This window comes from Adiantum capillus-veneris, chromosome 13 (assembly GCF_014529385.1).
Source record: "Adiantum capillus-veneris isolate H3 chromosome 13, ASM1452938v2, whole genome shotgun sequence".
Taxonomy (NCBI): Eukaryota; Viridiplantae; Streptophyta; class Polypodiopsida; order Polypodiales; family Pteridaceae; genus Adiantum; species Adiantum capillus-veneris.
In genome coordinates, this window is record NC_140943.1 from 92968865 (window position 1) to 93029812 (window position 60948).

Genomic DNA, 60948 nt, shown 5'->3' on the forward strand with positions numbered 1-60948 from the left:
CACCATCCATAAACCCAAAGACTACTTTAGTCCATAAGGCTATGTCAAGGGATGATGCAGTTGAGGAGGGGGGAATGTTAGCAGCAACCTAACTCAAATAACATTTTTCAAGAGCTTTTATTGTAAAAACACTTATTCTTTTGATAAATTGGGAATGTTGTAACTCCTATTTTCCAAATGGATAGTGTAATCGATGAGCCGGGGCGATAAGCTTTTAAATTGTATCAAATTATCTTTAGTCAGAGCTCCCAAATCATTAGTTTTTGACCAAAGAAACTTTGGCTAAGGTATAAAGGCCAATTTTTGTAAGCTATTTTTCAAGTTTTGGATAAAAGAAACATAGTGTGAGCTAACGATGCTCACTTCTCTCCTTCTCATGCTTCCTACTCCCTTCCCAGTTGTCACATTACAATGCCGTCTGTTGCGTTGTAACTGCATGTAAGAGCTCTACGCATTGACGTAAACATATCATGGTAAACTATAGCTTTTGGCATCACTGACCCGCGGCCTAATTTTATCATAAGTACAAATTTAAGCTAGAAAATCACAAATTAAGCATAGGCGGGGTATTGGGGCATCATTGTCAAGCATTTAGATGCATTCGAAGTCGAAAATGACTAGGTCAAAAACTCACTACTGTTAATAATCGTGAGTTTATACTTCATCAAAAGTGAGATTTGAGACCATCAGCATATGTACTTTGGTCTTATATGCATGTCCTACAAGTTTTGTAACATTCAGATATTGTTTGATGCTGTAACGATTATGATTTGTTTGCTAATTAGCGACTAGCTTTTAGTGACTTGGTCATTTGAGTGTAGGTTGTGTTAGATGCGAGTTGTCTATTGTTTTCAAGAGATTGACACCCTATTGTAGCCTCTATGCACTAGTCGAGTCAGCTTCCTCCCATGGATTGACATTTATGTTTGTGGTTCTCGCTATGTCTACAATAAGATAGGGGCGAGGTTAGAAACCGATCCCACAGTTTGGAGGTTTGGTTTTGTGGTTTTGGGCCTTGTGCTTGTGACTAACCCGTATAGATCAGATTGATGCTCATCGACTATTTCTCTCTGGATTTTTATTGTGTTAGGTGTTTTTTATTACATATAGTGTGTTATGCTCCAAACAAAACACTTGTGGATTTGTGGAAAGGCTAAATACACCTTGGTTTGGTTCTTCAAAACCCTTGCATAAATATTTTCATGGCTCTGGAAAATGTCATTTTCTGACGGTCAAATTGGCGTGATGAGATAGGTTACTAGTTACTGCCGTGATTTTGATTTTGTTAGGATTCTATCTTGGTACCACACTGCATGAGTTTGGTTTCTTTAGAAAAGAGAAGTGTGGTGGGTTGGTATGGTATACCCTTGACATCTACAAGAAAAATGATGGTGTATTGTGTAGGAACTATTGGATACTCCCAACCCCAAAGGGTGTCTGTTACTTGGACTCTATTTTGTGGATTGGGAGTGTGTGCATATTATAAAGGTCGATCTTTTGTTTGCATGCTTTGGGTGGCCCCAGTTCCATCTGATACTGAGTTTTCATCAGGCTACCAACGAATTAAGGATTCCACTTTTAATGTACTATATTTTTCATTGGGGATTGGATTTTACGATAATTTTTTAATTGTATTGTGGCTAAGTAGACTGGATGTAGTAGGTTTTCTTCATATTAGGCATGACAATTATTGAGACTATCTGAGGTGTGTTGGATATCACTCGGTCTGTAAGATTTGGTTTTGCTTGATACACTTAGCCGAGTTTGATGCATATACCAAACAAATTTTATTTTTTTTGTGGGAGGTATCTGATGTGATTGATTAGGTTATTTTATGTCTTTATGGTTAAGAAGAGGTATACCGCACTTGAAAGAGCTAGATGAGTTAGAGACTGAGAATCTTGCAAAGTGAATTATGGTATTGAATGGCTGGCTTATGGGCTGATATGGGGATTAAGACACTTGGATCAGAAGGGGTGGTGGCCTTCTGATCATAATGATATGTATGTTAATATTTAATTAAGGTTTAATAAAAATTGGGGCTATTTAGAAACCATACATATAATTACTTCCATAAATCATTGGATAATAACCTTTTTAACAAAACATCAAGTTTAAAGCACTAGAATACATGAACACTTTGGACGATAGTTTTAAGTTAAAAAAGTTGTAAGTTGTACATGGATAACAAACTGATATAGTCTGTTGACACCTGTAAAACGTATTCAAGGCTAACGTATCTGTTGTCTTGTTTGAATGGATGCATGTGAGGACTCTATCCTTTTTTGGGTTTTCTTTGGATTAGTTGTTGTCCACCTTTGACATACCCGACTCTTATCACTCTATGCAACAAATAGCACAAATCACCCTTTGTACTTATATATTAGAATGAGACTTCATTCTTACAGCAATGTACAAAGATAATTCTAAGATTGAGTTGTTTTTGTGCTGCCCTTGGTCACTTGTCTAAAGCCAGCTATCTTTGTACTTGTATGTTCAATTGTGTTTATATATTAAAATAAAAGAGCTACACACACACTCCTTTGGGTAGTAGACTTAGCTCCCGTCCACATTCTGTGATGAAAATTTTATTTTTTCTTTGTTGCCACACATTGAATTCACATCCTCCAAAGCTAATTGCATTGTTCCATGCCTAGTTACATGGTTAGCCTACCATTGCAAGACCTCTTAGACAATCAGGTTTGATCCTTGTGAGGCCCACCTATTTATACATTTTTCAATCCAAAAGGACGATGCTATCAGAATTGAGGTGGACCTAGCAATTATAAACCGTATTTTTGGTCAAATCACATTGTACCACAACAAATTCCTTTGCATGATGTGGACCCAACCTTAGGGTCTATTCACACACTAGAAAGATTGTGTACATTTTTGGCCTCTGTTGGCCACATGTCTTGGCCATGTGCAAAGTGAATGATGTCCATTCATAGAGCACAGGCATGGTAAATTGCAGTTAGCTAAAAGTGCTACCACATTAGATTTTGTATAACTAAAGTTTGTATGCCCTTGTGAACAAATTTTCCACCACAACGTATATACCCAACCTTAGAGTCATTTTAAGGACCTCATTGAGTAGTTATGTCCATGTGGATGGCCCTTAATAAATTCTTCCCAATGTCTCCAAAATATCACATTGCTTCTCCTCTGTTGCTCTTGAGTTTTGCCTAGTCATGTGCATGCATCCAAAGAAAAGCTAACCTTTTGGGTTGATTTTGATTGACCCTTATTCATACACGAGCTTATGCAACTCGTCTATGATGTGTCTTGCTTGATCTTGCTAATAGGCCATTGACAAATACATGCACCCATGCCCCCTACATACAGACACATCAATAAATCTCTCTCTCTCATAAATCAAGCCCATCCTTTTTTGTAACACCCTACCCACTGATGCAGCCTCAAATATCAAGATGCTTGTTGATGTTTTCTGCCTTAATGGGTTTGAAAGAGTAAAGCTTTGGAGACTAGCACAAGACAAGAGGAAGAGAGTGAAGACAAAGTAGAGTCAATCCAAACGCTTCCAAGGTTAAGCCAAATCCTTCGTATTGTGTGTGAAAATTTGCAATCTATTCAACTCTCATAACTTGTTGGAAGAGTGAGACATGAGCATATGGATCCCTTGACCCATTTGCTATACTAAATCAGGCTAACACTCATACACCCACAAAAGAGGAAAGCTGGCCACCCTCAACAGTGCTCTAAGACATAATAAAGATGGAATCCCCCTTATATCCTAAGGCTGATGTCACACACACACACAGTCTACCCAGGGTCCCCACACTTGTCCAAGGCCCACACATACACTACTAACACCCCCTTCCATATCCAATATACGCCAATCTGTAGATTTGAACAACATTAGAAGTAGCCTCCCCTATCACCAAGAAGTGTTCCACACATCCAAAGCATCTCATAGCCAACACCGTCTAAAGAGTTTTCATGGCATGGCACATCTAGCCTACTATCGTGTCATGATTCCTCGTCAATGGTAAACCTTTTGATCTTCCAAGATCATTGGTTTTGTAGAAGGCATCATGTCTTCACCTTGGTCCACATGATCTTGCTAGTCTAGTAACACACCATGTCCATGAGTTTTGTCGGGCATACTCACAACCCTAGCCACCATTCATGAGTTTTTTCAGGCTCACTCACACCCTCTACACACCCATGAGTTTTGGTAGGCTCACATAACCTTGGCTGGTATGTGAGTTTTGTCAGGCTCACTCACAACTTGTAGTCCCATGTCTCCAAGAGAAGTCTTGAGCATATGTTCATAGAAGCCCATGTGCTCCCACTCTAGTGGTTGGCTTTCTCTCCAATGCTCCTTTCTCTTGCCACATAAAGTACTTGGGTAGATCCCAAGATCTATCTACCGCAACACAATATTGTGCCCCTGCTCTAGATTTCTTTTCAGCCCAAGATCTATCTGCCTTGGGACCATCTTGCACTCTTGCTCCCAATCTTCATCTTCGAGGTGTCTCTCATCCAGAAGTCACCGATCACTATTTGAAAGAGAGAAGTAATGAGTGTGAGCCTTGGTATCCACACTACTTCTAAGCACTTGTATGAATATAATCCAAGACTTTTGTCCCTGCAGTGGAAATCCCTACCTCATGGTTGCGGGAGCGAATTAGAACACCTATAAAAGGTATGCAACACAACCTAGATCAACATAATGTCAATCGAGGACACAGATGACACGATAGGTGCACGGAGGCAATCTCTTTAGCTTGTCAAGTCCCCAAGCCTCTACACTTAAAATCCTTGCTCTTAACCCATCTGCAAAAAACGCGTGTATGAAGACAGATTAGTATTTTGGAAGTGCCCAAAACTGATATCTATGAGTATTTATGTATAGCTTATGTCATCATAATTCTAATGACTACTTACAAGCAGAAAATAGACATCGTTTGATACACTTATGACCACCAATGGCTTGTAGATGCATCAACATGCGTGCTTCATCTAGCGTGGAATGCTTGACGTTGTCACGTAGCTCTCACCGAGCCTAGCACAATGGTGTTGTTGGTTCTCTAATGCGATGAGCACATGGGGAGTAGCACCAAGATTAAGCTCATGCACTCTCTCTTTCTCTCTCACACACAGTCAATGACAGCTTAAAATTTGATTATGATAAATGTTCTCTTTACAAAATGACCTAGGTACCTTATATACTAAGGCTACCATAGGGTGATCAAAGCTTCATTTGCCACTGGTAGCTTTTTTGTGATGTGTAAATGATTATAATGCTTCAACTTGACACATATTTATAAACACTAATACGGTTACAAGTTCACTCAACCATCAATGGCACGGATATTACTGGATCACTACAATAAACATCCATAGCATAGCTTTTGCGCACTAACATACACAATATGTCAATACTCAAGGAAGCAAATTGGATGGGGCACGAAGATGTGTTGGGTTTTCACTCACAATGGAGTGAACCTACATAGGAAGATGCACAAGAGCAACCTCAAACAACCAATTAACAATTAGGCTTACTAGGCATACGATCAATCCTCACACCAACTAATCACTCGATGGTTTATGAGCTAAACGAGCTCAAAACGCTACAAAACTCTAACATGAAAGGATAGTAGAATATATATGGACCATAAAAACCTAATTTGAGAGGTATAAAAATCGCAATTCATCGATTCACATGTCACCAAAATAGGAACAAAAAAATTCCAGCAACACCTCCTACGGCCTTGCAACAACCCCCTCTCAAAAGATAGGCATTCAAACTTGAATATCACTAAAACAGCAAATTAAGGCTCACACGATGTAGACACAAGGTTTACATTCAAAAGATAGAGTAAGAGGAGAGAAACACAATGCACTTCATGGAACTTGATTTGGATTACCACATTAGAAGATATTCCAATTGCAAAGTAGCTCTGCTCACTTCTCTACTTCACATGTACAGAGAGTTCTCTCTTATCTTCTTAATAAGTGACTTTTATACTTGGGGCTTCTAAAAAATGGTCTTTAGGCTCAATTCCCATGGGCAATATCTATTTACATCAAAATTCAATGGGATGAATCCACTTACATTATAATCTATGATCTTCAACTATATTTACAATCTATAGAGTCAAAATAGGATTATAAATGAGGACTTTAGCAACAAATTGGCTAGATCAGGTATCCGTACTTGGTATCTTCAAACAATAACCATACATAAGCATAAATGGAATAAATCCTATGGAAACATCCGTTACACTATTGTAAGCAAATTCCAAGATAGATAATCTTCTCAATCAGTTAGCTTGTTACTAACATAATCTCATTGCATATCTTCTAGGACTTGATTTACTCACTTAGTGTTTGAGGATAATCAAATGTACTTAGGTTAGGAGTAGCTTTGAGCTTACAGAATACTAGTCTTTGAGCTTACAGAATACTACTCTCCAATATTGGCCATCAAATTTAGTTGTGTCAATTCTGGAGTCCTTGATTGACAACTACAGATCTTGGATAATCTATTTACAACTACTCAAATCGAGCCATGGCCATGAACTATCATATGTAGACTGTCAATAAAATCCATAGAAATGCTTTCTCATTTTTTGATAGGGATCTCTAATGATGTAAAAGTCAGTCTACCTTGACACACTCATATTTGATTACGTTAAAACTTGTGTAAATTTCTCGATTTCTTAAGGCAAGCTCAAAATCTAACAAGGATTTCACAATTTTTAACACTACCAATGCCATATGTGGCAATGACGCTTGCTAGAGTCGATTTTATTGAAAAAAAACACAAAAAAGTTGCTTCATATAGCACATTGAGCTGTTTAAAAATATCATTCTAAACCTGTTGGAACCAATCTGCGCCGACGCAGACTGGTTTCAACAGGTTTCACAAGAGTTTGGGTCCAAGATGCTGAGCTGTAATTTAACATGGATCTTCAAAAAAAATCAAATGCTGAGTCCTACTACTCTTCAAGGGCCTGGGGTTGGGAATTTTTGGAGTGTATAATGCAGCCTGCTTAAATTGCAAGCGATAGCTCGATATTTTGCCTTGCTTTAGAGAGAGAGTGTCACGGGCCTAGTGTGTGCACGCTTGAGAGAGAGAGAGAGAGAGAGAGAGAGAGAGAGAGAGAGAGAGAGAGAGAGAGAGAGAGAGAGAGAGAGAGAGAGAGAGAGAGAGAGAGACATCGACTGCCTAGAGTTTAGAGACTGTGAGAGATAGAGGTCATAATAAGTGATATTTGATAAATCTATGAAAAATGTTTTGAGAGCAACATGTGTGGGACACCCTTGAAATATATGCAGCTTTGTTTGATGCTTGTTCTCTTAATCTCTGATTGAGAAGTTGGTAACATGTTCAAAAGCTTGAATCCAATTGATAGCCTTCTAATAAGCTCAATGGAGCATTCTTTCATATCTCCTAAGTGCATCAGAAACCTCATTTTGCCTAAACACCCTGATACAGACCTTACAGTAGAATTAGCTACTACGGGTAGAAAGGTTAAATCTTCTACTTTAGTGGGTAACTTGAATTTTGTTTTGAATGGTCATAATACTTCTGCAAACTTCAGAGTCTTACCCATAGGAATCTACGATGGAATTCTAGGAATGGAGTGGCTTAAAGCTAATGATGCTCATATACATTGAAAAGATGCTTCATTGACTTTCAAAAATGATCAAAACTCTAGAGTTATAGCTATTGGGAAATGGGGGAAGCCTAATCTCAAACTAGTGAACTTTACCAAACTTATGAAGAGTCATGGGAAGAATGAAAGGATTTATGCAGTAAAGCTTAAACCTAAGGAGAAGAAAATAGATTAACATGAACCCGAATGGATAACAAAATTTGATAATGCATTTCTCGAAGAACTTTCACAGCTACCACCCAAACATGATGTTGATCATGCAATAGAGCTTACTCTAGGAGCTCAACCAATTGCCCGTAGACATTAGAAAATGTCAGTATGTGAATATGCGGAACTCAAGGATCAATTAACTCAACTTCTTGAACAAGGCTTCATTCGAGCCAAGTTTTCTCCGTGGCGTACTCCTGTTCTCTTTAATCGAAAGAAGGATGATACTCTACGTCTTTGTATTGATTATCGAGGATTAAACCAGGTAACAGTCAAGAATAAGTATGCCATACCAAGGATTGATGAACGGCTTGACCAATTACATGGAGCTTCTATCTTCACAAAGATTCATCTTAAGTCAGGGTATTACCAAAATCCAAATCAAGAAGGAGGACATACCAAAGATAGGATTTTTTGAACATTATGAATTTATAGTTATGCCTTTTGGACTCACTAATGCTCTGCAACTTTTAATCATCTCATGATCGATGTGTTTCAAGAGCATCTTGATGATTTTATTCTTGTCTTCTTTGATGACATCCTAGTTTACTCAAGAAATACAGAAGAACATGAACAACATGTGCAGCGAGTACTTGAACTTCTCCATCAAAATCAACTTTATTCTAAACGTAGCCAATGCACCTTTTTCCCTGACATAGTGGTAATGCACCTCAATGTGCTTTATGCGAGCATGAAAAACTAGGTTCCTCGCAACTGCCAATGCGCTCTAACTGTCAGTGTAGATAGTGTTAGCAGTGTCCTGTCAAACACCCAAAACAGCCATAAGGATTCTGAGCCATACACACTCAACCGTAGCTGTGAAGACTTCCCTGTACTCAGCCTCACAACTCGAAGTGGCCACAGTAGGTTGTTTCTTGCTCAACCATGATATACATGAACTGCCAAGCATGAAACAAAAACCACTTGTGGACGCTCGTGTGTCAAAACAACCAGCCTAATCTGAGTCCAAAAAAGCATGTAAATGTGGTGGCAATGATCCCCCCTTGGGATAAAACAAGCCAAGATATAAAGTGCCACTAAGGTAGCGGAAAATCCTCTTGACAACCTGCCAATGCTTAGACCCTGGGCTATGCATAATCTGCTGACCTGTGAGACTGCAAACTGAATATCTGGCCTCGTGTTGCATACATAAATGAGGAAGCCAACAGCAGTTTGGTAAAGAGTGACATCAGCAAGATCGCCAACATCATGTAGACTCAACTTTAAACCTATTTTCCGGTTTGCAATCCTCAAGTCCAAACTTACATAGCAATGTCTCTATGTAACTTTTCTGACACAAGGCAATACCACCATCACACTGCTTAAACTGTATACCCAAGTAATGATGCAACAGCCCCAAATCTTTCATCTTGAAAGTAACATTCAAATCAGCCTTAAATTCAGCAATATGTCTCTCATTTGGTCTAGTGATCAGCAAATCATCGACATAAAGAACCACAATGAACAGTACATCCCCCTCACGCTATACATACAATGTGCTTTCTGTTGGACTGTTACGAAAGCCTCGTTTAACCAAATGAATGTCAACTTTCTCATACCAAGCACGAGGAGATTGCTTCAACCCATACAAAGCCTTCTTACATCTGCACACTTTGTCCTCTTGTCCTTTTATGACAAAACCGCGAGGCTGCGTTACATAAACTTCCTCAAATATGTCACCATTCAAGAAAGCAGTAACAATGTTTGATTGATGTACATCCCAACCAAAATGAGCTGCCAATGCACATAGAAAACGCACACTAGTCATACAACAAGTGGGAGCAAAAGTCTCTTCTAATCTATGCCTTTTTGCTCTGCATAACCCTTTGCAACAAGTCGAGCCTTATGGCGATCCATCTCACCATCCGGCTTGCGTTTCAACTATAAACCCACTTCATACCAATGGACTTTTTGCCAGGAGGCAAATCACATAAAGTCCATGTGTCATTTTCTATAAGTGCATCGTATTCTGATTGCATGGCAGCCATCCAATTTTTTGAATTCTGTGCTTCATCAAAAGACAGAGGCTCCTCAACATCATGTAAGCTAGACACAGCCAAAGCATAACATCTGATGCATAAGATGCATGGCAAGAGCCTGAACGAGTATGACTAGACAAAGGTGCATCCAATTTACTGTCACGCAAAGTGTGCACCAGCCATTTTGGCATACCTCTAGCCTACTCATTTTCAGCCCTTTCCTCATCAAGTACATCATGTACATCTGCATCAGTAATAGGCTGATCTAAAACATTTTCAGAAACCCCCATAGGCTGTACATTTGCCTCATTAGAACTTACGTTCGTATTTCCACCACTGAAAAGATGGAACAAAGTGTCATAAATATCCTATGAGCTTACATTACTGTCTCTAGTACATGACAGCAAGGGCTGAACAGAATCTTCCACAAACACTACATCCCGTGAAACCAGAATACATTTTATTTGCGGATGATATAGCATGTAACCTTTGCTTTTAGCACTATATCCAACAAAAATACATTTGAGAGCCTTATCATCCAATTTTTTGCGTTGCACTTGTGGCACCAAAGCATATGCCAAACAGCCAAAAACACGCATGTGCTCAATAGAAGGCTTTCTATCATGCCATGCTTCATATGGAGTAATAGACTGCAAAGCTTTTGTAGGACACCTGTTTAGTACATAAGTGGCACACATGATGGCCTCAAGACAAAAAGAATGCGGTAAAGCTTGACTTTTGACCATACATCGTGCAATTTCCGTAAGTGACCTGTTTTTCCTCTCAGCAACACCATTTTGCAGAGGTGTATAAGGCACTGTAAATTGGTGTTTTATCCCACGACTAGCCAGAAATGCATTGAATTCATGAGACATATACTCCCCCCCTCGATCGGATCAGAGGGTGCCCATAGTACATTTCGACACATTTTTAGCCATAGCCAAAAAAAATTTGAAGCACATAAAACTTTGGACTTCGCTTTAAGCGGAAATACCCATGCGTGCCTGGAGTAATCATCAATGAAAATCACGAAGTACAGGTAATTGCCCAAGGATGGTTTTTGCATGGGCCAACAAACATTACTATGCACAAGCTGCAACCTGCATGGGCCCGAAATGAACCATCCTTTGGAAACTTAAAACACTGCATCTTACCCAAAATACGGCCTTCACAAACATGTTTGACAGGTGCTTCAAGAGGTGGCAAAGAAGCAACCATATCAGATTTTTCCAAACGCAGCAAACTGGCAAACTTCAGATGACCAAAACGTGCATGCCACAGTTTTGCATCTGAAATAGCCCTTGAATTTGCAACAGCATTTGCAAAATTTTGCCCACACTTGTCATACAAAGTGAGCTTATACAGCCCACGGCACAAAAGATCAGATACAACAATTTCATCACCAAAATTGAGATCATGAACTGTACATCTGTCATCCACAAATTTGACTACAAGTCCAAGTCTTGCAGGTGTGGATACAGACAAGAGATTCTTCTTGATCCCAGGTACATAAGGTGCATCAACAAGTGTAAAGGAACTGCCATTTGTAGCGATAAGCACAATCTTTCCAACTCCCTGAACCGGATAAGAGGCATTGTTGGCACAAGTGACTGAATTCCCATGAGGGACAAACTCGAGAGAGGTAAACATGCTTTGTAGAACCACTGTCGAAATACCACACATGTGAATCTGCAGCAACTGACAAGCATGCATCATGGACAGCAGGATTGTAAGTGCACTCTGTGCTAAAAGCCCATTCTGCATCAACATCAGCAACATATTCTCCTTTCACAGAAGACTCAACAATGGCTACATTTGTAGTGGAGCCAGCATTTGCAGTGGAACCACCCTCTTTCTTCTTAGCCTCTTTGGCCTTCAACCTAGGACACGACTTGATCAAGTGATCGTTAGCTTTACAATAATGGAAACGCATCTTCTTTTTGCCCTTATCACCAAAATTTCCAGACAAATTACTGCCAGCAGAAGCATTAAGAACATAATTTCTTCCACTCGCAGCAGAACCATAAGCAGTGGTTGCATTGCTGTTACCACGCTTTCTTTGAAAAGCAATTAAAGCCTGTTCAACTGCACGCTGCCTAGTCCTGTTTTTTCTGGAAAGTGACTCTTGCAACAGCACTGAGTATAATGCATCATATTTGACAACTTCTGGATTTCCTTGGGTCATAAGTCTCCAAGTACTAGCAAAAGTCTGGTAAGAATCTGGTAAGGCATCAAGAACAATCTGCACAAGGAACCTGTCTGAAATGACTTCACCTGCAGAAATAAGTTGCTCATTGATATCCTTGATACCAGCAAGAAAAGTGTCCATATCATCTTCCTCATGCATAATCTTCGACTCAGCTCTTTACGCAGCAAAGCAATTTTAGCCTCATTGAGGCTTGCATAAAGACCTACTAGAATATCCCAAGCCTGTTTTGCAGATTTTGCTGAACGAATTTGAGAAAAAATGGTGCACTTCACAGACAACGCAATCAATGCATGAGCCTGCGCATCCCTTACATCCCAACGAGCTTGTTTTGTCATAGGCAAAACAACTCTAACAGCAACAATCCTTGCAGCAAGACCTGCAACATCCTCAACATTGCCTACATCCTCAGAACCAGGACGTACATCAATGCCCTGCACAATGTTCCAGACACCCTTTGACACAAGAACATGTTGCATTATATAAGCCCACATAGGGTAGTTGTCCCCATCCAACCTGTCCTCAGCAGCAAACATCTTGAACACATATGTGTTGTTGTCAGCCATGGTAAATGTTGCACCTGATGTGAAAACTACCCGAAAATAGGAGAAACAGAGCGGGAACAACACGTGCTATATAGCACAAACCGTAGAAGACTATGAGGCACCTGTTATGCAGAAAAGGGCACTGACAGAAATTCTGCACAAAATGATGAAATAGCCTGTGCAGTACTGATTGTAGTGGAAACGGAGGCCGAAATGAGCCCAAATCAAAAATCTAAGCAGACTGAGCGCTACAAGCGTTCCCGTAATTTTTGTCGACCTGCGAACGCTTGCCAAAGCTCACTGAAATCGAAGAAAGTGAGCAGGCGTGTGTTGGAGCAGCTGCAACCTTCTCTGATACCAATTGTTGGAATTATGGTTGCAGAGAAACGCACACAGCTTGGAGAAGATGAAGGAAGCTCAAGGCACACAATAGAGAGTGTGTTACTTAGTGTGCAATGGAAAGATAGATAGCCCTAGAGGGATGGACGTATATACAATGCTCGGGGGGGAAAAACTTCCTAAAGAGGGAAAAAAATGCCCCGGCCGTCCTAGTGTATTCAGACACATCACTACCACATGTATATGGTAACATTACCAACATCCATCGTGTTTTCTGGAAAGGTTTCTTTGAAAATCTAGGTAAAAGATTTGAATTTTTCTTCGACCTATCCTATGAAATTACCTCTCTCTTGAAATCATAGTCATCCTCGACTATGAGCTAGAAGAGATAAAGCCTTAGTCATTAGTCAATCTTACTTAGCAGGTAGAGGATCCCTTTTTATCCTATGACATCTTCCCAAGATGGATGACTAATCCATTTGGTGCTTGGGAGACATAGCTGCCGCAAGCATGTCTGCTCTTTAGTCCATTTTATTCTCCCAAAGTAGAGTGACAAATTCTACTTGGTGTTTGAGAGACGTCGTCATCATGAACATGAATCTAAGCATGCATACTATTTAACTTTGTGCAGAATAAAAAGAGAACTAGTCTTATAAGACAAAACCATTGGTCATTCAAAAGAAATTTGTACATTTGCTTACTCTAATGTAGCATTGTAAGCATTGACAAGGTTCATACTATCCTTAAGTTGTATTCCTTTCATCCATCTAGCATCTTCAAAAGGATAAATTTTGAACTTAATAAGATACTGTCAAATAATCTTACCATGTCGTAGCACCTTGCGTTTATGCCGAAGGATAGCTTTGGGTTGTAGCACCTCTTCTTGGTCTTCGATTTTGGGAGGGTCTTCAATAATTGGTTCACTTGGTGGATCTCCTTTGTAGGGCTTAAGTAAGCTCACATGAAAAGCATTGTGTATGAGCCAATGGTTGGGCAACTTGAGTTGATAAGCCATCTCATTGATTGGACTCAAGATTTGGAAAGGGCCATAGATGCAAAGTCTCTTCATAATCTATGCCTTTTTGTTGTGCATCACCCTTTGCAAAAAGTCGAGCCTTATGGCGATCGATCTCACCATCCGGCTTGCATTTCAACTTGTAAACCCACTTCGTACCAATGGCCTTTCTTCTAGGAGGCAAATCACATAAAGTCCATGTGTCATTTTCTATAAGTGCATCATATATAGTTTGCATGGGCCCACAAACATCACTATGCACAAGCTGATATCAGATTTTCACAAATGCAGCAAACTGGCAAAATACAGATGATCAAAACGTACATGCCAAAGTTTTGCATATGAAATAGCCCTTGAATGTGCAACTGCATTTGCAAAATTTTGTCCACACTTGTCATAAAAAGTCAACTTATACATCCCACGGCACAAAAGGCCAGATGCAACAATTTCATCACCAAAACTGAGATCATGAATTGTACATCTGTCATCCACAAATTCGACTACAAGTTTAAGTCTAGCAAGGGCAGATACATTCTTCTTAATCCCAGGTACATAAAGTGCATCAACAAATGTGAAAGAACTGCCATTTGCAGCAATAAGAACAATCTTTATCCCACGACTAGCCAGAAATGCATTAAATTCATGAGACATATACTTCTCCCCTCGATCGGAACGGAGGGTGCCCATAGTACATTTCGAGACATTTTCAGGCATAGCCAGAAATTGTTTGAAGCACATAAAAACTTCGGACTTCGCTTTAAGCGGAAATACCCATGCATGCTTGGAGTAATCATCAATGAAAGTCACGAAGTACAGGTAATTGCCCAAGGACGGAGTTTGCATGGGCCCACAAACATCACTATGCACAAGCTGCCACCTGCATGTGGCCCGAATTGAACCATCCTTTGGAAATTTAGAACGCTGCATCTTACCCAAAATACAACCTTCACAAACATGTTTGACAGGTGCTTCAAGTGGCGGCAAAGAAGCAACCATATCAGATTTTTGCAAACGCAGCAAACTGGCAAAATTCAGATGACCAAAACGTGCATGCCAAAGTTTTGCATTTGAAATAGCCATTGAATCTGCAACAGCATTTGCAAAATTTTGTCCACACTTGTCATAAAAAGTGAGCTTATATAGCCCATGGCACAAAAGCCCATATGCAACAATTTCATCACCAAAACTGAGATCATGAACTATACATCTGTCATCCACAAATTTGACTACAAGTCCAAGTCTAGCAAGTGCGGATACAGAGAAGAGATTCTTCTTGATCCCAGGTACATAAAGTGCATCAACAAGTGTGAAAGAACTGCCATTTGCAGCAATAAGAACAATCTTTCCAACTCCCTGAACCGGATAAGAGGCATTGTTGGCACAAGTGACTGAATTCCCATGAGGGACAGACTCGAGAGAGGTGAACAATTCACGATGTGAGGCAATGTGCTTTGTAGCACCACTATCGGAATACCACACATGTGAATCTGTAGCAACTAACATACATGCATCATGGACAGCAGGATTGTAAGTGCACTTTGCGCTAAAGGCCCATTCTGCATCAACATCAGCAACACAGTCTCCTTTCACAGAAGACTCAACAATGGTTGCATTTGTAGTGGAACCAGCATTTGCAGTGGAACCACCGTCTTTCTTCTTAGCCTCTTTGGCCTTCAACTTAGGACACGACTTGATCAGGTGATCATTGGCTTTACAATAATGGCAACACGTCTTCTTTTTGCCCTTATCACCAGAATTTCCAGAAGAATTGCTACCAGCAGAAGCATTAGGAACAGAATTTTTTCCACTCGCAGCAGAACCGTAAGAAGTGGCTGCATTGTTGTTACCACCCGTTCTTTGAGAAGCAATAAAAGCCTGTTCAACTGCACGCTGGCTAGTCCTCTTTTTTCTGGAAAGTGACTCTTGCAACAGCAATGTGCATAATGCATCAAACTTGACAACTTCTGGATTTCCTTGGGTCATAAGTCTCCAAGTACTAGCAAAAGTCTGGTAAGAATCTGGTAAGGCATCAAGAACAGTCTGCACAAGGGAACTGTGTGAAATCACTTCACCTGCAGAAATAAGTTGCTCATTGATATCCTTGATACCAGCAAGGAAAGTTTCCATATCATCTTCCTCATGCATAATCTTCGACTCCAGCTCTTTACGCAGCATAGCAATTTTAGCCTCATTGCGGCTTGCATAAAGACCTGCTAGAATATCCCAAGCCTGTTTTGCACATTTTGTTGAACGGATGTGAGGAACAATGGTGCACTTCACAGACAACGCAATCAATGCATGAGCCTACGCATCCTTAACATCCCAACGAGCTTGTTCTGATGTAGGCAAAACAACTCTAACAGCTGCAATCCTTGCAGCAAGACCTGCAACATCCTCAACATCGCCTACATCCTCAGAACCAGAACATACATCAATGCCCTACACAATGTTCCAGACGCCCATCCAACCTGTCCTCAGCAGCAAACATCTTGAACACATCTGTGTTATTGCCAGCCATGGTAAATGTTGCATTGATGTGAAAGCTTCCCGAAAAGAGGAGAAACAAAGCGGAAACAATACGTGGTATATAGCACAAACCGTAGAAGACTGTAAGGCACCTGTTATGCAAAAAATGACACTGACAAAAATTCTGCACAAAATGACAAAATAGCACGTGCAGTAGTGCCAGTAGTGGAGACGGAGGCCGAATTGAGCCCGAATCAAAAATCTGAGCAGACTGAGCTCTTCGAGCACACCCAAAATTTTTGTCGACTTGCGAACGCTCGCCAAAGCTCACAGAAATCGAAGAAAGTGAGCAGGCGTGTGTTGGAGATTCTAGCGATTGAGCTTGCCAATTGTTGGAATTATGGTTGCAGAGAAACTCACACATCTTGGAGAAGATGAAGGAAGCTCAAGGCACACAATAGAGAGTGTATTACTTAGTGTGCAAAGCTCGCCAAAGCTCACAGAAATCGAAGAAAGTGAGCAGGCGTGTGCTGGAGATTCTGGCGATTGAGCCTGGGAGGACGCAACTTGCTCTGATACCAATTGTTGGAATTATGGTTGCAGAGAAACGCACACATCTTGGAGAAGACGAAGGAAGCTCAAGGCACACAATAGAGAGTGTATTACTTAGTGTGCAATGGAGAAATTGATAGCCCTAGAGTGATGGGCATATATACAATGCACAGGGGGAAAAACCTCCTAAGAGGGAAAAAATGCCCGGGCGGTCCTAGTGTGTTCACACACATCACTACCACATGTATATGGTAACAATCTTTCATCTAGTATCAAAAACTAAGGTTGTAGGGATAGCCAGAAGACTGATACCAGTCAGGTTAGTCATGGATCATGCACACATTCATGAATGCTTTTTGAACAAAAGAATATTTTATTCATGAAAGTTGGTGATCAACATTCTTTGCTGATGATACTAATTTAAATATAAATAGGGATTGAGTTATCTACTTGTAAAAACTCTAAGTGGGATTGAGTTACGTAAACTTGGATTAGATTAGTAGACATTTGGAAGGGCCGTTGGAACTACTTTAAAAGACCCTCCTCCCCATCGTCCTTTATATAGGCCTTGCCCTTCTAGGGTTCCCTGCCCAGCTTAGCAGTCGACAGGCTTTGGTCCAGGTCTGTGACCCCCTAGGGTTGCCCTTGGATTGATGAAATTACTCCCTTGGAGAAGTGTTTTCGCCCTACCTTCTTCAGGTCAATCTTTCCACTTGACTAAAGCATGTCAACATACATGATGATGTGTGTGTAAATCATAATATTCTAAGATTTTCTCAAGTTCATGTGGTTTGGTAGGAGATTCAAGAAAATCAACCAGAATCTATTGGTCAATGACATTTACATAAATGAATTACGTGAAATACCGGATGAATGCAAGAGTGTGCAGGTAACGAGAGTTTGTAGGCTCGGTCACCAACTCACTTGACTATCTTGAAAGGTGCACAATATTTTGGAGATAACTTAGGTGTTAGCCGAGTTTTAGACTTTCTGAATTCTCTGGAACACACAAAAATACATGTTCACCTTTTGTGAAGCTAACTTGCCAACGATTCTCATTAGTGTACTTATACCAATCGTGCACTTGTCAAACATTTTGACGACCTAGTTTTAGCATATCGATATGGTCTTGGATGAAATCCTTGACCTATTAGAGCTTTTCAGCTGCCAACCCCTTCGTAACTGGTGACTTAGGTTGAAAAACGTGCATTAGTATGAAAGGAATAAATCCAATCGTTACATGGTTAGCACTATTGTAAGTAAACTTAAGAATAGGTAGATAATATTCCCAATCTGATTGCTTTTTGCTAACGCGTGCTCATAGCATATCCTCTAGCACTTGATTGACTCTTTTAGTCTGACCATCAATTTTAGAATGATCTATTGTACTTTGGTTGAGTTGTGTACCCAATCGTTTTAAACACAACCCTCCAGAAATGACTGTTAAACTTTGGATCACGATCACTCACAATGTTACTTTGGCAATCCATACAACTTGTACAGATTGTCCACGGATTACTTAGCTAACTCTAGAGTCTTGATTGTTGATTTGGTTGAAAGAAACTTGCATAGTTTAGTCAACCGGTCTACAACCACCCATACCAAATCATTACCTCGTGCAGGTGGTAAACCCACAATGAAATCCATAGAGATACTTTCCCATCTACGATTAGGAATCTTTAATGGATGCGAAAGAACTCTTTCCTTCATGCGCTCTGCGCTTTATTAACTTGACATTTTTGGCAATGTAGCGTAGGCTATTGTGGGACTGTCAACACATTACAGGCTCTCATTCCTTCCGTTGTGTTGATGGATGTTCTATGAGTAACCCATGTGCTGTGTTCTTGCACCTCCTCAACTATACATAAATATGTTTCCATTTTTCCATTGGCAAAGATGATGAAAGCAGATATTGTCTCAAAGGATGAGTATGAGGATGGAAACACTAAAATATCTGGCATTCCCGCAAGTCGTGATCACAATGTGGCCATGTATGAAGGAGACCCTAAAGTGTTGTGAAAAATGTTCTCCATAGGAGACAACTTTGTAGTCAAGGTAGCAAAATAAGGACTTATACCTTCTAAAATGCACAAAAAGAATGTATCAAACAACCAAAGCACAGAAGGATAAGTGACAATGAGATTCATTAGGAAAATTCTGAACTCATTTTTGGGCCTTTTAAGAGTGCCACATCATCAAAGTTGTACAAAAGAAAGCAACCCGGTAGACCCCTCTAAATATTGCTTAGAACCCCATGATATGACCTATCATTGGAAAGTTCTTAAAAAATGGATTCTAAAGAGCCAAGGTCCGATAAGTTTGGATGACTTCTATGAAAGTTATGCCATTTTTTTTTTCAATCAACTAGGTTTTGTTACCGTTACGGTAATCTAAAATCACCTTTTTCTAAATCTACATGAAGGCAATGTCTGATACATGCATGCTATATATCAATAGATAGCATTTGAAGAGTAGATTCTAAATATCCAACCTCCGACTTATTTGCAAAAAAAATACCGATCCCCACTTTTTGAAAGCTATGCCACATCAACAATTCTTACAAGACCCATTTTTTAGTCCAAACTTTTCCTAATGCTTAGAGGTGGAAAATTGGGGGGCAGGGGGGGAGAGGGGAGGTTAAAGCAATAGGATTATCCCTCTATTTTTATGAAAAGATCAGTTACAATGGATGAAAGGTCATCCTCCACATCAAACAAGGGGTTCCTATGGGCATACATGGTTCGGAACATGTCATCTATCCATCCACTCAACCATGGATAAATGACATCCATCAGGTAGAGCGAGCGATCCTGGTCATCATAGGTTGTCTTGTAGGAGCAAATGCAAAGCCATGACATCTAGTCAATCTTCAAAGACTTATATCTAGAATCGTTTGCTAGAATTGTAGTGGTAGGATAAAACTATGGGTGCCTCTCCCACACCCTCTTTTGATGTTTTAGGAACATGGGCTTGTCATCGAACTCACGTGCAACATATGGAACCCGCTGAAGGCTTTTGGCCCAGACCTTGCACTCATCCTAACTAAAGATTTCTGTAAATGAAACTTCAAAGTTCAACTAACAATACAGAGATATATATGAGGACTTATTAATAGGTAACAATACCTTAAAAAAGTCCCCTCATCTTCATTGGTTTAGAAAAGCATGCATTCATAATATTCATGATATTTTTCCTTTTGCAACACAATCAGAGCATGATAGAAGCCTTTTCTATTATCTTTAGAATGAACTCCTCTATATCGGGCCTCACAATATAGTACATCCAATCCATCACGTGCACACCTTGGTGTCCAACCCCATCAAGGAATGGCAGCTTCAAAAGTTCTTTTGGGCATATGTCAAAATTCTTTAGTAGAACACCATTGATGTCAAGTATTATGAGTTGATCGCAGGAAGCTTTCCTATCTATGGGTAGCGTTGTGTCAAGACATTTCTCATTACGTCACCATGCCTCCCTTGCTACAACACCCAAAGGCCAAATGAGACAAAGGAGAGAGTATAGTGATAGTCATGTCAACTCAGCCACGTGAGTAAGAGATGCTAATCATAATAGGTGTACAATACCCAATTTGGTAGATTATGTACGACACAAATTGTCAACCTAATAGAACACACTAGCATACATGTTGTACAATAACCATAGAATCATTTAGGTCAACCTTATATGCAAGAGAATACAAACAGAACATCACATATAACCAAGCAAAAGTGCTTTTGATTCATGAAAAAACAGACTACAAAGTACAAAATGTTGCATGGTAGCTAAGTCTTGTAGGCACACAACTTTTGATCATGACAAATGAGGCGATTCTTTCCTTTGACACAAAAAAGTTCTGACAAAGTGGCTAAGTCAATGCAATCACCTGCGTCTTTCTCTACCCCACTCGATGCATCACCCGCAACTCTACCCAACTCCACTCTCAAGTGTACCTTCTACATCAACACCCTCATTACGAGCCTCTCCACAAGAGCACCCCCCTTCTTGACTTTAACATCCCCCTTCCTACCAACCTTTGATTTATGTGCACCATTGTCCTTCTCTTCAACAACCTTCTCCTCATCAATAGCTAACTTGTCACGAGGACTTCCACTCTTAGCTATACCTTCCACATCAGCACCCTCATTAGCAACTAACTTGTCACCAACACTTTCGCTCTCAATTATACATTCCACATCAACAGCTTCATCACTAGCCTCTTCCACAAGAGCACCCCCCTTCTTTACTTTAACACCCCCCTTCCTACCAGACTTTGCCTTACATGCACCACCGGCCTTCTCTTCAACAACCTTCTCCTCAACACGAAACTAACTTGTCCCTGGCAGCCTTCTCCTTGGCACCAACAAAGTTGTCACCACCATCAACCTTCTCCTTCACACCAGCACACTTGTTTCCATTAGCCTTGTCAACGCCAGCTTCCTTGTCACCATCAACTTTCTCTTAAAGTGCATCATGTTCATTATACATAACAATCAGTCATTTTTATAAAAAATTGTGCTTCATCAAAAGTAAGTGGTTCCTCCTCATCACACATACTTGACACAACCAAAGCATTACAATCTAATGCATAAGCAGCATGATGAGAATCTGAACAAGACAAAAGTGCATCCATAAGAAGCATGATGAGAATCCGAACAAGACAAAAGTACATCCAAATTATTATCACGCAAAGTATGCACCAACCATTTTGGAATACCTCTAGCTTCCTCATTTCCAACCCTATCCTCATGAAGTCATCATTTATATCTACATAAAAAATAGGTGGATCTGTGACGTCACTTGAAACCTACAGAAGTTAAATATTTCCCTCATTTGGGCTTACACTTGTACTCCCACCTTTGAAAAGAGTCAACAAGGTATCAAAAATGTCATGTGAGCTTACACCTATCTCTTTAGCATATGACAACAAGGGTTTAACTACATCTTTCACAAAAAGAAGATCTTGAGAAGTCAAAGATACGTTTGATTGTGGATGGTATAACCTATAATCCTTGCTTTCAACACTATAATCAACAAAGATGCATTTGACAACCTTATCATCCAATCTCCCTCGTTGTTCAATATGAAGCTCCTAAAGGGAGCCATTTAGAAACTAAAAGAAAAAAGTGCTCAAATGCAAAAGTCAAATGTATGCCTGACTCCATTCCTCACCAAGGCTTGTTTTAGAAAGCCAAAAAATTAGGATTCTTTCAATGCACCTAGAGATGTAAAAATGAAGGGTTTATAGCATATCCAAAGTAAGGGAGGTGGATTCGTGTGGGAAAACAAAGGTCTAATGTAGTTGGAAGTCGGATTTAATTTGTTTTCAAAAAGATAGAATCCTAATCTGAGTGCATAAAGATTCTCCACATATCTTCTTTCACGACTAGTGCAAAGGGAGGGGACACAAGGAATGCAAAAAGATAGAAATCCAACCCAAATGCACATAAATTCTCCAAATTGTTGATCACAAAGGAAAGATATCCTTTCCCTAGCCCCACGCCAACATTGATAAACTCAACTTGTCGTCGCTTATCACTCTTCTTTATTACTTTGTCATTCATGGCTAGAATCAAAGTGATGTGAAGGTACGATCATTTGTATAGTAGATGCACCACTGAATTGTGCGAGGAGAAGCAAGGGTACTCGGCGATTATGGAGTTGCATCAACCTGCACCAATGGACTCAAGATCCACTCTCAAGTAGGAATAGCACAAGTACACAAGAACACATGTTGACAAGGCATCCTTATGACTGCAAAGCACGAGAATTTTCAGAAAAATTTAAACAATCCCTCATCGCCTTGCTGTGAAATCCATGAACATGCTATAAGGATGCACACATGCATCCAATAATCCATTGCTATACATGCTCAAAGAATGCATACATGTGCTCAGCAATTGAAGGGAATATATATGCACTGAGCATTGAAACCGTATGACAGTGACCGTTATGATGATGTTGTCTATCTGATTTATAATAGGACTTAGCAAGATGGGGAGTTCATTCACTTCAAAATCCTACCTAGAACTGCCATTAAAAGACTGCAGACCTTTAAGAGGCCTCCTTACAATGCCAAAAAAAAGTCTCAAACTTCACGCCTGTTTCAAAGGCTGGCTCCTAATGTTCCTTATGATGATTTCAATTTTGGCAAGATAACATAAAATGATCCATACCATGCAAAAACCATCATAGAATCTGGCATCAAAGACGCAAAAAAGAGAAGTGAAGAAAAAATAGAAAACGATGATTCAATTTGTTTATTGACAAAAGATTTTACATCATTCAATTTGAATGCCATGTATAATTGCCATCTCAATGTCACGATCAAATAGTACAAATGATTGCACACTGCAAAGTGGAGCAATTTTACAAATGGGCTATGCCCGTATTTGATTCCGCATGGACAAAAAAAAACATTCTGCGGCTCAAAATTTTCATCTTGGGGATGCTAGTTACTTCACCAAGACTCCCCAAATGCCCTTTATGTAGACAGCCAAAGACACAAGGGCGAGTCCAGCTGAAATGTAGAGCAAGCTCACTCCGGCCGCTAGTAACAAGCAATCGATACCATTTTGACTGCACAATGATCATACACAGAAATCTCAATGTCCGCAAGACCAGAAGATATGGCATATATTAGTCTCAGGCAAAATATTTTTGTCTGTATAGACCAGAAAATATGGCATACTAGATAACTATGGCAAAAGCTCAAGGTGGAACCAAACGTAGTGTACCGTATGGATACATATGTACATTACATTGTACAGAACGGTTTGGATCCATATGTACCTTCCAAAAGCTAACCTCAGCAACTACTGAATTCTCTCGAGAAGCATGTAAAATCTAAACGCTTTCAAATACAGAGACGCAGATACAAAGTAGACTTACCAGCCATTAGTGGCGAGAAGAACTGTCAATGCCACCATCTGTGATGCTGTCTTCCATTTGCCCAGTTTATTTACAGCAACGGCCTGTCACATTGAAGTAATCTGAGAGAATGATAAAAAGACAATCCAAAGAGAAAATACTATCTAAACAAGCTTGAGAAATGTATTGATATGGCCTAACATGAAGAAAGTCATGGTTAATGAATCATGAATAGTGTGTTTCTAAAAGTGTGTGCGTGCGTGCGTGCGTGTGTGTGTGTGTGTGTGTGTGTGTGTGTGTGAGAGAGAGAGAGAGAGAGAGAGAGAGAGAAGAAGAGAATTTTAACGTCGTAGGAAACTATCCCAGTAGATCACAAAGATCTATCTGAGTCGTCTTGAACTCAGACCTGTTATTCAAGAGGGAAATGGCATAACCATCTACACACTTGGGTGATAGAAAGGTTATACTATTTCACTCTTCTTATTAACACACCCAGAGAGAGAGAGAGAGACTGCACTCAAGAATTGAGTGGAAAAGATCTTGGTTTTTTCAACCTCAAGAATTTGCATTTAAGAACAAACAATGATATGAAGGTATCCACCTAAAACCATCATTTCCTTACCTCCAAAGCTAAAAATACCAACCAAACACTAAAGCCTTTGCCACCGGCAGGCCAAACAGGTCCAATGCAACACTTACAGCTGAAATGTCGCCACTTTGACTTGCAGCCCATTCACGAACAGCGGACATGGTGATCTGAAACACGCACTCAACAAAATGAGAGTGGATCAATACCATAGTGGCCTTAATGGCAGTCGTGACACTAGTGAAAATATTCCTGAGCAGATACTAGCCTCTCTTCCAATGATTGCCACAGATGGTAAAGGAATAAGCCAAGGAAGCGGCATCGCCCATGAAGCTTGCAGAGGTCTTGTACTCAACAAAACCAAGGTGGTTGCAACCATCAACTGCAGAAGAAGCAGCTAGAATACACTTAGAAAAACATCATCCCAGAACCTTCAGGAACCTTGCACTTTCATAGTATGAACCTTCTTTAAGGTAGCGTGCGTAGGGAATCATGCAAAAAAAATTAGCTTGCACAGGCCATACCTACATACTTGTATAGAATAAGCAAACATAACGTGGAACAGACGTTAAAACACTGGGTATTTTTAGCCTTTTTTGACAAGAAAGGTAGAAACAACATTGGTGTTGTTGATTAAGTTCCACAGTAGGCATACCATAACATGACCTTGAGAGAACTGTAAGTGCTTCATAACCTTTTTATGTGCTAATGTACATGGCATAACCCACTACCTTCAAGTTGGAGAACTAGCAGGAAAGGTGTATTCAGAAAACCAGTAGCATTACTGACTACCACTCACTCCTCTCCCCCCTCACCTCCCCTCCCCCTCCCCCACAACACACACACACACACACACACACACCACAAAATGGCAATAACAAAATAAAACAAGAAAAAGCCCCATGGACATCTCTATACGAAGTAACCAGCCACTCGTAATTGATGTTATTAGTGTGCGTTTGGGGCCAATCTCTCTGGGGATGGAACTACGCTGGGCCGTGTCGTCTCTCTCAGTTGCGATTAAGTTATTTTCAGTTTCTTTCACGTGTCGCATCAGATTCTCGCCTTGGGGTGTCCAAGTCTGTTACATTGGATGACTACTGCCATAGGCTTTGGGATACTTATCTGCCAGTATCTTCGTTTCGGAAGATAACTTTGAGAAACCTGATTGAGCGGTTTTGCTGTGGATGGATTACCTCAATTTAGTAATCAAAGATGTGCTGACGAAATTAGTAGAACACCCACTATCCACAAGAACATTGATTGGCTGCTTGCCAACAAAGCCAAGGAGGCTGAGAACCTGATTCGAAAGATCCACTAGAGCAGTGACGTGATTCCGAGCATTCATCATTAAGGCACTTACAACCTTGGAAACTCGAACACAACGTGCTGCCTGTTTGCCTTTGTCTGGGATAGGAGGTTGGCTGTGGATAGGTTCTGAAATTGTGGTCTCCATGTGAGAATTATGGCGAGGATTTGAAGGATTTGGCTTCTTGGGGCATTCATACCACCTGTGGTCTCCATGACAAATTGTACATAATCCTGTACGGTTGGAGTTGGAGGTTGAAGGAGCTGATGAAGAGGATTGCTGTCCAGAGCACGTATTCGGCCGAAAATCACGACGACCATTCCTTCTATGATTGGGACGATTGTTTCGTCGATTCTGATTATTTGCCGAAGAGGAGGCTCTGGAAGTGGCTGCTTGTCCAGAAGATTGGGGTCGAAAAGAAGTTTGTCTAGCAGAGTATTGTCTTGAAGAGTGAGCTCCTAAGAAAGAACGCTGATTCTGACCACCTTGTCCTTGGTAATTACGTTGTGAAGAGCTTGCAGAATTGGAAACTCGATCACCAGAAAGGAAACTTCTGAGTGGGCGCCGATTGTCACCAAGACGCTCAACATAAGCGATTGCAGCATCCAGTGTGGCAGGGTTAAATTTATGGACATCATCTCGTAGGGAAGGCTCAAGTCCGTCAACAAAACTGTGGAGTTTGTCGGAAGGACTGAGAGTCTCTATCTCAAGAGTTAATTTCTGAAACTCTGAGATGTACGCGGCCAAGGAACCAGTTTGGCTCGGGCGGCGGAGAGAAGACCGCGCGTGGAAATCGGCATTTGTAGCTCCTTTGACTGAGCTTACCAAGCAGGATAAACTTCAATGGACTGAAGAAGCAGAACAGTCGTTCAAAGCCCTTAAACACGCCTTGACGACAACTCCAGTTTTGGCTATTGCAGATCCTACTCAACCTTTTCAGGTCATGACCGATGCGTCAGATCGTGCTTCTGGAGGTGTTCTTATGCAGAATGAGCGTGTCATTGCTTTTGACAACCGCAAATTTTCAGCCATACAAATGAGATACCGAGTTTATGACAAGGAATTTTTAGCCATTGTTCATGCTTACCGCACTTGGAAACACTATCTTCTTGGTGCAGATTCCGTGGTGCAGACAGATCATCAGTCATTGACATACATTTTTACTCAACCTGTGATGAATCCTCGTCAAGGACGATGGATTGAGTTCTTGGCAAATTTTCATATGATTATTCAATACGTGCCAGGCCTTGCAAATGCAATTGCAAATGCCTTAAGCCGCCTTCCTCGAGCCATCAACTTTGCCATTTCCGGTGTGCAGATGGAAATACCTGCTTGTTTCAAGCATGAGTATTTGACAGATCGAGATTTTGGAGATGCATTTCAAGCTCTTAAATCCTCTACTCCGACTCCTGCAGAGATGAATATGTTTGCAGCTTACACCATTGTCAATGACTTGCTGTATTACATTGATCGCATTTGTGTTCCACACAATACACCATTGCGGAAAATTTTGATCCAAGAACATCATGAAGTCCCTTTTGCTGCTCATCCAGGCATCAACAAGACATACAGATTGTTATTTGCAACATATTTTTTGCCACAAATGCAGCAAGATGTTATCAAGTTTGTCAAAGCTTGTCATTCCTATCAAACAATGAAGGCTTCTCGACAACTTCCTCAAGGGTTACTTCATCCTTTGCCCGTACCTCAAGAAAGATGGGAAAGTGTCAGCATGGATTTTATGACTACATTGCCTCGTTCTCAAAAAGGCAATGCACAGATTCTCGTAGTGGTGGATTGGTTTTCAAAGATGGCACACTTTATTCCTTGTAAGAAAGCTGCCTCGACACCAGACGTTGCGCAATTGTTTGTGCAACACATTTTCAGATTCCATGGATTACCAAAGTCTATTGTTTCAGACAGAGATCCAAAATTCACAGGGCATTTTTGGACATCCCTTTTCAAATCCCTTGGTACAAATTTGTTATTCAACTCAGCATACCATCCTCAAACTGATGGGCAGACAGAAAGAGTGAATCAAATTTTGGAAGAAATGCTTCGACATTACATACAAATTTGATTGGGATCATGGGAAGAGTATTTGCCACTTGTAGAGTTCGCATACAATAACTCTATCCATTCAGTAACTGGCATGACTCCATTCCAAGCAGCTTATTATGGGCATACTCCTCTTATACCGACAAACTTTGTTCTTCAACACAAAGTAGCTCTAGCAGATCGGTTGGTTCAAGAAATGCAAGAGGTACTTATTCAAGTACGTGACAAGTTGGTTCATGTCCAACAAAAGTACCAGAAACAAGCCAATAAGCATCGACGACATGCAGATTTTCAAGAGGGAGATTTGGTTTTATTATATGTAGCACCTCATCGCTACAAAACTGTGAAATCGGTCTTTCCAAAGTTGCGCCCTCGCTTCTATGGACCTTTCAAAATAATCAAGAAGTACTCAGTTGTCAGTTACAAGTTGGAACTTCCACTCTCATGGGAAAAACTTCATCCAACTTTCCACATTTCTTGGCTCAAACAATACATACAAGGAGATTCGCCAATTCCAGATTTATCTTCTTATGTGCCAGAAATTGAAGATGAACACATAATTCTTGTTCCAGAAAAGATTCTTGATGTAAGACAAAAAGAAACAAGACGAAAGATCACAACAAAAATTCTTATCAAGTGGATGGATCTTGATGAGTCAGACTCAACTTGGCAGACGGATGAAGATATGCAGCAGTACCCAAACCTCCTTCAAGAATTCTTTGAAAAGCGGAAGACTTTCATCTCAACACGGGATTTTAATGTAAATGGGAGGGAATGTCACAATTGTGACTTGTTGCACTCTTCTTGATTCATTACAGATGCAGATGCAAAGTGTGACTAACCCAGGAGGACTCCTGTTCTCGAATGGTCACACCCCTTCGCCCAAAAGACATACCTCTTCGCCAAAAGCCACACTCCTTCGACGACTGGTCACACCCCTTCACCGTACGGATGCGACTCTTCACCCAATGGTTGCAGCTCTTCGCCGAAAGGATGTGTCTTTTCGCCTAAAGTCATGTCTCTTCACAAAGAGACATGCCTCTTCACTAATGACTATTCAATTCCTATAAAAGGAACCCTTGTATCACACTTTCAATCAATCAAACACAGAGTCTTCTAAGTCTTGTTCTAAGTTCAGTTTCAGTTTCTTAAGTCTTAATCATGAGTTTAAGTACTTAATTAAGGATTAGTGACTAGAATCCTTACAGGGAGACCGGATGATGACAGCTCATCACAGCGGTAACTTTTGGCATAGACACTGCTAATAGCCCAAAAGGTTCAAGGTACAGCTCTCTCTAAAGAGAATTTGTGATGTTCTCCTCCTCCATCCACTTTGCATCGAGGGCCAAAAAGTACCCTGGAACAAATTATCGTGGTGGACCTAGCTTACCTTTCTGCATGCCCTATGACTTGTTGGTAGCTTTGCTGGCCTCCTTGTCCTTGGCACCTCATTCCGGCTATATGGAATTCTCTAATCTACCAGTCGGTTCCCTTTACTTTCTTTCCTTGTGCCCCGAGACATGTGGTAGCCTTGCTGGCCTCCCCTATTCGCTGGCACGTCAATCTCAGTCGTCGGAACCCTGTGACGCACTATCATGATTCATCTCATCCCTTTCTTCTTAAAAATCCTTTAATGAACTTGCATCTAGTTCCCTTATTTCCTCAGAGCCCTCGGATGTGCTACCATCTGATTCCCGTATTGCTCTAGAATCGTGTGAGGAAATGTCATCCGGTTCCCCTGATTCATTCCCGACACTGGAAGACTCTTGCCCGGTTGACGAGGATATTGACCTAGTCATGGGATAAGTCAATGCATTCCAAATCCTTGCTTAGCATGTCCCATAAGTCTCTAAATAGAGTCAGACTTCAGTTTCAAACAACATTGTTGTATCTCTTTCGGCAAACCATAAGAAAACCGCTCAATCTAGTCCCTTACGTAATCGTTCAAAACGAGGACACTGGCAAATAAGTATCCCAAAACCTCTGGCAGTAGTCATTTAACATGTTTTTCTTATCCTCCGATGATGCCAAGCCATGATGACATCTTCATATTCGTCCAATATCTAAGTTGACGTGAAAATTCTATTGAATTTTACCCACGTCGTAGGTGCTTCTCTGCGTAACAACAGAGTAGACCACCATGTCTGTGCATTTCCTTTCGAGTATGATGCTACCCTTCGCACCCTTGAGCTTTCCGAGAACCAATCTCCTGAGAAGGCGACGTCAAACAGCTGTATAAACTCAAGGGCTCGATGGGTCTCCTCGTAGCTTGAAAACGTGTCAAACCTCGCGGCTTGACCCCCTCCCTTGAACTTTTAGGTCTTCTTGCTCATCTATTGTCAGGTGCAGCGGAAGTGAATCTTGAACTTTGCTTAAGATGAGTGCTCCGTTCTTTCCTTGAGTGATACAGAACACTGCCAAAGCTCTGATACCAATGTAAGGTGCAGCGGAAGTCAATGTTGAACTTTGCTCAAGATGAGTGCTCCGAACTGTGCTCAAGGGTTCCTTTTACTTACGAAAGGGAGAGTCTTCCGTTCCTTTAGTGAGAGAGTGCAAATGATCACAAACAAAATGGGTAAACACTGTGCATGAAGGTACTGAGACTGAGAGATAGAGAGAGAAGAAAACGACACCAGAATGTTGTCAAACCCTCCTCCGAAGGCCCCACTCTCTATGGCGAGAGCGGTCTACTATTGATTGCACAAATCTCGTACAATTATCTAAATGCAATGGTCTTGCCGACGATGTCGACGACGATGATGGCGACGACGAAAACGCTAGGGGCTGAAATCTGCAAATCTTGTATCTGCTGAATACTGACTCTATGTCAATGATGACGGCGATGATGACGACGCGCTGAAAACGCAGATGCTGAAATCTGCGAATAGCGGGCTGAAACTGCAAACGCTTGTTGATATGACCGTGCGGCGAGGATCTGCTACATGAAGGTGAGATCTGCAAGGTTCGGGGGCTGCGGTGCGGAGTCGTAATGCTGAAATCTGAAAACGTTGATGCAGAAAGGCTGAATTGTCCCTGGAAACTGCAAAACGCTAGGCTGAATTGGTGGTGCAAAAACGCTAGGCTGAATTGAGCATCTGTTGCAAAAACGTAGTTGAATCTGCTATCGCCAGGTTGATCTGCACAACTGCTGAAAAACGCTAGGCTTCTTCTGCTGTTGATGAAAAACGTTGGCCGGTCTTTGGTGGCTGAAAACGCTAGGTCCTCTTGCCGGTCTTACTGAGAAGGTGCACTTCAGTGGGTGGCTGCTGCCTCTTTTGCCAAAAAGTGCTAGCGCTAGGTTTCTTATATATTATCTTGCTAGAATTGCCCTACCCAGTTTCCCAAGAAAGTCACTTAATAATAATAAGTGAAAATGGCTAAAATAGGGAAAATAGGTATGTGCATTGTAAAAATGCTCCTGATAAGTTCTGATGGTATTCTGATGATCATGTTGTGTGCAACCAGAGGTTATGCATCTACTCTAGTGTTTGGACATGCATGATCTGCGAACAGACTCACAAAAGTACCAGAACACTTCCTAGGCTAACTGAACTGAACCCTAGACATGAAGTAGCTTGTCCATGTACACATAGGGTTGAAGGTGCACGTGACATCTATTCACTATCAAAGACGACGAGCTCTCCTCCTCTAAACTACTAGATGGCGTCTAGACCTTTTCAGAAGTCTGTTTTTCTTGCTTTTTCTCCGCGTCTTTCGCTTTTTCTCTTCCTCACAGGGATAAAATGGGTCTGCTTGTTGAACCTACAGATAATGGTCCGTATACCATCATTCCCTGCCAGCGTTCTTGAAAGATCAAAGATAAAGTCCATAGCAATGCTTTCCCATGGCTTATCCGGAATCGGCAGTGGTTGTAACAACCCTAGTGCGACCTTTTGGCAAATTATGCATGCTCGCACAAAGGCATCCACATCTCTCCTCAAGGTAGGCCAATAGAAGAATGTCTCCGCTTTAACTGTCGCATCAATACCACGATGCCCTGCATACGGTGGGACAGGACTCTCTTCCATGACCTTATGTCACAATGGCCTAGTGACACAAAGTCTTCCATGCATCATCATAAAACCATCTCTGAGGAGGTAGTGCTCATGATGTTGCCCCTCTTGCAACTGTTCAAAGATCCTTGCAAAATCTTCATCAATAGCATATTGTTCCTTCATATCACCTAACTCATGATGATAAGGAATTGACACAGCTGAAATATGTGCTTTCTTGATAACGCATCAGCCACAACATTCTTCTTGCCTTCCACATGCATACTCTGGAAGTGGAGCATGGAAAGAATGTTTGCCCATCGCATATGCTTTTCGGATAACTTTGACTGTGTCAAGAAGTATCGCAAGGTCTGATGGTCTGTCTGGACAACAAAATCATCACCTAAAAGGTAGTGCTTCCAGCTAGAAAGCGCATGAATCACAGCCAAGAGCTCTTTCTCATAGACTTGCATAGTCTCTCTGGCCCTTGCAAAAATCAGCTTTCATAAGCTACTACCCGTTCGTCTTGCATTAGCACTGCTCCGATGCTACTGCCACGCGTCACACTGGACCACAAATGACTTCCTGAGATCTGGTAAAACTATTACTGGATCTGAAGTCAACTTTTCAACACTAAAAGCTGAAATCTTTTTTGGGTCCATCTAAAAGTGACCTCTTTCTTTTGCAAAGCGTGAAGAGGTGATGCTATCTCTGCAAAATTCCTCATAAACCTTCTATAGTAGGAACACAATCCCAAGAAGCTTCTGACATCGTGCACAGTCTTCAAGTATGGCCATGTCTTAATAGCTTCGACCTTTGCGGGATCCATTCTGACACCATCCTTTGAGACTATGTAGCCAAGAAAGTGGATCTCTTCCAGAAAGAATTCACTTTTCTTAGGATTGACAAGTAGCCTGTGTGACTGCGCAGCTCTTCGAACACAATGGTCAAGTGACGCCTATGCTCTTCATTCTTCGAATAGACTATCATGTCATCGAAGAACGTCCCAACAAATTGTTGATGCGAGCGGAAAATCCGGTCCATCATTCAATTGAACGTAGTAGGAGCATTTGTTAGACCAAACGACATCACTGGAAACTCATAAAGACCAAATGTCGTTCTAAACGCAGTCTTGTGCACATCGTCTGGCCTTATACGAATCTGATGGTACCCACTCTTTAGGTCTATCCTGCTGAAAATTGCAGCACCCTCTGAACGATCGAAAATATCATCAATCCTAGGAATAGGAAACCTATTCTTGATGATATTCTTGTTCAACGCACGGTAATCAATACACATGCGCCATGAGCCGTCCTTTTTCTGCACTAGGAGTACTGGGGAGCAAAAAGGTGAAGAACTAGGCTGAGCCCCTTCTCTAATAACTCCTCAACCTGGCCCATAATCTCTTTCTGTTGCGCCGCGCTAACACTGTAGGGAGGTCTATTTGGTGGGCTACACCCTGGCACCAAATCTATCCGAGGATCCTCAGGTCTCTCTGGCGACAATTGCGACGGTAATGAATCAAAGAAACGGTCACTAAACTCTTCCAAAAATGCTGACCTTACTTTATCTAACACAGATAAATTTGACTCACAATTATATGAGACATCACGTGCAAAAATCAAGTACACAGAAAGATGATTCTTTATTACAAAAGTGATTGCAAAAAGTAGACACAATAGGGGCAGACTCCCCTTTGAGCTTTACATCCAAAACATGAGTTTTGCCCCTATGCTGAAGAGTGATCGTCTTGCCGAAGGCATCCAGCACGCCATGCACTCTAAACATCCACGGAATTCCAAGTACCGCATCGCACCCTTCCAATGGCATGATATAAAATTCTTCTGTGTCCACATATGACTGGATATGCAAACACAGCAGGAGTAACACACTCTGAGTGGCCAGGACATGCCAACCCTGCATGCGATGTGTATCCCATTTCTTCAGCTCTGATGCTCAGCTTCATAGCTAGCTCTGGTGAGATAAAGTTTGCTTTGGCAACTGGATCAAAGAAGATGAGTGCCGCTTGATCCCTAACTTTACCCCATGCCCTGCATAAGTCACTGGCATCTGTATTGGGCCTATCACCCACCATATCTGGCACCAAACCTGCCGTGGGTTTAGGCTTCTTGCCTTTCTGGTCCTCTTTATCATCGGAGTCAGCTGGTCTTTTCCTTTGTGGACAACTGGTAGCAAAGTGACCATGCTGCTCGCATATAAAGCATTTGTTTTCAGCCATTAAGACCTTCTTTTCCTCGAGCGACTTGCGCACAAAAGGCTTCCTTTTCTGTTTCTTTGCCTGCACTCCATAAGTCCTGGCTGAATCCTTGTCTTTGGTGGCCTTTTCTAACCCATGTGACGCTTCAAGAGCCGTTTTCACGAAGGGCTTCTTCACTGAATTTTTCTTTTGTTGCCCTCCTTTCTTGTTGCTCGGAAACCCATTGTTCTCTCCTCTCAACAAGGCAAGACCAGTGTTAGCAACTTCCATAAGTTGAGTGAGGGCAGCCACTCTGTTCTTGGTACAGTAATCCCGAAGCCCTTTAGGCAGCCCACAACAATACTTCTCTATCTGCTCTCTCAATGGCACAAATCTGTAGGAGGTCACTAAGAGTAACGCTTTACAAAACCTCCGACTGTACTCCAACAAGCTCTTGCATGTAGCTGAAGTAAGCTGGTGCCAACCTGTCATGACGTCGGCTTCAAATTCATTTGACAACCAAGCAGATGCAAACGTTTGCTTGAAGTAAACCCAAGTGGCAGGTGTGTGTCCTTGCATTAACAATGTCGTCCACCATGTAAGCGCATTGTCCTTTAAGAAAGTGGCAGCTTTCCTGACCTTAGAAGCCTCTGTAAACTTCCCTCCTGCATAAGCTGTATCAAACTGCAGGAGGAAAGTGAGAGCCTTTGCTTTATCCTCGAAGCCACTAAAAGTGCTGAACTTTACAGTTGCACCACCTTCTTTGTAAGCTTTTAGCTTTTTCAGTGCCCCCAAGTTGTCATACGGAATGGTCTGCAACATGGACACTAGGCCTCATCGGCACATCTTGGCCATTAACATTTTGCGTCAGAGGTGCCATATCTTGCTACTGTCCAGAAAAACAAGCCATGCCAAAATGACCCTGTGGCACCCCAAACTGGCCGTGGTTGCACTGAAAACCTTGCTGCATGCCGATACTACCATACATGGAGTTTGGCATCATGCCTTGCATACCCCCAAACACTATTCCTAGCATGTACGGCTGACTTCCAAGCGCATAAACAACCAAGATGTATGTAACAGACTTGGACACTCCAAGTCAAGAATCAACCGCGACAGCACCAAATAACCACTTCAAAACAATTCACAGATCACAATAGATTTGCACTGGCCCGGCGGAGTTCCGTGCCTAGAGATATTGGCCCCAAAGACTGGCGCCCCTTTCGGTATTTCTTTTTGTATTAATCAATCATCAAAGTACAAGAGAGAGGTAGGGTTTCACTCTCAGACTCTGCGTCCAGATGCTCTGAGAAGTGAGGCCTTCACTAATTTAAAGGTTACAAGGGATGCCCAAAAGCAGAGCCCCAAAAGCTTCAAATCAAAAGCAATTGCTCTCTCTCTCTCACAGAGAGTCAAAACATAAAAGCAAAATCATTCTCTCTCTCTTTTTCATTTAAGTAGAGAAAAAGTGAAATTTACGTCGCTCATCATTTTCCAAAAAAATAATAATAATAATAATCAGCCTCCGCGATTTCCGGAAATTAGGGTTTCTAGCAAAAATTAGGGTTTGCAGAAATTAGGGTTTCTGTTGTCCGCCACGTCATCACTTTGTGACATACCCCCCTCTTGAAAGCATTGTAATCGACCGCGATTACGCCTGCAAAACCGACAAAAGCCATAAACCGTCTTAGCAGACACTGACTGTTAGTACCTACGTACTAGGAACACACATCTAGCACATGTACAAAATCGACAGTCACATCACACGACATCACAGGACATCACATGACATTCAACATTCATTCGGATCTTAGACCATGATTTATCGGCAATGTAGCTAGCAATCACATCTAGGTCCAATCGGGACCTCATCGATGTCCGATTGACTAACCCCTATTGCAACCATGTCTATTCGAGATCAATCAAACCAAAATGCTGCAGTCATTTCGGCTATCAGTTCCTGCACTCACAAGAAGTCAAGAACAAATCAGTATCATAATCAGGAATTCCATTTCATAAAGTCATCCAGCAGAATACTGTCAGCTCTCAGTATCCCTAAAGCTCAAAGAGACATCAGTGAGTTTAGTATCAAAATCGAGGCATCTGTTGACAAAGGAGTGGAGTGACTCCCCTCTTGTGCATCCCACTGCACCAGATCTCCGGCCAAGCTGACTTCTAGGTTCCGTTTGGAGTAGACTATGCTAAACCAAAACATCGAGGTAAAGTTTCACAATCTGAGGAGTATCTACTAGGTCCTCCTCCTCCATCCACTTCGCATCAAATGCAGGAAAGTTCTTGAACTTAACCAAGAACCGCCTTCGGACTTTACCTTTCTTCGTATCATTATGTGCCAAAATCTGTTCAAGAACAAGGATCTCCTCGTTTTCTTCCACTTTGGGTTGCTCATCAGGCTCCCCATCATCAGGCACATCACCCTTAACAGGTTTCAAGAGACTCACATGCAATGCACTGTGAATCCTCCAAGTATCTGGCAGTTTCAATCGGAAGGAGACATCATTTATCTTGTCAGTAATCTGGAAAGGTCTGTAGTATCACATACTAAGCTTTGGAAAAAGCCTCTCCTTTCCCTTTTTCTTTCTTAGGCATGCCTTCTCAAAAGTAAGAGCACCCAATCATCCTCCTTCAGTTTCCAGTCGCGACAATGGCGATCCGCTGCCTTTATCTGTCGTTCTTGAGACTTCTGCAAAGTCTCGCGAACCTTGGCAAAAGCCGTATCCAAGTCTCGCGAATATTCATCCGCTTCAAATTTCTAATCTTTCGTGCTCAGGAAGGATGGAACCTTCGCAGCAGTTTCAACAATCTCACATGGCGTCTTCCCCGTCGAAGAGTGTATCGTGTTATTGTAGGCAAATTCCACCAAAGGTAAGTTCTTTTCCCATTGAGTCTTCTGATGCGAGATACAAGACTTCAATAAATCTAAAATCACTGAATTGGCAATATCAGATTGCCCGTCAGTCTGCAAGTGGAACGATGACGAGAACTGCAACCGCGTGCCAATGTTCTCCCAAATTGCCTTCCAAAACAAACTCATAAATCTGGGGTCTCTGTCGGAGACAATCGTCTCAGGCGTGCCATGTAATCGGAAAATCATCGTGATCATTCTGTATTCTCGGGAGATCAAAAAAAAATGAAATCCATTTCAATATTTTCCCAGGGGCGGGTGGGTATGGGTAAAGGCTGTAACAATCCCTGTGCCTTATGCCTGTCAAACTTGACCTTCTGGCATACCAAGCAACTGCGCACAAACTCTTCCACATCCTTCTTCAGTCTCCGCCAAAAGAAATCTCTCTCTACCCCTTTCATGGTGGTAGCAATGCCGCGGTGACCCGTAAAAGGTGGACAGTGGCAATCAGTCATAACCTTTTCCCTCAACGGCTGTGTAACGCACAACATAGTCTTTTTCATCAAGTAGCCTTCCCGAAGGGAGTATCCAGCTATTGTCTCCCCATCCCGTATCCGTGTGAAAATATCTGCAAAATCTGTATCTGTGGCACACCGATCGACCATATCCTCGAAGCTCCTATGATGTATCGCGGAAATAGCCAGAACCAACGGTTTTCGAGACAAAGCATCTGCGACCACATTCTTCTGCCCCTGCACATGGACAATCTGGAAGTGAAACTGTGACAAGATGTTCACCACCGCATCTGCTTTTCCGAAAGCTGCTTCTGTGACAAGAAGTAGCGCAAACTTTGATGGTCTGTAAAGATAGTAAAATCCGCTCCGAGTAGGTAATGCCGCCACTGAGTAAGAGCGTGGATAACCGCCAAAAGCTCTTTCCCATAGATCTGTGCTGTCATCTCCGGCATAGAGAACAAACGACTCTCGTAAGCTATGACATGGCCTTCTTGCATCAAGACCGTACCCAGACTACGACCACAAGCATCACAAAATACTTCAAATGACTTCTGCAAGTCCGGCAAAGTCAAATCTGGTCCTGTAGTGAATTCCTCTTTCAATGTTTGAAAGGCAGTCACCTCTGTGGGTCCCCACGAAAAAGGTACTCCTTTCTGTGTCAAGGTATGCAAAGGGGAAGCAACCTCTGCAAACTTTCGTATGAACCGCCTGTAGTACGAACACAGTCCCAAGAAGCTTCTAACTTCATGGACATTCCTCAAATCGGGCCAATCACGGATAGTCTCTATCTTGGCCGGGTTCATTTGCACTCCTGCTGTTGACACAATGTGTCCCAAAAAATGTATCTCTGGTAGGAAAAATTCACTTTTCGTAGCATTAATCACTAATGTGTGATCTCGTAATGCCTGAAAGACTTGAAGCAGATGATCTCTGTGTTCTGCCTCATTCTTGGAGAAAACAATGATGTCATCAAAGAAAGTGCCAACAAATAGCCTGTACTCTCGAAAAATCCTATCCATCATCCGGTTAAATGTCGCAGGAGCATTGGTTAAGCCAAAAGGCATCACCAAAAACTCAAATAACCCAAAAGTCGTCCGAAAAGCTGTCTTGTAGACATCTCCTGGCGCTATCCTGATCTGATGATATCCACTCTTCAAGTCAATCCTGCTAAAGCACGAGGATCCCTGTAACCTGTCGAGTATATCATCGATCCTAGGAATCGGAAATCTGTTCTTGATGGTGATTTCGTTGAGAGTGCTATAATCGATGCACATTCTCCAAGATCCGTCTTTCTTCAAAACCAACACCACTGGAGAGCAATACGGTGAAGTACTAGGCTGGACAAGACCCTTTCCCAAGAGGTCTTTCACTGAGTTCATAATCTTTTCATTCTGTACTCGGCTCACACGATAAGGTGGCCGATTCGGTGGCATGCTTCCAGATATCAGATCAATGGTATGATCTTCAGGCCCTCTCACAAGCAATCGGCATGAGCGTGGAGAAAAAAAATCTTGGCGTTCTTTTCTTCAGGTCAAAACATATTCAACTTTTATCCATCGTTCAATTCTCCCAAAAGAATGAGTAAGAAAACTGAAGTTCATCAAGTACAATCTCTAAGCCCTTCATTTATCAAAGTCGCTTTCTCGGCCCGGTAGTCAACCACGGCGTAGTTCTTGTGGTACCAAGGGATCCCGAGTAGAACGTCACTCGCGTGCCCTGAACACCCCTGTCATTGCAAACGAAGTTTGCCAATGCTCGGTGTAATGGCAACATCCCATCCGGGTGCCAGTCAAACTACCTCCGCCTGTGGCATCAGTCTGTCGGGCGTAGTTCCAAATCGAGCTGCCAATTCCAAGTGAAAAGAAGTTGGCCTTGGCTCCTTCAAAAGAGCTTCCTGATCCTTCACTTTGCCCCGAAAGCGGCAAAGTTTGTACTTTCATTCATTAGATTCGGTGCAGGTCCCACGCCATGTGGTACCACTTCTACTTTTCTATCTGCCTTTTCTGCCACATTCCTCAGCTGCTCTCGAACTCTCAGATCTGTCGTCGTCTTTATCATTCTGTTCTTTCTGTGCCTTATCACGGCACTTTGCGGAAATATGTCCATGTTCCCCGCATCCAAAGCACTTCCCCTCTCTGATGAAGCGAGCTCTCTCTTCAGGAGTAAGCTTGGGTTGTGCATCCTTTTTCTCTGGCTTGCTCTTTTTCTTTCTATTTTCATTCCCAGAAGTCTGTTCGGCTCGATGTGTCATGGCCTTATCTGTGGGGTAGGTCAAACTGCCAGAGTGAATGGCAAAGCCCCGCTTCGCATGACTCATCAACTCCTGAATAGAAGCTGACTTCTGTTTCAAGCAGTGATCTCGGATCTCTGTAGGTAGACTCAAGGTAAACCGCTCAATCTGTTCTCTGAACGAGATCTTCTTGAATGAAGAGGCGGGTAGAAAAGAGTTCCAGAATCTTTCACAATAAGCATTGATTGTATCTTTCTTGGTCATCCGAAGATGGTTCCAAGCAGCTCGTACATCTCGTTCATATTCTTGCGTCAACCAAGAAGAAATAAAAAGCTTCTTAAATTTAAGCCATTTAACTGGTGCAATCTTGTTTAAAAGAAGCGTGGACCACCAAGTACGAGCATTCCCCTTAGAGTAAGAGGCAGCTCTCCGAATCTTGGAGTGCTCTGAATAGCGTCCTCCCGCGAAAGCGATGTCAAACTGCTGAAAAAAGACACAGCCTTCGAAGCATCCGAGTATCCTGTAAAAGTATCAAACTTGATCGAGTGGCCACCTTCCTTAAACTCTCGGACTTTCTTGCTTTTATCTTCGAGAAAGTCATACTGGTTGGCTTTGTAAAAATTCTTCTTGTTCGCATAAAACTTTCCGTCATCGGAATCTGAGCTGTCTGTAGACGAGTCCTCAGTAGAACTGTCAGTCTCTGGGCGAGATGTAGCCTTCTTTGCCTTTTTCTTTCCCTTTCCAAAGCGTTGCTTCTTGCTTCGCTTTTTACCTTTTCTGTCTTCTTCGCTCGAATCCGAGGAGCTAGAAGAACTGTCAGAAGAAGAAGAAGAAGAACTGGGTAGGTCTTCAAACTTGACGCGCTTCTTCAATTTCTTTGCCTTGTCAAATGTCGACAAGGCGACCCAAATATCCCAGGAAGTCAGTGCCTTTCTTCTGCTTTTTGCCGTGCTTTTTGGCTTTCTTTTGCGTGTCAAAAAGCTGAGCAATCCGTGCATCAACCACGTTCTCCAGTTCCTGCTCCATATATTTTCTTGGAGGCAAAAGGTTTCTTGAGAGCGGGTTTCGGGAGTGGTGTTGTGGTTCTCTGCCACTCCATCTGTACCTCTTCCAAAGAGATCTGGTTCATATATTTTGCCATCTTCGGGTCCTTGGCAAAATTGAGCATCATCTTTGTTGCATCGCTGATCAGCTGGCGACGCTCTATCTCTCGCTGCTCCGCCTAAGTAGGCCAAGGCGGGCCATACTCTCTGCCTGAATCTTCGTTGTGATCCCAGCCCGCATCTCCAGATGCAAAAGGAGTCGACTGATCATTGCCTAAAGCCATAGGTGCCGCGGAAAAAAAATTCGGGGGTCGGATTTCCCGTAAAAGAGAAATCGGCCGTGCTCTGATACCACTGTAACAGACTTGGACACTCCAAGTCAAGAATCAACCGCGACAACACCAAATAACCACTTCAAAACAATTCACAGATCACAATAGATTTGCACTGGCCCGGCGGAGTTCCGTGCCTAGAGATATTGGCCCCAAAGACTGGCGCCCCTCTCGGTATTTCTTTTTGCATTAATCAATCATCAAAGTACAAGAGAGCGGTAGGGTTTCACTCTCAGACTCTGCGTCCAGATGCTCTGAGAAGTGAGGCCCTCACCACTAATTTAAAGGTTACAAAGGATGCCCAAAAGCAGAGCCCCAAAAGCTTCAAATCAAAAGCAATTGCTCTCTCTCTCTCACAGAGAGTCAAAACATGAAAGCAAAAGCATTCTCTCTCTCTTTCTCATTTAAGTAGAGAAAAAACGAAATTTGCGTCGCTCATCATTTTCCAAAAAAATAATAATAATAATAATAATCCGCCTCCGCGATTTCCGGAAATTAGGGTATCTGGCAAAAATTACGGTTTGCAGGAATTTTAGGGTTTCTGGCAGAAATTAGGGTTTCTACTGTCCGCCACGTCATCACTTTGTGACAATGTACCGCGGGTGGTGGAAAAGAAACCAATTCCCTGTACCCAAGATGTACCGTGGGTGGTGGAAAAACTGTTCCCTGTCCATTCAAGACAACATGCGGGCTCTGAAAGGTGGCGGACTAAACTGGCATAACCTATGGAATAGGCGTTCTAGCCACCTGTTCAAGCACGGGAGGAACCTGTTTTGGAGCCCTTGACTCCGCAACATGCGAGTGTTCCCTATCCTGATGAGTCACATAAAGTACTTGGGGTTGAGCCTCAACACGCTCTGTACGCGATGTAGGTTGCCTATTTTGCTGTTGCACTGGTGGCGCTTGCAAGAACCCCATAAACCTTGGATTTTGCACGAGTTGCGAAAAGACATTCACCGTGGCAACTAACTGAGTCCTGAACGCATCATCCTCAAGTTGCCATGTCATAAAGCCTTGTACTAATGGAGGGACATTCACATTAACAGGAGGTACACTCTAACGTGGCCGTGAGCTCTCGCCAATCTCGAAGACCATAGCAGTTTCCTTTCTGTCCTTCGAAGAGGAACCCTCTTCCATAATGCCCTTCCCTTTGTCGGCCGTAGTGTAATCCCGTGTTCCTGTAATCTATGTCTTTACCCAAAACTACCGAGGCTCACTTCTTAAGGAAACAGTGATTGATGTCCCGGCAACGGAACCTTGAAACCGGCCCGTGGGGCGGTAGGCTTTGGCTTTCACCCGAAATTCTTTACTTTACTTTAGACACACACATTGAGAGAGTACTTTGCAAAAGGAACCTGCAACGGGAATTAACACTTAAGTACGCACACGGCTAGGAAGCTAGAATGCTCTGAGCAGACACCGACAATTTGTAGGCCCCAAAATTGGCCCTTTTAGTATTTCTTTATACTTTGAGAGGGTAAATTACAAAGTAGAGTCCTGGGAATTCTTTACCTATATCCAGCTAGATACCACCTTTTTTGGCCAAATTTCGACAACACAACAACCCAAAACTTGCACGAAACCGATTCCCCTGCTGGAACTCACTTCCACCGGCATAAACCCTCTGATTCCTGCCCAAAAACAGTAAATTCAGCACGCTGTATTTACTGGTTTTTGCCCTGTTTTCAGCCCTAAACAGTCCCCGAACTATCCTTTGCCAATGGGGCACTGTTCCCAATGGTTCTGGCGTCCGCATGGCTAAAAGACAATCAAATTACAGCGCATACACAGCGCTGAAAACGCGCCTGTACGGTGAGGTTACGACCCTCACCGGTGCCTGCTTTGGAGTAGCAAACCTATAGGCCCCAAAATTGGCGCCCCTTTCGGTATTTCTTTATACTTTGAGAGGGTAAATTACAAAGTAGAGTCCTAGGAATCCTTCACTTGTATCCAGCTAGATACCATCTGTTTTGGCCAAATTTTGGTTGCATAACAGCCCCAAAAATTGCGCGAAACCAATTCCCCTACTAGAACTCACTTCTGTTGTCATATACCCTCTGATTCCTGCCCAAAAATAGTAAATTCAGCACGCTGTGTTTACTGGTTTTTGCCCTACTTTCAGCCCCAAACAGTCCCCTAACTGTCCTCTGCCAGTGGGGCACGATTCCCAAGAGTTCTGGCGTCCGTGTGGCTGAAACACAGTCAATTTACAATGCATACACAGTGCTGAAAACACACCTGCACGGTGAGGCTATGACCCTCACCGGCGCCTACTTTGGAGTAGCAGCTAGCTACCCCTGTTCCTGCTCAAGGAGGCTCTTGCCTCAGCACAAAAGCATGAAACCACACAGTTGTACATCAGTCAAATGAAGAGCCCTGGCATCACATAACTGCACGTAGGGGAGAGAGAGAGCAGTGTGTAGTGTGCAGGGCATCACTCTAGCACCACACTGTACATGAGAGGGAAAGAAAGCACTCCATAGCTCTTAACCTGTGACAAGTTCTCAATGAAGCATCCCCCAGCATAAATCGAGCATCCCCTCTTCTGCCCTTGACCTATAATGCATCTGTGAACAAATAGATGCAAAAGAGGAAGATTTCCATGGTTGTCAAAACCTGTGTATCGCTGAAAACGCAGCAAAACAGCCTTGTAAACACACATCTGATGCCTTCCAATGCTGAAAATGAGCTCCTTGGACCTAGGTAAAGTCATGGGAAGCTCAAAAATGGAGAGAAATGGATGAAAATCAAAGTTATCAACCTCCAAAACTACTCGGAAAAGTCAATTACGAGTTATGTTCTCCCAGCCCTGGTAAATTGGCCAAAAAGTGCCACTTGGCACTCATACATGCAATTTCCCCGCATTGGGCTTCCTGTTTAAAAATCTCTCAACTAGTGCATCAGTTGACTTTGCAGCAGAGTAATAAAATGTTCTCCTTGTCATTCTGAAGCTAATGACGCAAACAGATTTCGTGGCCCAAAATAGCAATTCCCTAAATTTTAGGGGATGCTTCCGTTGGGCTCTCATTGGTCATCTGACCATCAATGCCCACTGGGACCGCATCCAAAAATGCAATGTAGCCAAGTTGTCGGGTACTTTGCTTTAGTGACCCCACCTTGACATTGTATCTTTATTAAGTTCACTTCCTCGTATCCATCAACTGCTAAGTGCGACCAACTTCCCGTCTGCGGGTGAAACTACCGTTCACATTGGCCATACAATGTCCGACCATTTACAACTTCAAAAAGAGGGTCTCAAAAATTAAACAAAAATCATTGGAAAGAAACCAACAACTAAGGTTCGCAGTTGCTACGTCCTCGCGACACAGAGTGGCGGAGTTCCACTTCCAGATATCCTAGCCCCAAAGTCTGGCACTCCTTTCAATACTTCTTTTTATAGTGATAAGTCACTTTGCAACCATGCACTAGTATGCTAGAGTGCTCCCAAGGCCTCACTTATAAAGGCTATAGACCTAAAAGCAATTGTTACAAAAAGCCAGGGCAATTCCAAAAGCTACCAAGAAAATTGACACCCAAAAGCCGCTTAGCTGAAAGAAGTGCTACGTCACCATTGTACGATACTACCACATTAGCTTATGAAGCTAGGACATTGTGACGCATTGTTAGGCATACCATGGCATCATCAAAACAATGCTAACATTGCCGTTCGACAACAACTCATTACTCTACAAAAGACGGCAAGCCAATCACCTTATGAGTCAATTGACACAAGGCTCATCTTATTGAGTTTGTGCAATTTCTTTTAGTGGATACTTTGTTTCAGAAGATCGTTTGAGTATTAATTGAACTTGTCTAAATTTGGTTGAACCTTGTTTGGAGATTGTCTGAACTTGTTTGTATTTGATTTGAAATTTGTCCGAAATTGTTTGAACTTGTACGGACTTGGTGATAAACTCACCTTTAGCGCATGAACATGGTCGTAAACTAGCCTTCCGAGGAAGAAATATGCATGTTTTATATTCACATGCTTGAGTTAAACTTAGCGGTAAATTGGTAAAACTTTGGGGGCGATTACTCTTCTGTTAGGGGAATATGTAACAACCTGGTGATGTTGGCATGCCCACACAGAACCGGAAGAGAGGTTTTACAGCGGGACTAAGCGGGACTAACGCCGGCAACGTGGTAGTTAGACGCAAGTTATTGAAAGCATAGGCTTGTTTTTTGCCTTTTGGACTACCAGGTTTTAAAATCATTCGATTTTGATCTTTTTGGGCTTTGTAAAAGCAAGTAGCCAAGGGCCTTTAATTATGAGAACTGAGGGAGCCTCAATTTCAATTTCCTCCCGATAGTTGCATCTGTGAAGAGAAATGCAAAAATTAATCCGTTTCTTGAGCAGACCATGACTTCATGCATACATGCCAATTACCATCCGCACTAGACAGGAACCATGATGAGTAATGGCTAATGACTCCATAAGCCCTCTCAATTGAGGGGAAAGGATATAGATTGTGGCTAAGACAATATAGTCTATCAAGCGCTCACCAATCTCTTGCAAATGAGATTTCATTCCTCCGCCAAAATGCCGCATCCAGATTTGCATACCTTCTCATCATAACTTTCCTTATCCCTATCAAAGTCCGCAGTCGGGTTTGATGACAAAACTAACTATTGGCATCATCATACGGTGTACCCCAGAAATGAAACTTAAAACCAGCAATCACTTTTGCGAAAGGCCCTCACTCACATACATTTGCAAACCCAGACCTTGATAACATGAAACATAACAATAGCATTGTACCATTAGAGACACAAGCTAGAGTGCCAGTCAAAGAGATGCTCAAGCCCCAAATGTGATGCCCCTTGTGGTATTTCTTTATTAATTCATATTGCACATAAAAACCAAGAGACATTACGAGGTTTCACTCTTGACTTTAAGTGCTCTATAGGCTACAAAGGTTGAACTGTAGCAGCTACGCTACGACCAAACAAGTGTTCTTTCAACAAGCTCATTGAGAAACACCCATACAATTCAAACTCCCACTAGAGTGAAACCTGTCTCCAAACAGATCATTTATTATACCTTTTTTTTTATTCCAACATAAAAAAGCTTGGCACACTATCACAATTGCAGATCAATCGAATGGTAAAGTCTTGCATATGATAAAAAGACTGCAAAGTGAATTATGCATAGTTCTTTCTGTGAGTCGAACAATGTAAGACCTGCCACAGACATGAGTAGGGATCTTTGTCTCAATATTACAAAATTAAAAAAACTTCCACATGACCCGAATCTGAAAGAAAAGCCATTAACACCAAACAGGAACCAAATTCAATCATGCTTTGACCATAAATTTTCCAAAATAAACACTTTGTTGCTCACTAAGGACTATACCTTATCAGCAACTGGATCCAAAAATGCTCCAAATGTTGAATGAGATTTCATCTGCAATTACAGAGACTGGCTTGATATTTCTATTCCGGACTCAGATGTTTGGAAACAAAAATTATCATGACTCACCTTTCTTGCAAGAAATCCATCAAGCCAGTCAGTTAATGCTGCAAGCACAAAAATGCCAGCTACCGCCGAGTTTGCCCACCACTGATTTGAATAAAACACTTAGAAACCCAGCACGGTATGTTTAGAAGTGAAGCTTAAGCAAGATCTCAGAACATACATTTGTCCAAGTAAAAGGTCAAAAATGCAATGATACTAGGACGAGGTGGGATTCAAATGTAGCTTGAAACTTTGATTGTTTGTAACTCACGAGCATATCCACCCAGTGTAAAGAAACTGCATGCTTTTGAGTGACCAAAGTTTGTTTAGCAACTACCCAACAATTCAGTGCAAAGCCACCCATGTATCCCAGTTAAAAATGCAATGATATCAGAACGGGGTGGGATTCAAAAAAGTAGCTTGACACTTAAATTGTTTGCAACATAAATGTGACTCGGAGTAAAGAAACTGCATGCTTTTGAGTCACCACAAGTTTTTTTAGCAACTACCCACCAATGCATCCTCATTATCAATCCTTAAGCAAGAAATGACATTCACAGCTGCATTTACATTCGTGTATATTTGTCTAAACACACTACATGCTGTTGTTCAGTCAAGTAGGAGACTGAAAGTGCTGTTAGAGAAACTATGACATTTCTTCACACATTTCACAGAGAGACCTACCGATTATCAAAATGGGGATGGCGGCAATACGACCAAGAGTAAGCATGGTCGGAAGGGTTAACACTTTGGTGTCAGTTTCGAATTCTTCAGCACCATCGCTAAGAAGCTCATTCCGGCCATTCGCCGCTTGGATCATAGCAGCAACTTTCCTTTTGCTGCCCCTGCTTCTGCTCGAAATCGCGAGGTCTACAGGCATAACAAGCGGGGCCGTCTTGCTTTGTTTCGCCCCTGCCTTTCGTGACATACAAGAAGTTTGCGGTGAGCAACACCATGCGCGCAGAGAAACGCGATAAAGAGAGAAGGAAAGAGCGCGAGGTTTGTAGAAAGAAGCGTCGGTGATGGAGCTACAAGCCATGGCATGCGCTTAGGCCACCTTACGAAAGCGATGCCTTTTCTTATGAAGTTAGTAGGCCTAGGTCCACCATTTGATTATTAGAGTTATAGCTCCAGGCATTCTCGCCCGGTCAGATACAAGCGAGACTCTGCGGGCGTCACCCAGCCGCATCGAACCCATGACCCTGGTCAGGGAGTTTGCATGCTCAACAAACTGGGGTAGCTCCCATCGATAGCTTGAACAGTCTTATGAAGTTAAAAGGTCCACCATTTGATTATTAAAGATTTAGAGTTATAACTTGAACAGTCTTATGAAGGTCCACCATTTGAGTATTTCAGCATGATTCAGGAGCAATTTTTAGTACTACTTCTCATTAATACTTAGTAGGTCCACCATTTGATTATTAGAGAGTTAAGAGTTATAACTTGAACAGTCTTATGAAGTTAGAAGGTCCACCATTTGATTATTAGAGAGCTAGAATTATAACTTGAACAGTCTTATGAAGCTAGAAGGTCCACCATTTGATTGCTTAGTAGGATTAGTACTATCATGTCTGCTCTTCCTAAAATAAAATCATTAGTTTCTTCTCAAGATTCCTTTGACGCGCGGCCACAACTCCGAGCCCTTGTAACCTTGTACTCGTATTGGTCGTCCCGTCTTTGGCGCATGGCCTGATTGCCTCCTCTATGTAGCCCTTCGATTTCGTGTAACCCATCAACCTATGCCTTCGCGAGTACAATTAATCGCTAAACCTCCGGCTCAATCGTAGGACAGCCTTCATGGCTCTAGTTCAGCAAGGGGTTCGATTAGGTCATTGACGTCAAACGTAGATGGCAAGGTGGACAAGACTGTGCTAAAGAAGGTAGCATGAGGATTGGCAGGCAATGTGGGCCGTCCGGGGGGAACTGGGTAAACATAGCACCACTAGTAATAAAGTTGGGAGGGATTTCGGTCCCCCCTCGGCCACGTGGCGGCAACAGATTCCATCGACTAGTGTGACAGCCTAGCATCACACGCAACGCTCAACTCTTAGAGAGAGAGAGAGAGAGAGAGAGAGAGAGAGAGAGGGGGAGGGAGAGAGAGAGAAGTCGCAATGATGCAAAAATTGCATTGTTGCGTAAAGAGCTAGAGTCGTAGATTATGCATGAGGAAGATATGCACACTTTCCTTGATGGGGTCAAGGATATCAATGAGCAACTTATTTCTACAAGTGAAGTCATTTTTGGCAGTTTTCTTGTGCAGATTGTTCTTGATGCTTTGCCAGATTCTTACCAGACTTTTGCTAGTAGTTGGAGACTTATGACCCAAGAAATCCAGAAGTTGTCAAGTTTGATGCATTATGCACATTGATGTTGCAACAGTCACTTTCCAAAAAAAATTAGGACTAGACAGCGTGCAGTTGAACATGCCTTCATTGATGCTAAAAGAAAAGGTGGTAACAGCAATGTAGCCACTTCTCATGGTTCTTCTACGAGTGGTAAATCACCTCTTCCTAATGCTTTTGCTGGTAGCAATTCTTCTGGGAATTCTGGTGAAAAGGGAAAAAAGAAGATGCGTTTCCATTATTGCAAAGCTAATGATCACTTGATCAAGCAGTGTCCTAAGTTGAAGGCAAAAGAGGCTAAGAAGAAAGAGGCTAGTTCCACTACAAATGATGGTTCCACTACAAATGCCGCTATTGTTGAGTCTTCTATGAAAGGAGACTGTGATGTTGATGTTGATGCAGAATGAGCCTTTAGTGCAGAGTGCACTTACGATCCTTATGTCCTTGATGCATATTTGTCAATTGTTGCAGATTCACATGTGTGGTATTTTGACACTGGTGCTACAAAGCACATTACCTCACATTGTGATTTGTTTACCTCTCTTGAGATTATCCCTCATGGGAATTCAGTTACTTGTGCCAACAATGCCTCTTTTTAGGTTCAAAGAGTTGGAAAGATTGTGCTTACTGCTGCAAATGGTAGTTCTTTTGCACTTGTTGATGCATTGTATGTACCCGAGATCAATAAGAATCTTTTGTCTGTATCTGCACTTGCTAAACTTGGGTATTGTAGTCAAATTTGTGGATGACACATGTACAATACATGATCTCAGTTTTGATGATGAAATTGTTGCATTTGGCATTTTATGTCGTGGACTGTATAAGCTCACTTTCTACGACAAGTGTGGGCATAATTTTGCAAATACAGTTGTGGATTCTAAGGCTATTTTAGATGCAAAACTTTGGCATGCATGTTTTGGGCATCTGATTTGCAAAAAATGTGATATGGTTGCTTCTTTGCCGCCTCTTGAAGCATCTATCAAACATGTTTGTGAAGGATGTATTTTGGGTAAGATGCAACATTCAAAGTTTCCAAAGGATGGTTCAGTTAAGGCCACATGCAGGTTGCAGCTTGTGCATAGAGATGTTTGTGGGACCATGCAAACTTCGTCCTTGGGAAATTACCTTTACTTAGTGACTTTCATTGATGATTGCTCTAAGCATGCATGGGTGTGTTCGCTTAAGGCGAAGTCTGAAGTGTTTTTGTGCTTCAAGCAAATTTTGGCTATAGCTGAAAATGTCTCGAAATCTACTATGGGCACCCTCCATTCCGATCGAGGGGGGGAAGATATTGTTGGAATTAGGGTTGCATAGAAACACACACAGCTTGGAGAAGATGAAGGAAGCTCAAGGCACACAATACAGAGTGTGTTACTTAGTGTGCAATGGAAAGATAGATAGCCCTAGAGTGATGGACGTATATACAATGCACGGGGTAAAAAACCTCCTAAAGAGCGAAAAAATGCCCCGGCGGTCCTAGTGTGTTCACACACATCACTACCACACGTATATGGTAACAAATCCCCCCTGGAGTGATGCGGTGAACGAGAGCTGGCACATGAGTAAAGGGAAGTGCCATGCCCTAAGGACAGGATCAGTCCACAAAGGGGAATAAGCCCAAAGCTTTGCGGAAAGCTTCAAGCTTCTCACGAGACAATGTCTTTGTGAAAAGATCTGCAAGGTTGTCCTGTGTTGGCACATAAGCCAAGTTGATCTCTCCTGTTGAGAGCCTCTCCCTGACATAGTGGTAATGCACCTCAATGTGCTTTGTGCGAGCATGAAAAATTGGGTTCCTCGCAACAATGAGCTCTGACTGTCATTGTAGATAGTGTTGGCAGTGTCCTGTCCAACACCCAAATCAGCCATAAGGCGTCTGAGCCATACACACTCAACCGTAGCTGTGAAGACTGCCCTGTACTCAGCCTCACAACTCGAAGTGGCCACAGTAGGTTGCTTCTTGCTCAACCATGATATACACAAACTGCCAAGCATGAAACAAAAACCACTTGTGGACACTCGCGTGTCAAAACCACCAGCCCAATCTGAGTCCGAAAAAGCGTGTAAGTCTGGCAGTAATGATCCCCCCTTGGGATAAAACAAGCCAAGATATAAAGTGCCACTAAGGTAGCGCAAAATCCTCTTGACAGCCTGCCAATGCTTAGGCCTTGGGCTATGCATAAATCTGCTGACTGTGAGACTGCAAAGTGAATATCCGGCCTCGTGTTGCATACATCAATGAGGCAGCCAACAGCAGTTTGATAAAGATTGACATCAGCAGGATCGCCAGCATCATGTAGACTCAACTTCAAACCTGTTTCCGTGGGAGAGGCAATAGGTTTGCAATCCTCAAGTCCAAACTTACATAGCAATGTCTCTATGTAACTTTTCTGACACAATGCAATACCACCATCACACTGCTTAAACTGTATACCCAAGTAATGATGCAACAGCCCCAAATCTTTCATCTTGAAAGTAGCATTCAAATCAGCCTTAAATTCAGCAATATGTCTCTCATTTTGTCCAGTGATCAGCAAATCATCAACATAAAGAACCAAAATGAGAAGTACATCACCCTCACGCTTTACATACAATGTGCTTTCTGTTGGATTGTTACGAAAGCCTTGTTTGACCAAATGAGTGTCAGCTTTCTCATATCAAGCACGAGGAGATTGCTTCAACCCATACAAAGCCTTGTTACATTTGCACACTTTGTCCTCTTGTCCTTTTATGACAAAATTGCGAGGCTGCGTTACATAAACTTCCTCAAATATGTCACCATTCAAGAAAGCCGTAACAATGTCTGATTGATGTACATCCCAACCAAAATGAGCTGCCAATGCACATAGAAAACGCACAGTAGTCATACGACAAGTGGGAGCAAAAGTCTCTTCATAATCTATGCCTTTTTGTTGTGCATAACCTTTAGCAACAAGTCGAGCCTTATGGCGATCGATCTCACCATCCGGCTTGCGTTTCAACTTGTAAACCCACTTCGTACCAATGGCCTTTTTGCCAGGAGGCAAATCACATAAAGTCCATGTGTCATTTTCTATAAGTGCATCATATTCTGGCAGTCATCCAATTTTCTGAATTCTATGCTTCATCACAAGACAAAGGCTCCTCAACATCATGTAAGCTAGACACAGCCAAAGCATAACAATCTGATGCATAAGATGCATGGCGAGAGCCTGAATGAGTACGACTAGACAAAGGTGCATCCAATTTACTGTCACGCAAAGCGTGCACTAGCCATTTTGGCATACCTCTAGCCTGCTCATTTTGAGCACTTTCCTCATCAAGTACATCATGTACATCTGCATCAGTAATAGGCTGATCTAAAACATTTTCAGAAACCCCCATAGGCTGTACATTTGCCTCATTGGAACTTACATTCGTATTTCCACCACTGAAAAGAGGTAACAAAGTGTCATAAATGTCCTGTGAGCTTACATTATTGTCTCTAGTACATGACAGCAAGGGCTGAACAAAATCTTCCACAAACACTACATCCCGAGGAACCAGAATACGTTTTGTTTGCGGATGATACAACCTGTAACCTTTGCTTTCAGCACTATAACCAACAAAAATACATTTGACAGCGTTATCATCCAATTTTTTGCGTTGCACTTGTGGCACCAAAGCATATGCCAAACAACCAAAAACACACATGTGCTCAATAGAAGGCTTTCTATCATGCCATGCTTCATATGGAGTAATAGACTGCAAAGCTTTCGTAGGACACCTGTTAAGTACATAAGTGGCACACATGATGGCCTCATGCTAAAAAGAATGCGGCAAAGCTTGACTTTTGACCATACATCGTGCCATTTCCGTCAGTGACCTATTTTTCCCCTCAGCAACACCATTTTGCTGAGGTGTATAAGGCATTGTACATTGGTGTTTTATCCCACGACTAGCCAGAAATGCATTAAATTCATGAGACATATACTTCTCCCCTCGATCGGAACGGAGGGTGCCCATAGTACATTTCGAGACATTTTCAGGCATAGCCAGAAATTGTTTGAAGCAAATAAAAACTTCGGACTTCGCTTTAAGCGGAAATACCCATGCATGCTTGGAGTAATCATCAATGAAAGTCACGAAGTACAGGTAATTGCCCAAGGACGGAGTTTGCATGGGCCCACAAACATCACTATGCACAAGCTGCCACCTGCATGTGGCCCGAACTGAACCATCCTTTGGAAATTTAGAACGCTGCATCTTACCCAAAATACAGCCTTCACAAACATGTTTGACAGGTGCTTCAAGAGGCGGCAAAGAAGCAACCATATCAGATTTTTGCAAACGCAGCAAACTGGCAAAATTCAGATGACCAAAACGTGCATGCCAAAGTTTTGCATTTGAAATAGCCATTGAATCTGCAACAGCATTTGCAAAATTTTGTCCACACTTGTCATAAAAAGTGAGCTTATATAGCCCATGGCACAAAAGCCCATATGCAACAATTTCATCACCAAAACTGAGATCATGAACTGTACATCTGTCATCCACAAATTTGACTACAAGTCCAAGTCTAGCAAGTGCGGATACAGAGAAGTGATTCTTCTTGATCCCAGGTACATAAAGTGCATCAACAAGTGTGAAAGAACTACGATTTGCAGCAATAAGAACAATCTTTCCAATTGCCTGAACCGGATAAGAGGCATTGTTGGCACAAGTGACTGAATTCCCATGAGGGACCAGACTCGAGAGAGGTGAACAATTCACGATGTGAGGTAATGTGCTTTGTAGCACCACTATCGGAATACCACACATGTGAATCTGTAGCAACTAACATACATGCATCATGGACAGCAGGATTGTAAGTGCACTTTGCGCTAAAGGCCCATTCTGCATCAACATCAGCAACACAGTCTCCTTTCACAGAAGACTCAACAATGGTTGCATTTGTAGTGGAACCAGCATTTGCAGTGGAACCACCGTCTTTCTTCTTAGCCTCTTTGGCCTTCAACTTAGGACACGACTTGATCAGGTGATCATTGGCTTTACAATAATGGCAACACGTCTTCTTTTTGCCCTTATCACCAGAATTTCTAGAAGAATTGCTACCAGCAGAAGCATTAGGAACAGAATTTTTTCCACTCGCAGCAGAACCGTAAGAAGTGGCTGCATTGTTGTTACCACCCTTTCTTTGAGAAGCAATAAAAGCCTGTTCAACTGCACGCTGGCTAGTCCTCTTTTTTCTGGAAAGTGACTCTTGCAACAGCAATGTGCATAATGCATCAAACTTGACAACTTCTGGATTTCCTTGGGTCATAAGTCTCCAAGTACTAGCAAAAGTCTGGTAAGAATCTGGTAAGGCATCAAGAACAGTCTGCACAAGGGAACTGTGTGAAATCACTTCACCTGCAAAAATAAGTTGCTCATTGATATCCTTGATACCAGTAAGGAAAGTTTCCATATCATCTTCCTCATGCATAATCTTTGACTCCAGCTCTTTACGCAGCAAAGCAATTTTAGCCTCATTGCGGCTTGCATAAAGACCTGCTAGAATATCCCAAGCCTGTTTTGCAGATTTTGCTGAACGGATGTGAGGAACAATGGTGCGCTTCACAGACAACGCAATCAATGCATGAGCCTACGCATCCTTAACATCCCAACGAGCTTGTTTTGTTGTAGGCAAAACAACTCTAACAGCTGCAATCCTTGCAGCAAGACCTGCAACATCCTCAACATCGCCTACATCCTCAGAACCAGGACGTACATCAATGCCGTGCACAGTGTTCCAGACACCCTTTGACACAAGAACATGTTGCATCATATAAGCTCACGTAGGGTAGTTGTCCCCATCCAACCTGTCCTCAGCAGCAAACATCTTGAACACATCTGTGTTGTTGTTGTCAGCCATGGTAAATGTTGCACCTGATGTGAAAACTGCTTGAAAATAGGAGAAACAGAGTGGGAACAACACGTACTATATAGCACAAACCGTAGAATATTATAAGGCACTGTTATGCAAAAAACGGCACTGACAGAAATTCTGCACAAAATGAGGAAATAGCCTGTGCAGTACCGCCTGTAGTGGAAACGGAGGCGAACGCTTGCCAAAGCTCACTGAAATCGGAGAAAGTGAAGAGGCGTGTGCTGGAGCAGCTGGCGACTAAGCCTGGGAGGACGTGACCTGCTCTGATACCAATTGTTGGAATTAGGGTTGCAGAGAAACACACATAGCTTGGAGAAGATGAAGGAAGCTCAAGGCACACAATACAGAGTGTGTTACTTAGTGTGCAATGGAAAGATAGATAGCCCTAGAGTGATGGGCGTATACACAATGCACGGGGGGAAAAACCTCCTAAAGAGGGAAAAAATGCCCCGGCGGTCCTAGTGTGTTCAGACACATCACTACCACATGTATATGGTAACAGATATGTCTCATGAATTTAATGCATTTCTAGCTAGTTGTAGGATAAACCACAGTTCCGTATACACCTCAGCAAAATGGTGTTGCTGAGAGAAAAAACAAGTATCTTACGGAATGACAAGATATATGGTCAAAAGTCAAGTATTATCTCATTCGTTTTGGCTTGAGGCTATTATGTGTGCCACTTATGTACTTAATAGGTGTTCTATGAAAACTTTGCAGTCTACGACTCCATATGAAGCATGGCATGATAGAAAGCCTGCTATTGAGCACATGGGTGTTTTTGGTTGTTTGGCATATGCTTTGTGCCACAAACGCAACACAAAAAATTGGATGATAAGGCTATCAAATGTATTTTTGTTGGTTATAGTGTTGAAAACAAAGGGTATAGGTTGTATCATCCGCAAACAAAGCGTAGCTTGGTTTCATGGGATGTTGGGTTTGTGAAAGATTCTCTTTAGCCCTTGTTGTCATATACTAGAGACTGTAATGTAAACTCATAAGACGTTTATGACACTTTGTTTCCTCTTTTTAGTGGTGGAAGTTCGAATGTAAATTCCAATGAGCCAAATGTACAGCCTATGGGGGTTTCTGAAAATGTTACATATCAACCTATTACTAATGTAGATGTACATGATGTACTTGACGAGGAAGGGCCTGAGAATGAGCAAGCTAGCTAGTTTATGTCATGTTGAGGAACCTTTCGCTTTTGATAAAGCACAAAATTCAAAAAAATTAGATGGCTACCATGCAATCAGAATATGATGCACTTATAGAAAATGACACATGGACTTTATGTTATTTTCCTCCTAGAAAAAAGGCCAATGGTACATAGAGACATTGTTATGTAAGTTTGGACTTGAGGATTGCAAACGTATTGCCACTCCCATGGAAATGGGTTTGAAATTGAGTCTTCATGATGGTGGTGATCCTACCGATATCACTCTTAACCAAACTGACATTGGATGCTTTATTTATGTATGCAACACGAGGCCGGATATTTAGTTTTCAGTCTCACATGTTAGCGGATTCATGCATAGCCCAGAGTCTAAGCTTGGCAGGCTATCAAGAGGATTTTTTGCTACTTGAGTGGCACTTTACATCTTGGATTGTTTTATCCCCAGGAGGGATCATTGTCGCCAAACTTACATGCTTTTTCGGACTCAAAGTGGGTTGGTTGTTTGACGCGCGAGTGTCCACAAGTGGTTTTTGTTTCATGCTTGATACTTCATGTATCTCATGGTTGAGCAAGAAGCAACCTACTATGGCCACGTCTAGTTGTCAGACTAAGTACAGGGAAGTCTTCACAGCTACGATTGAGTGTGTATGGCTTAGACGCCTTATTACTGATTTGGGTGTTGGACAGGTCACTGCCAACACAATCTACACCAACCATCAGAGCACATTGGCAGTTGCAAGGAACCCAATTTTTCATGCTCGCTGTCATAAAATCTAATATCTAACCAACCCAAATGCTTTTCTCCTATTAAACTAATCATTTAATGTGGGAGAATAAACGGGAACAAGGGTTAGAATATAGACATGTGCTTTCAGATATATCTCAACACGGGGCCAACGATAAAGGGGTCCAAATAAGAGATGGTCTGTCAAAGAGAAAGGCTAGCTAATGGAGCTTAAAAGACCTTAGGGTTAGCTTCATTAAAGACCTCCAAAGGTTAGTGTTAAAAAAACCTTTGACCTTAGGTAAGCTAGGGTTGAGCTTGAAGTGGCAAGGCCCGAGCTTGAGGTGCTTGTCGTGCTTGTTGACTAAGGTGCTTGAGGTGTTTCTTGAGTGCTTGTCGTGCTTGACGACCTAGGGAGCCTGAGGTGCTTGTGGGAACACTACCCAGGCTTGAGGTGCTTTGTGTTGACTAAGGGCTTGAGGGTAAGGTGTGAAAAGTCAACATCTATCCCTACAAGGAGGGGGCGAGCCCTACAAGAGGGGGTTAGAGAGAGAACACACACACCCTCACACAAGGCAAGATTGATACAAAGAAGGCAAAAGGGACACTTGTCAAGCTCCTCCTCATGTTGCCCTCAAGGTGTGCCTAAAGCCTAGTGCCTAAAGCCTATTGGTTGGCCTCCCAAGGGGTCCAATGATAAATTAGTTAATTTAGTTACTTGTTTTAGCATTTATCCAGTCCTCTCTCTCAAAGAGGAAAGGGGGACACTTGTCCCAAGGCTACCCTTGTTGCTTGATATGCCCCTGCCTGTGATTGGCTAGGCCTGGAGGGGTCCGATGAGCTACAAGGGGGGGTCAACCAAAGAATGCTAGGGGGTTGCTTGAGGGGTATACTGAACCACACACACTCTCATTGTGTATTGTGCAAAGTGCAAGAGCTCACTCTTCTTCTCCAAGCAAGTAGAGAGGTTGAGAGCCTACACCAAAACTCTTGGCTATGGAATGCAAATCCAACCAAGAGCCATGCTTCAATGCTTAAGCCTACCATCTTCTCCATCTTCATTACTATGCTATTGTATATGCTAGCAAGAACAGTGATGATAAGTGAGGAACTAATTCTTTCTCCTATAAAATATACTTCTTCATCTTCCCTACCCTCACTCCCTGCTAGCTCTCTCCACCTTCGAAGGTGTTTGAGGTCTTGGGATAGTTAATGCTTTCCACAAAGTTTATGTTATGCTCGTGATGATGCAAGAAGCTTTCCATTTTCATTGCATCACCTAGCTCACAAGGAACACAAAGATTGTATTGTAACAAATCTCTCTTGATGGGAGAAACTATAATACAAATGCCTATTGGAGGGGCGAGCGGCTCCACATAAATCCAGTCCTCAATTGTTGTCATGTTCTCTAAACTCTCTCTCTCTCTCTTGAAAAAGTATTGTTCATGTCAAGTTAACTAAATGCTTTTATGTTGCTACCATCAATTAAGTTCACTCGCTATGCTCACAAAGTAATTTCATAAAAGTACTTCTCTAGTTTCCGCTACTCCAAATTAATAGGCCATTTCCATTACATTGGTAGCCAATAAATGGTTGATTTTGTTAATTATATTAGGGTAAGTGGGACTGGGATCTATTATCGGTTTTGTTGAGCCCGCTATGTGGGATATGGTGCCCACCTCGGGAGCTTTGGACTTAATAATGGGGTCTTTTTAGACTTGCCTATGGCTTTACCATTATTGAGCCATAAGAAGTCCAAAAGGAGCTAGCCCTCGGAAATTCTGCAATATTAGACCCATTCCACTACTCTCTATAACTAATTACTTTGAGCCGTGGGTGTAGATACTTAAGAGCCAATTTTCAAAGGCCTAGAGGAGTAGCAACTAAGGTTTTGAATTGCCAAAGCATACACTAAGTAAGTACACAAATTCTGTTAACAATGACTGACAATACCAAGAGAGTAGAATGAACATTGATAGCTTTGATTTTGAACATGAAGGTGCTAATGATGATTCCCCCATGTTTGTCAATTATCTCGTTACTAGGTTGCAACAAGCTATGGGCAACCCCGCTTTGCAAGCCGAAGTTAACAACTTTGCGCTTATGGGATTTCTCTTCCTCTCCAGGAGGAGAGAGAGCTTAGGAGGCCTCTTGAAGAGACCAACAAAGACTCTCTCCCATACGAGAGGAGGAATTCAAAGATCAAGAAAGCAATGAAACTTTAAGTTCCTTTGAAGATGTGACTCCATGAAGACGGTGGTCTAGACGATCGCCAACTCCACCCAAGAGGAAAAGATCAACACACGGTCCTTCTCCTCGTCACTCCGAAAGGGAAGAGAGGAAACAAAGTAAGAAAAGGGCAAGAAATATGTCACCCTCTTCTCCTTCTTCTTCACCTTCCTCCTCTTTCGATGAAAGCTATGGCTATTCTTTTAGAGAATACAAGAGGGGAGGACATCGCAAAATATACCCTGCATGGCGAAGGTCACAAAAGCTGAAGAAGTCCAAAGAGGGAGGAAAGAGCATCTCTTTTCTCTATGATGGCACCTTTGGTGCCACCAAAGTATTGGCCTTCATCCAACAATTTGATGTGGCCTTTGGAGACTAGGGCTTCACAGAGTCCTCCAGGCTACACCATGTAGCTATGCACTTCCAAAAATCGGCTCGTCAATGGTGGGATAGCCTTTGTGGCAACGGTGAAGCCCCAAAGACATGGAAACTCTACGAGTTTCCATCATGAAGCAATTCCTTGCAAGAAATGCTAAGGACAAAGTGCTTACCGAATGGCGTAGTTTGAAGCTTCTCTCTCATGAGTCTATCCACAAATATGTAGACAAGTTTTGGAATTTATATCTCAAGGCTACTCTCTTCCAAAAGATAGACTTCATCGAGCAAAAGCAACAATTTTGTGCGGGATTACCTAAAGAGATGGCCGAATACGTCAACTCGCAACGACCTGGTTCTATCACCGAAGTAATCCATCACACCATGGTTGCTTCACGCATCAATTTCCAACAAGGGGCTAGACAGAATGTCAAGCCCATGGAAAACAAAGACAAAAATGATACAAAAGGAAAAACCAATGTCCAAAATTCTTCCCAAGACACTTCCAACAACAACAATCGGTCCGAGGAGAAGAGAGTTTACAAAGGAAAAAACAAACTCTCTCCTAAAGAGTTTAAAGTTTTTCGCAAGGACCATAAGTGTTTTAAGTGTGAAAAGCAAGGACATGGCTATCGTTCTTGCCCCAAGAAAAATGCTCGCAATGAGACTCCTAGGGATTCCACCATGGAAGCTCCAAAAGAGGATGCTCATTGCAAAGGATCATCTCTCGCCTATGCTTGGGAAAAGGTAAGGGAGCATGATGCCTTCATCCTGTTTGACCCTGGCTCTACTCACAACTTCATATCAATGGAGTTGGGCATTCAAGCTTTTGAGATGGGAGATATTGTAATGACTGACACAACTTTCAAGGGACGAAAGGGCTCCGTTACTCCCTTGATTGGGAAGTTGAGGCTTCCTTGCCAAAGCTTTGTCGACAAAGAAAACTTTTTTATCTCTCCTCTCCAACATGAGGATGCTATCTTAGGGGCGCCATGGTTTGATCGCATGCCTGCCAACATGAAGTTCTCTAAAAGGAGAATCTACTTCACCTACAGGGGAAAGAACATGTATATAGATCTTCTAGTGAGTGTGGTCGTACTATTCCACTTGTAAATCCTCCTGCTTTTGATAAATCAATGAAGAGCTCAGTTTTTGCGTACACAATTTTTGTCAAAGAGTCCCTAAAATATCCTAATGTTTCATCAAATGTAATGGTAGGAATCAAGAGAAGTTAGACTTGTCTAATTTTCTAAAAGGATTCCAAGATTTGTTCATCGATGATATCCCTATGGACTTATCTCCAAAACGACGGGATGATGACCATCGCATTGAGCTCCTTCCAAGAAGCTCACCGCCTAACAACCCTCATTATCAAGTTTCTCAAGCTCAACAAGAGGAGATCATGAGGCAAGTACAAGAATTGGTTGACAACGGAATGGTGAGGCCTGGATCCTCTCCTTTTTGTTCTCCAGTCCTTCTAGTACAAAAGAAAGATGGTACATACCGTATGTGTGTGGACTATCGAGCACTAAACCATATCACTACTATCAAAAACAGATTTCCCGTGCCTCGAGTAGAAGATCTGTTTGATAAGCTCCAAGGATCTACCTACTTCAGTAGGATTTACCTTAAAAGTGGCTATCATCAAATAAGGATAGTGGATGAAGATATTCTAAAGACCGCGTTTTGTACAACGTTTGACCTTTATGAATATCTAGTCATGCCTTTTGGCTTGACTAATGCACTGGCCACGTTCAATCGTCTAATGGAAAAAAAATTTAGCCCCTACCTCAAATTCACTGGAGTGTTCTT

The 60948-nt window shown here is 42.1% G+C and overlaps 1 protein-coding gene across 1 annotated transcript; it reads right to left on the minus strand.

The window, feature by feature from the left end:
* Positions 1–23192: 23192 nt before the first annotated feature.
* Positions 23193–47487, minus strand: LOC147444449 (CDP-diacylglycerol--glycerol-3-phosphate 3-phosphatidyltransferase 2-like). The gene is made up of 7 exons (XM_086527054.1): positions 47090–47487; positions 46430–46527; positions 46304–46354; positions 24680–24793; positions 24525–24581; positions 23847–23929; positions 23193–23534 (listed from the first exon to the last, which is right to left on the minus strand). Exons 1-7 carry the CDS (start codon positions 47442–47444, stop codon positions 23411–23413), a joined length of 882 nt encoding a protein of 293 aa, XP_086383180.1. The 5' UTR covers positions 47445–47487; the 3' UTR covers positions 23193–23410.
* Between the last annotated feature and the right edge of the window lie 13461 nt (positions 47488–60948).

Bases quoted from the DNA above. Each gene is read 5' to 3' on its own strand.
- LOC147444449 (XM_086527054.1), bottom strand. From the start codon at position 47,444: ATGGCTTGTAGCTCCATCACCGACGCTTCTTTCTACAAACCTCGCGCT. The intron at 24,794-46,303 runs GTATAGTCCTTA...CTTCTTCTGCAG, and splicing joins TGGATCCAGTTGCTGATAAG to TTGATGGTTGCAACCACCTT. The intron at 23,930-24,524 runs GTAAGTGTTGCA...TCAATGTGACAG, and splicing joins AAAGTGGCGACATTTCAGCT to GCCGTTGCTGTAAATAAACT.